The 72,089-nt window shown below is 35.8% G+C and overlaps 1 protein-coding gene across 1 annotated transcript; it reads right to left on the bottom strand.

Annotated features, from left to right (window-relative positions):
• Positions 1–40,434: 40,434 nt before the first annotated feature.
• On the bottom strand, positions 40,435–48,829 carry LOC131040783 (bifunctional dihydrofolate reductase-thymidylate synthase 1). Its single transcript, XM_057973741.2, has 11 exons — positions 48,690–48,829; positions 47,281–47,809; positions 46,767–47,175; positions 46,546–46,590; positions 46,268–46,333; positions 42,459–42,520; positions 41,839–41,913; positions 41,573–41,738; positions 41,355–41,478; positions 41,111–41,217; positions 40,435–40,979 (listed from the first exon to the last, which is right to left on the bottom strand). Exons 1-11 carry the CDS (start codon positions 48,796–48,798, stop codon positions 40,869–40,871), a joined length of 1,803 nt encoding a protein of 600 aa, XP_057829724.2. The 5' UTR covers positions 48,799–48,829; the 3' UTR covers positions 40,435–40,868.
• Positions 48,830–72,089: the final 23,260 nt, after the last annotated feature.

The raw sequence follows: 72,089 nt of genomic DNA, 5'->3' as shown, positions 1-72,089 counted from the left end.
TCTAAAGCCCTTAACCGGGTAGGCTCAGCAAAGCCTTTGTAAATCCTCTAACAAGGTGGTTCACAACTGTGGATCTTAAATCCTCTAACAGGTAGTCTTTAACATGACTTATCTCCTAACAAAGATCTAGATTCCTAACAGGATCTGTTCTGGTGAAGAACATTCTATGACCTTAATCGGTCTGACCTTAATCGGTTTGGTTACTATTCTGCAGATAGTTACTTGTGAGTTTTTGCTCACCATGGTTTTTCCCATTTGGGTTTTCCACATCAAATATCTTGTGTTATGGTGATTGTGCTTTTGTGGGTGAATGCTTTGTTTGCTATTTGGTTTTTATTTATCTTAACCAGTTTATTAGTGAATTTGTTGCACCGGTTATCTACTAAACTATTTAAGAGTTTGCTTATAGTATTTTTTGGCATACTAATTCACCCCCCTCTTAGTATTCATCAATTGGTATTGATGCTCTGCAAAATGGGGCAAATATTAGACAAAAATCATGTGGTTGTATAACACATAAAACACAAGAAATCGTTAGTGTTAATCAACCAAAAACTAATCTAAGCATGCATATCAAAAGAGAGTAAAAACATGATAAAATATTTAACTATGGAAGTAAATACAACAAGACATCTCCAAATGCCTTTTAACATGCTCTTAGCTCCTTCTCCTTTGTTCCTATCCTCTCCAAGTTCCAAATTAGTGTATCTCTCAGCAGCTTTTTGCATTATGGATGCTTATGGAGGTTCAAGATTGAAATGTTTCAACTAAGCTATGCAAGTGTAAAACAAACTAATTAGACATATTATGAAATGAACTAAGATTTATTTTAGTCCAAAATGACAATATATGTGAATTATGCTAAATGCTCTCTCTAAAATTCACTATAGATTAAATGAAAGAAGTTAGGATTGATTTTGCCTCCTTTGTTTTTGTGATAACTCAGAGCTCGATATTGCATAAAAGCTCTACGATTCAATGACTCTGGATCGAATTTGTTTAAATTCTCTTGAAGATAAAGACACATGTGATGTAAGAAGGTTCTATGAGAGACAAAGATTTGTCTATTAAGATAGAATAATTTCCTCCTTTTGATTAAAACCTTTGAGCTCAATGGTCTTCTCTTTAAGTTGATGTGTTGATGAAGATTTTTCTTTCTCAAGATGTGAAGAATGGTCATATAGTTTGATGCTTTTGGTGTTGCTCTTTATTTTTTTTGTTTTTGATCTTTTGTGTTTTTGAAAAAGTTGGTGTTGGATGAATACTTGTTCTGATTTGGATTTATGATGTTTCTTTGACAAGAAAACAAAGCAAGCACACAAACACAAGAATGTTGCCTCAAAAGGCACAAATAGGTGTGGGTCTAGATCAACCCAATCCTTTGAACTTTTTATGACCCTTTCCTTCACATGTATTTTAGGTGCTTTTCCAAAGCTTGAAGCCGGCTCAATTTGCACTTGGTCTTTGACTAAAATGAAAACACTTCAAACATTCTTTATCCCTAAGGTCAAATGGCCAGTTGTGATAATTTCAGCCCACATCTTGATATTTCTTTGACTTTGGTACTACATACCTTATGAATCTCGTCGTGGCAGGTAAGGATGTGATATACTAAGTCTTGCACAAGCATAACAAATAGATGATTCCTATGATGGGAGAGTCATCACTTTCATCAAGCCACAAGTGACTTTTCAAAAATCTATGTTTCTACTCAAGGAAATATGTATGGTGAGTATCTTGGGAGCAAAACCATCTATGCTCTTGCACTGAATTTATCACAAATATCCTCAATCAATAGAACAGGTGGGCTTCTACTTAAAGGTGTTTAGTAATTTTTTATGTCTTTGGATATAAGTTCATTCTATAGTGACTCACTTAAGAGCCTTGTAACTTGTGGTGGGGCCCATTTGTCCTTTCGACAAGTTACAGCTATACCCAAGGCTACAGCTTTCGCTCTCACCTGATTTCTATAGTGGCTCAAAGGATTTATCGTGCAAGTTCATTCCCAAGAGTGATGTGTCTCTTGGCAGACCTCTTTTAAAAAGATAAAACTTGAGTGTTACTAACACTTTTCTCTTGCACCTAGGACCACAAAATTCGAGGGAGAGGATAGTGTGTGTTAGAAGTAGGACCACTCGACCAACTCTTTTGCACAAGTGTGTCAAACACAAAATACACTTGTTCTTTTTAACTTGTCATTGCAATGATGTTCTATCTAATTGGATGTGTTGCTCCAACAACCATGATGTTGGACAATGATCCCTTTGTGATCCCCACTTGGTATGTTATCCCGTAGTTCCAAAAAGTCAATGATCGCCTCATCATTTTGGAAATGGTCAAGACATGGGGGATTAGGTTGGTTCCATTCAATGAGTTCAGGATGGATAATGGGCATTACTTCATCGATTAGGTTAAATTCATTAGATGTATTAGTGAGGGTTAAGACGTTATGGTGAAGGTCATTGATGGTACTCTCCCTGTTAGAATCGGGCGTAGGATGTGATGTAGGGTCTGTGGAATATGTTTCCAGCTCGGGAACCCAAGAGGTCTTTATCTGTGCTTCTCCGTAAACAGGGATGTCTTTGTGGGGTGGAGGTGGTGATGTGTCTTCCTCATCTAAAGTATTAAGCTATATGGAATCAAATTCCCACTCATGTGAGTCAGTTTCTGAGTCACTTTCCAGTAACCGGTTATTGTACCATACTGGGATATCCTTTGAGTTAAATACTACAGGTGTGATCTGTTGATGTACCTTTGTAGATGAAATGATCGGTGTTGCAGGAAGGATTATGGGAATCAACTAATCTGATACAAGGAGTATTGGTAGTGTTGACTCTGTTGCTTTTGCTAGAACTGCTGATGTTGTACATATTGCTATGGGTTCTCATACAGTTGCTGCTGCTAATAGTGTTATTGATGTTATTGTTGTTGTTGTAGGGATTTCCGGTTTGTTTGGTGGGATGATTGGTGTTGCAGATGGTTTTACTAGGATTTTTAGCCTCAATGGGGCAATTGCTATGGTGCATGGTGTTGCTTTTATAATCAAAGGTGACCTCTTTGTAATAGGCAAATATAGTGGTTTGTTGGGTTTCCCTTTGAATCTAAGCTTAGGAAGGATCTCCTTTTGAAAGCCTAGGCCAGTGTTATCTTTGGGTTTTAATTCCGGTTGCAGCGGTTCATGTCGTCCTTGCTTGTAAGGTCCTAGAGCACTCTGACTATCATAACCCATTCTTTGCATAATGAGAAGGCCTTTGCCATACTGATATGTGGGAAGCTTAGCTTGCAGAATATCAGTGGTGATGGGATCTTTATAGATCCATTATGCTAAGTCTTCATCTCTGGTCTCTTCTTCTTGACTCTTTCCAAGGATGAATGGTGTCAAAGTACATGTTGGTTTGACTAGTGGTGTTTGAAGTAACTGTTGAGGTTTGCCATGAGTTCTAGGAGAAGTAGGCATTTTTCCCACACAAAAGAGTTGGCTCAAATTGTATTCCCCAAGGCCTTCCTCTGTTATTTTCATCTTGAGCTTCTCTTGCTTGGGTATAGTGGTGTTTGAACTAGAAAGAGAGGCTGGACTTACGTATGATGTGGATGAGATGGCTTCTCTATTGTTGGGAATGGTAATCTCTGGTTGATGACTGATATTATGACAATATGCAAAGGGTTTGCATCGCCCAGGATTGTGATTTCTACACCATTATGCGGGAACTTGATACACTGATGGTAGGTGGATGGAATGGCTTGCATGGCATGTATCCAAGATATTCCTAATAATAAATTGTATGACAGAGGAAGGTCCAGAACTTGACAGATGATGTGTTTCACCACAGGGCCTACTTGGATTGGTAGCACAACAGCTCCTTTCAATGAACGCTTTGCATCATCATAGGCTTTGATTGTGATCTTCTTTCATGGATCCACTAATTCAATTGCATATCCCAAAGTTGTGACTAATTGTAGAGTAGAGATATTCAGGCCTGCTCCATTATCAATCAAGACTCACTTGATCCTATGTTGGTTGATAAACCCTTCAATGTGGAGTGAGGCATTATGAGGTTGCTGGAAGGAGGAGTTATCACTTTCAGAAAAAGTGAGACAAGGTGATGACCTTAGATTTCCAACCATGGCTTGGAACTGATCTGTATTTAGGTTTGCAGGGACTAACGCCTCTTGGAGAGCTTGATCCAAGATTGTTTTATGGGATGGAGATAGGCGCAATAGCTCTAAGATAGATATTAGTGTAGGCATTTTGTCTAACTGTTCCATAAGGTTATACTGCTTTGGGATAGATGGGGTACCTTGTGGAGCTGCTTTTATGGTAATCTTGCCATGACGTGTAACAACATTGCAAGTGGAGCTGGGATTTTTTATGGTTATAGTTGCAATCTGTTCACTAGCATAGGTGATTCACAGTGTAATTATATGCGGCTTGCGTATAATTGGTGGTATATGTGTTTCTCCCTGAAGTGGAAGGACCTCTTTGATCATGTGATGGAAGTGGATTTTTAAACATGAGATGATCATTGTTTGTTATTTTTGGGTCATGTCCTTCAATTTCGATTTCACCTTGGTCAATAAGATCCTGAATAAGATCTTTCAATCTATGACAATTGCTTGTCTTATGCCCTTTCCCTTGATGGAAATCACAATATTCGGTATCCCTCCACCATGAAGGCTTGACTTGAGGTTCATAATTTGATGTTTTGGGCAAGGTCACCAGATTTTGAGAAACCAACTAACGTAACACTGTTTCGATGGGTTCCCCTAAGGAAGTGTATGTTCATTTTGGTTTAAAATTTTGTTGACGTTGTCTGGGTTCCTCTTGAGATGTGTTGCGGCCTTGATTTGGAAGAGAAACTATGTTATTCTTGGGTGGGGGGTTTTGTCCTGCAAATCGAACCACAGGTTGTGCACTTTTCATAGTTCTTGCATCCACAACCTTGTCGTTGGTGATGTTTTTGTTTTTGTTCCAGAAGTTAGGCTTGTCACTATTGAAGCGTGGACAAGGGCCATCCTTTGGTTCATTGTAGATTTTGATAAGTCCTTTCTTGATGAGAGCCCGCTCACATTTCAAGCCTTTTGTGATCATGCCATTGAAAGAATCTGTGTCTTTTACGTCTAGGTGAAATTCCATTTCCTCATTTAAGTTGGAAATAAATATTTCCACTAGTTCTTGCTTAGGTAACTGAAGAGAACGCCTGCTAGACATTTGATGCCATCCTTGTAGAAAGACTGAAAATAGCTCACCTAGTTTTTGTTTAGTGTTACATAGATCAACCATTGTGATATCACGTTCAATGTTGTGTGAGTAATGTGCCAGGAACTTCTGGACTAGCTCTTCAAAGGTCCTAATGCCACCTGGTAATCGGGAAAACCATGATGTGGTTGTTCCTCCCAAGATTTGGAGAAAAAGTTGCATTAGGTATGTGTCCTCGTACGCCACTTCGAGGCAAGCTGAATGGAATTCTCGAACATGATCATGAGGATCTCCTTTTCCTCTATACTTTTCAAACTTGGGTGTTTCAAACCCTCGCGGAAAAGGTGGCATATGTAGATTCCTATCAAAGGGATAGGGACAAATGTCATTGAGTGAAAATTGATTTGTTTTTACACCACTATGAAGTTGTTGGGCAAGATTTTTGATTTGTTGCCGCAACATGTCTATTTCATTTGGAGGAGGAGGAGGAGGAGGGGGATTTCCTTGATGAAGGTTGTATCTAATGTGTTCTCGACCTCTTTCATCCTCATTATGACTTTGGCATTCTGATGCTTGTCTTAGTTGTGCTACATCAAATTCAGAGGGTAGTTTAGCCCCTTCTTGAGCAAGTCTTAAAAAATGAGCATCAGCATTGCTCCTGAGTATTTCATTAAAAAGTCTATTAAAGAGAGGGTTGTGTTGTGCCCTTTCTATTGTTATTGGAGTAGGAGTGTCTGTATTTTCATCATTTATATTTCCTCCAAGGACTTCTTGGAACTCATTGATATTTTCCTCCTCTTCCTCTTCAATTTTTGGTTGTCTAGATCTTGATCTGGTATGAGCCATTTTGTTTACAAGTTTTTGTTGAAGTTTGATGAAAATGATGATGAGTTGGTGATGAAATGAAAGATTGATGTTTGGTGAAGTGCTTTCCATACGAATCCTTAGCACTAAAGGTAGATGCTACCAAAGTTCTTTCTTGAATTGCTTGTTATTTTTGACAATTTGTGATGTGATAAGGTTTAGAGAAATCTGAGATGTGTTACAGACTTAACTACCTAGTAATGAGAGGATTCACTCATAGACTATTTTAAACCTGCGTATAAATGTCTCTTAGGATGAGTTTATCCTATATGTGGAGACACTCTAAAAAGTGATGTAATATTAAAATAGAACTTAGGACAAAAACCCTTTGATGTTTTGAGAGTTGGAATGGAGTGATGATATGTGAATGTGAGAATGGATGAAATGTTAACTTCAATAGAAACTTTGTGTTACAAAAGGAACAAACTCTTCCTCTTCTTGTTCAGGAGTTGGTGGTTCTTCCCTAGCTACGTTATATGTGATGCAAATGTCGGGAAAGAAGTTAGGATTGATTTTGCCTCCTTTGTTTTTGTGATAACTCAAAGCTCGATATTACATAAAAGCTCTGCGGTTCAATGACTCTGGATCAAATTCGTTTGATTTCCCTTGAAGATAAAGACGCATGTGACGTAAGAAGGCTCTATGATAGATAAATATTTGTCTATTAAGATAGAAGAATTTCCTCCTTTTGATTAAAGCCTTTGATCTCAATGGTCTTCTCTTTAAGTTGATGTGTTGATGAAGATTCTTCTTTCTCAAGATGTGAAGAATGGTCATATAGTTTGATGCTTTTGTTGTTGCTCTTTGTTTTTTTTGTTTTTGATCTTTTGTGTTTTTGAAAAAGTTGGTGTTGGATGAATACTTGTTTTGATTTGGATTTATGATGTTTCTTTGATAAGAAAACAAAGCAAACACACAAACACAAGAATGTCGCCTCAAAAGGCACAAATAGGTGTGGGTCTAGATCAACCCAATCCTTTGAACTTTTTATGACCCTTTCCTTCAAATGTATTTTAGGTGCTTTTCCAAAGCCTGAAGTCGGCTCAATTTGCACTTGGTCTTTGACTAAAATGAAAACACTTCAAACACTCTTTATCCCTAAGGTCAAATGGCCAATTGCGATAATTTCAGCCCACATCTTGATATTTCTTCGACTTTGGTACTACATACCTTATGAATCCTGTCGTGGCAGGTAAGGATGTGATATACTAAGTCTTGCACGAGCATAACAAATAGATAATTCCTATGATGGGGGAGTCATCACTTTCATCAAGCCACAAGTGACTTTTCAAAAAGCTATGTTTCTACTCAAGGAAATATGTATGGTGAGTATCTTGGGAGCAAAACCATCTATGCTCTTGCACTGAATTTATCACAAATATCCTCAATCAATAGAACGGGTGGGATTCTACTTAAAGGTGTTTAGTAATTTTCAATGTCTTTGGACATAAGTTCATTCTGCAGTGACTCACTTAAGAGCCTTGTAACTTGTGGTGGGGCCCAATTTTCCTTTCAGCAAGTTACACTGTAGGAACAACTATACCCAAGGCTACAGCTTTCGCTCTCACCTAATTTCTATAGCGGCTCGAAGGATTTACCACACGAGGTCGTTCCCAAGAGTGATGTGTCTCTTGGCAAACCTCTTTTAAAAAGATAAAACTTGAATGTTATTAACACTTTTCTCTTGCACCTAGGACCATGAAAGCCAAGGGAGAGCATAGTGTGTGTTAGAAGTAGGACCACTTGACCAACTCTTTTGCACAAGTGTGTCAAACATAAAATACACTTGTTCTTTTTAACTTGTCATTGCAATGATGTTCTATCTAATTGGAGATGTTGCTCCAACAACCATGATGTTGGACAATATAGCTATTGTAAGAACAAAAGCACTAGAATACCAAAAACAATAGTGCTAAAGCGCGAACAAAATCGCCAAAGCGCGACCTGTGTGTCAAGCTAAACAGTCAAAAAAGTTAGTTTTTGTAAAATAAATTGTTGTTGGGTGTTGGATTCACGCCAGGTTCACCAAATGATGCTCTGCAAAATGGGGCAAAGATTAGACAAAAATCCTGTGGTCGTATAACACACAAAACACAAGAAATTGTTAGTGTTCATCAACCAAAAACTAATCTAAGCAGACATATCAAAAGAGACACTAAAAACATGATAAAATATTTAACTATGGAAGTAAATACAATAAGACATCTCCAAATGCCTTTTAACATGCTCTCAGCTCCTTCTCCTTTGTTCCTCTCCTCTCCAAGTTCCAAATTAGTGTAGCTCTCAGTAGCTTTTTGCACTATGGATGCTTATGGAGGTTCAAGATTGAAATGTTTTAACTATGCTATGCAAGTGTAAAACAAACTAATTAGACATATTATGAAATGAACTAAGATTTATTTTAGTCCAAAATGACAATATGTGTGATTTATGCTAAATACTTTCTCTAAAATTCACTATAGATTAAATGCATACAAGTTTTCAGGATCTGGATTATGAAGAAATGAGCTCTATTTATAAGAAAAATGGAGCAATGGATGGTTGAGATTGAGTAATCTCAACAAGGGTCAGGATTGAACGATATTCAATCCATGTGAGGAATTTCAACCCAGTCCCAGGATGACAAGTGTCAATGTGAAATAGGTTGAGAGGAGAGGGAATAAGCATTAAATGCTTGACATGACCTGAGAGTTAACTTGGGACTTAAGGTCAAGGTTGGGTTGAGTGAATAAATTCTTTATTCAAAGAATAAAGCTTTTATCCAATGGATAAACTCTTGTGCAAAGGTAAAAGGGATAACCATGGTCAAAGCAATAAATGCTTGAGGAGACACATGAGTCACATGAGGGTTGAGTTAGGGGTTAACCATAAATGGTCATGTAAGAGCCATAAGTGGTTTGGAAGACTTTAGAGGTTAAATTGTTGAACACACAAAGCATTAAATGTTTTTCAAAGACTTTGAAGTCTTTGAGAAGTGACTCCAAGTTGCTTAGGAATGTGACAATAATTAGGGGATGGATTAGGTTAATTAGGAAGGGTTTAGAAGAATTTAGAAGGGGGTTTAGGAGTGCAAGTGGATTTGGTGGGTGAGGGAAAATAGGATTTTAATTAAAATAAAATTTATTTATTTCAACTTGTGGTTGCAACTTGCATTTGTAGGAAAATGCAAGTGGGGGGGATTTATGATTTAAATAAATGTCTTGTTTAATTTATTTAAAAGAGGAAAGAGGATTAAATTGAATAAATTGAATAAATTGAATTTATTCATTTAATTGAGTGTGAATTTGGTTTAATGAATTAATTAAAATAAATTGAATAACTCATTTAATTAATAGGAGAATTATTTGAAGGTGAATTAATCAAATATAAATTTAATTAACTGATGGCTAGTGGATTTTTTATTAAATAAATAGAAAATATTAATTTAATTAAAATGGACAGATTTATGTGACTACGGGTATCAGAGCCAACCTTTCTATAAGTCTAACAACTTGGAAGGAGATATGGGGGAATACAGTGTGAGGGAACTTACTCATCGTCTCACTCAGACTGAGAGAGCCTATGATGAACTCAAAGTCAAGTATAAAGCCTCTTTGGCCAAGAGAAGAGAGCATGCTGAGAAACTCATGGAACTTACTGAAAATAGCTCTTCTGATGAAGCAGACATGAATGCCCTAGTTGAAGAAGTTGAAAATTTGAATGAATCTAATGCCAACCTGAGAAGGGAGTTGGAAGGACTGACTATCAGAATGTGTCAGGAGCTTGAGAACAGAAGGAAAGCTGAAGATCTAGTAAAATACAAAGATCATGAGATCTCCAAGCTGAAGCAAGAAATCAGTACCCTTACCGCTCATCTCCAGGAGAGTAAAGTATAAAAAGAAGAAATGCAAGGTGAACTAAACATGGCTATTTCTGAGAATGCAACCTTGATGGAATCCAATGCTGCTATTTCCAGGGAACTTACTGAGTCAAAGGAGATACTTGCCAAATTCAATCATAGTATTGCTAAGCTAGAGAAAAAGCTAGAATCGGCAAAGCCAGCAAAGGATACCATTGGACTTGGTTTCTCTAGGTATGAGGAAGGTGAAACCTCTGGAACAAAAGCTAAAGCATCAAAGAAGCAACTGACATCCAAGGGTAAAGGTAAGCAAAAATTTAAACTTGTTTGCTTTAATTATCTCAAAAAGGGACATACTGCCAATGTGTCTAGAAGCAAGGCCTACAACAATTTTCCTTATTTTCAAAACAATGTGCCTAGATCCAATAGATTCAATGGAAATGGTTATGCATGCAACAAGTTTGGGCATAGAGCATTTGAATGCAGGTCAATTTTGCACAACATTGGGAGATATCCTCCAAGGACTCAAGAAATTATCCCGAAACTTTCTGTGAACCAGAATCCCAACTAGTACAATACCTATGACCATCGGTCAATCGATTATCAAGCAGCAACTAGTTGGAGAGCAACTTGTTTGATCTGTTGGGGTAGTGGTCACACTGTTGCAACATGCAGAAGGAAGAATGGAAGTATGAATGATGGACCATGGAGAACACCTGGAATGGTATGTTATCAAAGCAACAAACCGAGACACACTGCCAGAACTTGCAGACTGAGAAAGAACCTTGCCAGAACTTGCAGACAAAGAAAGAACCTATTGGGTGATATATCAATCACTCCAGAAGGGGAGATTAATGTTGAAACCATTCAAGTGGAAATGAATAAAACTTGGAAAAAGAAATCAAAAGAAGAGTCACAGGATGAACCTGTTTCTGTACCTAGTGTGGAAGTCTCTTAACCGGAAAACTAAGCTTCAAAAAAGCTTAGGGGGAACATATCGGTGAAATATTTTGAACTCCCAGTTTATATCAGTATATGTTACATATCAATCGATAGAAGATTTGAAGAGGTAAAAGGAAAAATTAGGGTTTGTACCCTAGCGGCGATGCATTTATTATGGTAGGTGAGAGTTTGTTTAAAAGAGATTTTCATCGTCATTTTTACTTATATGTTTTTGGAAGAAGAATTTTCAAGAGCAGAGCAACCAAAGCGATTTGTTTAGCACTTGAAGAAATCTTGTGTGAAATATTGTAATCATTTTCAAGCAATCAATGAAGAACACTAAGTGGTGAACTAGCGACTGAAGTGGTGTATTGTGCATGATATTAGCAAAACCTAAATTTCAAATTGTGTAGGTATTTTTTGAAATTCATTCTTATCATTTGGTTATGGCTTCTGCATCGCACTCTAGTTCTAGTACACCCATAGATACACATGAGTTTCTTCAAAAGAAAATAAGATACAATGCCCTATCTCAAATTCTCATCGGAGTTATTGTCAAGGGAGATATTTTAGGTATATAGACTGTAAGTTGGAAGACCTAAGATCCCTGGTAATTCACTCCTAGCTAAGTTTGTTTTGTGGAGATGACAAGAAGATTAAACCAGAGTATAGCATCCTTGAGAAGATGAAACTGCACAATGCGGTATACTTTCTGGAAGAATTCTCAGAAGAACATATTTGCATTATCCTCAGCAGAGTGCATGGTGACAAGATGTACTCAAGCAGACCCATGACATCACACCAGAAGTGATTCATACCATCACCGGATTCTGCAATGTTGGAGAAGTACCAGACAGAGCTCACTAGTTTTGTGAGTGACCAATGGGTAATGACTGTCAACACCATTAATGATGATCTGGTAAAATATTCTTGCATGGTGATTGGTTACAGGATATTTTATGCCAACAGGATGAATTTTGTCCCTACTGCTATGGTAAATGTTGCTTACAGGATGATTAAGGAAGATACTGAATATGACCTATGTACTTGTTTACAAAAGCAATTGTTGGAGAATCTGAAGTCCATCAAACAGGACAAATCACTGAGGTTCAAGTTTGGCCAACTTCTGGTCGGTCTATTCTTCTATTTTCAAGGTTATTTCCCTGGAGTCGGTGATGGTCAATGGTCTACTAACCTACCGGTTTCCAAACAGATTAAGGAGACTCTACAAGTAGTGGGAACTGCATATCCTGAGGTTCTAAATAAGTATTTTGACAAATTCAAACTAAAGATGAACCAGAGAATGAGGATATCTGGTGATTTAGTGAAGAAGTATGAAGATGAAATCTGCTTCACAATAAGGACAGATCACTGCATAATGGAAGCGGTGGAACCTAGAAAGGAAGTAGTTGACCCTATGGGGTATGAAGTGGTGAATGACATATTGATTGGGTATGCCTCTACCCTACTTGCCTCACCACTGGATGCAAACAAGAAAAGAACCAGTACCTACTTGGAGAGGGTCACACTAATTGAGGAACCAAAGTAGAAAAAGAGCAAAGCAGTGCCATCGGTATCAGCATCGATTACATCTGCCAGTCCAAAAGTGACCAAGCGGTCACCAGCCAAAAAGAAACCTAAGATTATTCTAGCAAAATTGTTCGAGAGGAAGCAGAAATCCAGGACTCACTCATCGAAGTCAGAAGACACTGAACCGGAGATTGAAATAAAGAAGTCAAGGCAATCAAGCAAAAAGCCGAAGTCTACCAGTAATGTACCAGCAACTTCTGCACTGGTAAATATAGATATTACTTCTTATAAACCAATGACACATTGTCAGAGGACAATAAAGAATATTAGGAGGAAAGTGCTTGATTACTTAAAGGAATATTTTGATTACTTTAATGATAGTGAGAAAGAGGATGTAGAACATGAGGTCATTAAATACTTATGTATTAATGATCGGTCACCTTGTGAGATTAAATTTGTTACTCCAAATTCTTTGTATGATTCTTTGGATAATAAATGGTGCATTGCCATTGAAAGAGAACAAGAGATTAGGAAGAAAAAATTTGCACAATACTTTCTTGATGCTTCAAATTCTAAGTTATTTGAAATTATTGATAAGTACAAAGGCATTTTCTTTATGAGAAGAAGGTGACTCAGGTTACTAGAAGGTAAAACCTCTGAAGTAGAAAAAGATACACATATACAGGTTAAAGTTGTTGTCGAAATGCACCAAGTATCTGAAGCCACTGGGCAGGCTGATCAAGAACTTGACCTATCCTCAGTCAAACCAGATGAGGTATTTGACAGTCAAGGTGAAAGAGTGACAGAACAAAATGACCCTATTGATGTTGATGCATTAGATAATGAGGATGTCACTCCAGACAAAGAAAAATTTGAGAAAGAGAAACAAGACAAAGAGAAAGTGGAGAAAGAACAAGAAGAAAAAGCAAGGCAAGAAGAAGCAAAGAGGAAACAAGAAGAGAAGAGGAAAGAAGAAGATAAGAGAAAAGAAGAAGATAAGAGAAAAGAAGAAGATAAGAGAAAAGAAGAAGAAAAGAGCAAGGAAGAAGAAAGGAAGAAGGAAGAAGAGAAGAAAAAGAAGGAAGAGGATAAGAAGAAGAAAGAAGTGGAGAACAAACAAGAAGAGGAGAAAAAGAAAGAGTCGGAGAAGAAGAAAGAAGAAGAAAAGAAAAGAGTGGAAGAGGAGAAAGAAGCAGAGAAGAGAAAACAAGTGGAGATCAAGGCCAAAGAAGGAGGTCAGACTCCTAAGGCAACCAGTGATCAAACCAAGCATGTTGATTCCACCAATCCTATTAATCTAACTCTTGCATGTCTGACTCAATTAGTAGATGAATCTGAGCTACTACAAAGCATTAAACTTGCATAGGAGAGACTGGAAGAATTGTGGAAGAAGAAAGAACGGGATGTCATACAATTTGTTGTTGACACCCTTACTAGTCTAATTCCTGGTACTAACCTCCCCAGTACCGACTACTCTCTATCCAAGCTCAAAATTCTTTGTATCGTAGTGGAGGACTAGGTACAATGCTTGGAGGATGTTGCTCAAGCAACTGCAAGAAAGAACCATGAAAAGGCACTCAATATTGCCTTAGTCAAGCAAATGAATGAACTCAGGACACAACTACCAAAGCAAAAGGATGATATCAGTGTTGCTATGGGTGAGGGTAAATTACTTTTGAGAAAAATCTGCCAACCCCATCTGTTTTGTGAAGATGTGCTCAAACAGAAAGCTCAACTCCAATTAGAGTTACAGGAATACATCTACAACTTCAAGATACCCTATGATTTATTCATTGTTTATGGACAGTGTTCATTATTTTCAGCATCAGACTGCCAAGATGGACTTAGAAATCAGCAACCGGGCTCAAGATCTACAAGAGCTTCAACTGCTCCTATTACCAAAATTGCAGGTTCTTCAGAGATGTTTTCTCAACTTGGAAGCTATCACGGTAACTCAATATATGAGTACCATCAATGCAATGGAAGAACTAGCATTCTAGATGAAGACTAAAAGTGAGATTCCTACCTCGCTACTTGAGTCATGGACATTGGACATGAAGAATTTTGTGCAGAATTTTAAATTTGTTTTTGAGAAATTTCATTCCTTATTGTCATGAACATCTACTCTATTTTATTTTATAAAAGGGATACTTTGCATTACTTTGTCATTGTTGGCAAAGGGGGAGTAGTGTACATTAAAATTTTCACTTAGATGTCAAAATTTTCCGAAGTGTTGCCATCAATGCCAAAGGGGGAGATTGTTGGTATTTTGATGATGTTTTGATTGTCATTGATGGACACACACTTACTTGATGTATGAGTTATGCTCAACTGGTAGTTGTTCCAACCGGTGTTGTATGTCATTGAATGTGCAGTCTTTAGACTATTGGTATTTTGCACAAGATGGTTTACTAGTCACAGATTGACTGAAGACTCTAAGCAGTATGAAGATCCCAATTGATACAAGGATCTAAAGCAAAACGAAGGACTCGAGCGGTAGTCAATTTTTGATCGAAACACTATGATCTTCGAGTCTTCATTTTTTACAACCGGTAATCGATATATTGTATTAATCGATATATATTTGTGATGAGTTACCAACCGGTATTATTGTAATGTGTGATGAGTTATCATCCACCGACACTTTGGCGGTGTTTTTGTGTCGTGTTACCAAATGTGTCTAGATGCACTATACCTAGGAACTTGTAGTCTAATCTTATTGGACCGACATGAAATCAGATTCCTTTATAAGGACATCATGTCTAGGTTTTGTATATGACATAGAAAAGGGAAGGTTATTATGTGTGATCATTAAAGAGAAGGTTAGGTCTGTGTGAAGAGATAGAGTGTGCAGATATAGAAGACTGAAGTAATGCTGAAATGCATTAACAAAGAGTTGTCAAGGATCTAATTAAGCATATTGTGCTATTATCTAGATCATTCACTTGTTGATTACTCACATCTTTGACAAGTCTAAAGCCCTTAACCGGGTAGGCTCAGCAAAGCCTTTGTAAATCCTCTAACAAGGTGGTTCACAACTGTGGATCTTAAATCCTCTTACGGGTAGTCTTTAACAGGACTTATCTCCTAACAGAGATCTAGATTCCTAACAGGATCTGTTCTGGTGAAGAACATTGTATGACCTTAACCGGTCTGGTTACTATTCTGCAGATAGTTACTTGTGAGTTTCTTCTCACCGTAGTTTTTCCCATTTGGGTTTCCACGTCAAATATCTTGTGTTATGGTGATTGTGCTTTTGTGGGTGAATGCTTTGTTTGCTATTTGGTTTGTATTTATCTTAACTGATTTATTAGTGAATCTGTTGCACTGGTTATCTGCTAAACTATTGAAGAGTTTGCTTACAGTATTTTTTAGCATACTAATTCACACCCCCCCCCCCCGCCTCTTAGTATTCATCAAGGTATATTTGTTGAAGGAGGAATATTCTCATCTTTGGTAGTTGGATTTTTAGGTTGAGGTCTTTTATGGTGGACAAGACGCGAGGCGGGTCTCTTTTCTCTATAAGAGGAAGGAGGTGGAACTGCACCATATAAAGGAGGAATATTTGGTTTAGGAAGGAGACTAGGTCCATCATGAGGAGGAGGTATAGGTCTAACCTTAGGAGGAATAGTATTATTCTTCTTGGGAGAAGGCATAGTCTCATCCATAGGAATAGGTTGGGAATATTCCTTAGGAGGAAGATTAGTTCTATCCGTTAGGGGAATAACTTCATCTTCAAGAATGATGGCAATATCAAGTGTTGGAGTTCTAGGTTGGCTTAAGAATAAAATCACATCTTTCTTCTATTCTTGATAAGATTGAAAGAGAGCATCACTTCTTGGTGGAAGAGATTTAAATTGTTGAGGCCAAAAGTAATCAATAGGAACACCTGGGCTTCTTTCGGTTGGTTGAAATAAGCTATGGTTAATAGTTATGATTTCTCCATTGTGGGGAAATTTCGAACACTTATGGATTGGAGAAGCAATAGCTTTCATGGAAGATAGCCAAGTGTAGCCTAACTTCACATGAAATTTTTCAGATGAAGGATTGATAACAAAGTTGACATCTATAGATTTAGTATGAACCTCAATAGGAAATGTGATAGAACCAATAGTAGGACAACAAAATCATAAAATAACTTAACTACCACATTAGTATCATCATAGATTGGTTGATGCAAGTGTAAAGTATAAAGATATTCTTCAGTGATGACATTAACCATGCAAGAGGTATCAATAAGCACACCACGACAAGGTTTGCCTTGGATCTTTGCAACTATGTATAAAGGGTCATTAGATGCCCTAATGGTCTCACTAGGATCAAATGTGATACATGGATCCTTAGGTGTTTCTTGTTTCTCTACCAAATTAACCACATTTTGAGCTATGAAAGTGAAATCAGTGGGAGAGAAAGAAGTGTGTTCAGTCTCAATCATGTTAGAGGTATGAGAGGGTAAAGGATCATTGAAAATCTTAAGATTTTGATTAGGAGGAGCTATTGATTTGTTTGCCTTTTCATTCACACCTGCCACAGATATAGTATTATTATCAATCAAGTCTTGAATCTTACATTTTAATGCAAAATATTTTTCAGTACCATGACCAGGTTGACGATGAAATTGACAAAAGGAATTATTATCAAGGTCAGGTGAAGTTGCTTTAGAAGGATCAATTGGTTTTATTGGAGGAAGTTTGATAAAATTTCTTTGTAACAACTGAGACATGATTCTATACAAAGATTCATTCAAAGGAGTAAATTATTTCTCTCTTTTAAAAAATTTAGAAATAGGAGGCACACCTATTGTAGCATACACATTATTGTTGTTGATGGTGTCATTGAAATTGATGAAGCCTTTGTTCCATTTAAACTTCGCAAACGGTTGTTGAGCACTCTCACCCTTATCACTCGGAGCCATAGGAGTAGATTGCTCTATTTGACTCACAGTCAGTTGATATTTGTGAAGTGTTGCGCACAACTGCAGAAAGGAAGTAACTCAGAAAAGAGAAGTTTTTCCCTAATTTCTTTTTGCAAATTAGAAATGAAAATTCTTTGAATATCATTATCAGGCATTAGAAAAGAGATTTGAGAACACAAATGCTTGTATCTACCAATGAAATCAGTCACTTTTTCTTTAGCACCTTGTTTACAATGCATTAAATCAGTCAAAATGATTTTAAGACCTATATTGTTTTGAAATTGTTGAATAAAAGCATTTGCTAATTGTTGAAAAGAAGTAATAGAATAAGAAGGAAAAGAACAGTACCATTGTAAATAATTATCTCTTAATGTTCTAGTAAACAATTTGGCAAGCAATCTTTGATCATGAGCAAAGTCAGTATACAAAGTTTGGAATGTTTTGACATGTGTTAAAGGATCAACTTTTCAATTATAGAGTTCCAATTGAGGGACTTTAACATGTTTAAGAGGGACATCTCTAACAATATCAAGAGAAAGTGGGCTCGCAACATCAAATGTGGGCACACTAAACTTGGATTGACTCATTGAAGCAATTTGTTGTTGCAATGAAGACACAGTTTGAGCAAGGTTATTAATGGTTGCTTTGGTTGAAGAATTTATGTTAGACGTGTTTGATTGAGAAGGTGATGTGACATTATTGAAAGAAGGCATTGATTGAGAATAAGGTGGTGGGACACTATGGTAATTAGGCATAGGTGATGATTGAGTAGGGGATGGCACACTAAAAGGAGGAGTAAAATGATTGAAAGAATTGTCCCCTTGTGTCACATTGATTAGTTGAGAGACAATAGGAATATTCATTGAAGGCATAGATATAGATGGAGGATTGAATGAAGAAGAGGGATTGTCCCCATGACTAATGGTTGTAGGTATGACATTTTGAGTTGAAGTAGCCATGATGTTTGAAGTGAAACTAGGAATACTAGCCATAGAAGTGGTCAAAGGAATAGAATGATTGATTTGTGTAGGAGGTTTTGAATAACCTAGGTTCTCAGCACAACTCTTCATAGGCATAACTTTAGAATCAATATGAGCAATACCACGCAATATATCAATTCCATTCTTATCACTTTGAATCATGTGTTTTAGACCTTCAATTAATGGAAGAGCTTCACTATTAGGATATTCTTAGGACATCCATTGTTGGAAATTGTCAAATTGATTGTCCAATTTTGAAAGTTGATCTATAGAAACTCTATTCAAAGCTTCTTCTTCATCATGGGAATCATCAATTGGGTAGGTATAGATTATTAGGATAGGAAGAATTAGCAATATCCTCATTGTAGAAGTCACCCAAATTAGGCTCCATCTCTTCGAGAATTAAACCTTGGGAAGCCTTAATTATAATGCTTCGTCTAACGAGGATAGTGTAGGTAGGACTAATAGTTGTAAAACCCATGCACTAGAGGGAAAATTTTGAATTTTGAATTTTGGGAACAAAGTTTGCAAAATTGAATAATGCAAAATTCAAGAAAATGATGATTATAAAATTTGAACTTTGTGGAAAGAAGAAATGAAACAATCTCCAAGAAAGATTTATAATTAATAAAAAGAGATTGAAATTTAAAATTAGGGCCAATGGGATACCACTTAATTTAAAATTTAAAATTGACACAATTAAGATCTTAAAATTAGGGCAGATTATAATTAACCACTTAATTTTAAATGTTTCCTTGAAAGTTGCAATGTTGAAATTGGGAAGTGTTTTCGATTTTAGAGGGATCAAAATTTGACAAAATCAGCCAATTTTACGGATTTAAAAAATTAAATACAGTCATAACAGTCTCCCAAAATTTCAAGAAAAAAGTCAAGGACCGTACGTAAGTTATGCATGGTCCTCCCAAATTTTTTGGAAATTTTCAAGGATGAAAGCTACAATGATTTGAGAGCTAACCCCAAAAAATTGATTGATTTTACGATCTCTAGATGGGTGAAATTAAGGTTTGAATGTCGAAATAGGACCCTACTAGGGTTTTGAAAAAGATAAGAAATTGAATTGCAATTTTGAAAAAGGTCAAACCTAATGGATAGGGCCACCTTAAATGATATTTAGAAAACTGAAATTTTTTTAAATTGATTGAAATTTGCACAAAATCCAATGAAATTTGAAATTAGGGTTTTAGGACCTAACCACTAAGTAATTTTAGGCAAGAAGACAAGTCTGAAAACAATCACAAATCTGAAAATTAAATGTAAATCCAATTTTTTGCACAAGTTTAAGTTGATGTTTGAAAATTACGGTTTTGACAATTAACCACTTACCAATGAGGGGTGTTTAGATTATTTCTCGTCTTAGGTCGACATAGGAAAACATTTCCTGCTCAAGAATTGACAAGCCCAATGCAAGGGGGGACCAAATGGGGCCCAAAATAGGGCCAAGGGTGCCACGACCCTGTCCTGCCCTAATTTAGGACATGCAGCAACAAAAAGACAATGCAAAATGATGAAAAATGCAATCTATTTATGTCTTGAGCATGTTTCGGGTCTCCGATTAGGCTTAGGGATTTGTTCGCTAATGCAAAGACCCAAATGCGGTCAAAAATTGCAAGGGTCGCAATTTTATGATGCTGCAGCCACCATCCATAGAGTTGAGGATTTATATACCACATTTTGTATGATTGATGATGATATACATATTTTTTACTGAGAACTATGCTATATATATGATGTTTTTCGCAAAGTGATTGTTCCTTGAAATGCAAAACAATGTGTTATATTCCTTTGATTAAAAGTAATAACATTTATGTCTTATTTAATGCTCATTTGATTGAATTCTCAATATCATCATGGTTAAATTGATAAATGTGTGACTTAACTAAACCTAAGTGTTTAATTAAATACTATCGAGGATATAATGTATCTATGTTAAAGTACATGGCAATGTGATCTAATTAAATTATGTCTTAACTAAACACTAATGAGACTTTTTGCAAAGGCAAATGAATCTTTTTCCATAGTTTACCTATAGTATCCCATTCAGAGAAAACAATGCATCAAAGATATCCCACCAAAGTGCACCCCGCAAGCACCTAAATGTGCTTCTTCAAGAGCAATGGGGATCTTGGTCTTGTTGAGACAATGAAGAAGAAGGCCATTATAACCCCTTCTATAAAGAACATTGGAAATAAGATGTATCTTGCAGCAAACTTATGAATTCAAGCCCAAGTGTTCTTACTTGTAGAGTCTGGAAAGGTACCATCAGTCAAATATCGAAAGATATGAGAATACCATTCATCAGGATCTAAAGCATAAAAACAAGCCACTTCACTAGGACTATCAATAATAGCAGGTGAGTTAAGATTGTGAATGATAAACTAATAATCCACAAAAGGATCTTCAAGGAATATGAAGGAAGTTGTGCTTTCTATAGCATCCGCATGTTGATTGTTCTTGCTAGGGATAGGTTCTATAGTATAAGAAGCAAACTTCTTTAACAATGATAAGGCTAAGTTACGATATTGCGATAGTTTATTTTGTTTAGCTTCATAAGTTCCCATAACTTGTCTTCTAATCAATTGTGAATCACCATAGATACACAAATGTTGAATTTTAAAGGATAAAACCACTTTTAAACCAACTATAAGGGCTTCATACTCAACAATATTGCTAGTACTCAAGAAATTGAGATGACAGGATAAGGGTATTGGTTTTCTTGAAGGCGGTGTTAGAATAACACCCGCGCTTGAACCAATTCGACTCTTAAATCCATCAAAGTACAATTCCCAAGTATTTTCAATATCTAGGGAGAGAACAAAATCATTAGGAAATAAATCCTGATTAAGTAAAGTGAGAGGAGGAGCATCAACCAAGGGTTGGTTAAAGCTTGTTCTTTAATTGCTTTTTGAGAAACAAACTTAAGGTCAACTTTAGTTAACAATATAACCCATTTTGCCAAGCATCCTATAAGATTATTTTTACAAAAGAGATGTTTTAAAGGATCAAATTCGGTGATGACATGTGTATCAGCATTCAAAAGATAATGTCTAAGCTTTTGAGTTGCAAAAACAAGAGCAAGGCATTGTTTTTAGATCGCAATATATCGGACATCATAATCGAGTAAAGTGCGGCTTATATAATAAACCGGACATTCTTTACTATCACTATTATATTACGCCAATAAAGTTGCGAGGGGATGAGAAGAAGCAGCGATATAAAGAAGGAAAGATTGACTAGGAATAGCAGGTTGCAAAATAGGAGGATTAGCTAAATAAAGTTTCAAATTTTCAAAATCTTTTTGACAATTTGTATTCCACCAAAAAGTAGTATATTCCTTAAGCAATTGAGTAAAGGGGAAAGTTTGATTCTCAAATTGTGAAACAAACCTATGAATAGCCTAATTTTTTCCTTATAAACTTGGCAATTGAGAAATATTTTGAGGAGGTGGCATGCTCACAATGGCATCTATTTTCTTTGAGTCCACTTCAATACCATGATCTGAAAAAATGAATCCTAATAGTATTCCACTATCCACACCAAAAACACATTTTTGGGGATTCAAGCACATGTTGTATTTACAAATTCTTTCAAAAATTTAGCGAAGTATCCTAAAATGATCTTGATCAGAGATAGACTTAGCTAGGATATCATCAACATAATCTTCCAAGATTTTATGCATATAATCATGAATACAAGGGTAATAGCAAGTAGATAAGTGGCACCAACAATTTATAATCCAAAAGGCATCACAACCCTACAAAACATACCCCAAGGAGTTGTAAATGCAATTTTATATTGATCTTGAGGATTAATAAAGATTTGATTGTATCCAAAAAAACAATTCATGAAAGATAACAAAGCATGAGCAATAGTAGAATAAACTATCATATCAATGTTCGGAAGTGAAAAATCATCCTTTAAAGAAGCCTTATTGAGATCTCGAATGTTAGTGCACATTCTAATTTTATTATCAAGTTTGGAAATGGAAACAATATTTGAAATCCAATGAGAGTAATCAATAGAGAAAATGAAGCCAACTTCTTGAAGTTTTTCTATTTCAACTTTAACAAGAAAAGCTATGTTGGGGTTCATTTTCCTAATATTCTGCTTCACGGGTTTAGCATCTGGAATCAACACAATGTTATGAGACACAATCTTAGGATCAATGTGAGGCATGTCTGAATAAATCCAAACAAATATTTCAGGGAATTTATGTAATAATGAAGAATATTCATCTTTCTCAGTGTTGATATTTCCAACTGATGTCTCCAAATGACCTTTATGAGTAGCCAACTTCAATGTTCGATGGTTTGGATCAGTGGCCAACTAACAGGATGATAATTAGGGATAAGGAGCTAGTTATATCCTCTACACTTTAGGCTCTTGTTGACCTAGGTAGATGTACTTGATAATACTTAAAGATTTTAACAAATTAGTCACAAGTATTACTCATATGCAGATGATTCTCAAACTTTAATGACCAAAATACAAAAGATCTCACTCCGAATTGGCTCAATTTCAGTTACCCATCTTTTTTATGCATCTGAGAATGAAAACCTATTCTAATTCTACTCCTAATAATAGAAATGAAAAGGAAATATGATTTAATTTTGAATTGGTTACTAAATCATAACGTAAATGGGACCAGTATTTTAATCCATTAGGACAGAGTCATACATCAAATGAACTTCATGAAATGCACTTGTGAATCTTAAAAACCTATGCCTAACATAAGAATTCTAATTCATCACTCCAAATCATACTTATGAAATCTCTACTATGTTCCTTAATTGATGTAATGCACTTAGAGGATTTAATTCCTTCCTTGAAGAAAACTAGTAAACACATTACACATTTGTGAGATTTTCACAAAGACAAGATTATCTATTTTGAATAAATAAACTCATACAATTGAAAGAACACCAAATACGAGACAACTTGGTGTGATATTTTCATTAAACTTGCATGAAAGTGTTCAATGCAATTCACATGGTATGACTCTAAAATTATATATTCTACGTAGAGATTTCTTACAAAACTAGCTATTCTACCCATCCCATACAAAAGTGAAATCAGAACCCAGCAAAGTAACCTTGACTTCCCTTTTATAACACAAGGGAGCAACAAGCTTCAAGCCTTTTACAATATCAAGAAGCAGTAGGTGACCGCCTGACAGATAAAGTAAAACTACTTTTTGGATCTTCTGACAGAGACAAACATTCTCCCTCTTCTTTTCACAGGTGGTAGTTGTGCAGATAATATGAAGCTCTTCTTTTCTTTGCATAAGCTTGCTTATAAATCTAGAGAATTAGATAACCCTGTAAAACTATTGAATGGACATGGACAGAGAACATCTTACAATATCTCTTTGAAAGATATGCAATAAATAGAGATCATAAATCAAAATTCTTTGAGAATGTCATAAACTAGCCACCTAATAAAAAATAATATCCTTTCATATTAAATGCATATTGAATTACAATCTAATTTGATTCCCTGTATTGACATGCGCATGCTGATTTCGAGATCAAGGAAATCCTAGCATCTGCGGGTCTCACTAGAAAGTGACATATAGACTGAATAAAACAAAATATCCTCAATCTGAGAAATAATCAAGGTATTGAAATCTCCTCTTATTTTATTCTTCACTTTTCCTTTAGCGGAAGCTGATTACAAGAGTCAATGTGAGCTTTGATGGTGCAAATGGTCAGAAGCAAAATTTTAAGTCTCGTCCATTGATCAAAAGGTATCGATGGCCACAAGCAGGATTCAAATCTTTATTGACCAAGAGAAACTTTAACACTTAAGCTCTCTAAAAATCAACTAAAGCTTCACCGAGTACACACAATGACAACCTCCTTATTTCCCTTCTTGGACACTCACTAGAAGCCTTTCAGAAAACTCAACGAGCCCCGAGTTGACACACTAGACCCCTTTCATCTATTGATAGAACACCTTCTACATCATCTCCCTGAAAACTCACTGAAGCAAGAAAAAGCCTTTGGGCAAGCTCCAAGTTCATTAACCCCCCTATTGTTCAATAGCACTTGAGACTTGGCAAGAGCTTAAAAACACCTCACCGGGTATCCAAGTGTCAACCTATCGGTATCACCCGCAAAAAAAAGAAACTCAGAACTCGGTGAAATGTTTTGAAAGGTTTCACCGAGTCCCGACTTGACCCTTTGAAAGGTTATTAAGTTGCTAACTCATATGGAACTCGAGAACTCCGCAAGGGATGAAAGACATTTCAATGAGTTTCAAGGGACACGAAAGCACAAGCCGCCTAATCCTCTCAAGAATCATCTCATCATTAACACTTCCTAATCCTATGTTTTTACCAAAGCATGCCTGATCATTTAAACAATAAGGAAATCCACAATTATGATGATAACAAGGGAGATTATTATAGAATCTTGAAAACTTAGCCAAGGAATCATTAGTAGAAAAGATATCAAGGGAAGGCGATGAGTCAACATCAATCAAATGAGGATGCTTTAGAGAAAGGGAACTAGAGGAAAATATGACATTGGCATTGAGGGATGGTCTCTTAGACACTTTGGTGGACTTAGAGGGATTATAGAAAGTCCAAAGGATTCTTCACAAATATGATTCTCTAAAGGAACTTATATAACTTGTCCATTTGTGCCATGACCATTGCCATTATATCTGCTCTTAGCTAAGATGTGGAAACCAAGACCATAAAGAGAAGTCATTTCCGTAAGGGAAGGTGGGGCCTCATATGTCTCAATGTCTTAAGAAGATCAAGTAGAAGTGTTTCATTTTGAAGCAGCCACAAAATTGTCACTAAATTGTTTAGACAAAGTGTGTTGCTTTTCAGGTTCAACCATATCATCCTCCTTTTTAGTCTTAGGCTCAATTGGAGGAATTTTATATTCTCTTATAAAAGGTGTAAAATCTAAAGACCGCCAATCACCATCTAAGAGTACCTCTTCGGGTGAAGAAGTACCTTCAAGAGGAGATGGTGATGTGTCTTGATGATAGAAGAAGTAGGAGTACTAGAAAAAGAATTGGAATCAGATGAGGTTTAAAAACAAGCTAGTAAATTGGTATAAGCATGAAAAGTATACATCTTGTTGTTATGAATGAATTTAAATTGATGATGGAGATTAGAAGTGACAACTTGCATCCTATGAATCCAAGATCATCCTAACAAAATATTGTAGGTAAGGATATTAGGCATGACTTGAATAGGTGTAGGTAAAATAGATGGGCCTACCTTAATAGGCAATGTTTTAGTACCTAAAGAAGCTCTAGCAACATTGGCAAAACCATGAAGAGAAAGATATTTGTGTTTAATAAGAGAAGTGTCCACATTAATCTTAAGTAATAAATCAATGCTACAAATGTTAAGGCCTAATCCATTGTCCACAAGGGTTCATCTTATAGTATTACCATTAGTAAGGACATCAATCATATGAGGATCATATTGATTTTGAATTTTCTTATAAGGTAACTCAACCTGTGAGAACAGGATTTGAGCTTTAGGTGTTTTCTTAGAGTCAATCAAAGAAGCCATATTCTTAGGTGTCACTATGGGTGGGACATTTACATTCTTTCAAGCATCTTGTAACATTCCATGATGTGTGGCTGAAGTTTGAATCAAATCCCAAAGGGAAATCTTGGTGGGAGTAGCTTTAAGTTGTTTGATAAGATCATACTATTTACCAAGATGTTGTGATAAACGAGGTGTTGGTGGAAGTATTGGTTGAGAAGAAGGAAGAGAATAAGGAATGACCAGAGGAGGATTAGGTTGTCTATTATTTCTTGTATTATAGGTATGGGCAATCAAATTATAACTCGCTCAAGTGATTTGTTTAGCACACTCATAAGGACTCTTGGTGGGATAACCTCCTTGCATAGCAATAACCGGTTTGTTAGGAGTGAAAAAGGTATCATTACTATAGCCACCTTGAACCAAAAAGAGAGGCTTGTTGAGAGGTTGAGAATTTTGAGAAATAGCACCTTGAACCACAAAAAGAGGCTTATTAGGTGTTTGGAAATTAGGTTCATAGCCATTCACATTTATCATCTTAATCAATCTTTTAGACATAGACATGATTAGTTTGTTTGAAGAAGTTTTAGTAGAAATGAAATCATCAACAACATCACATAGCATAGCATATGTTAGGATTCCCAAAGATACTAAGAGGGGGGGGTGAATCAGTATCTAACCAGTTAAGGAATTTACTTGATTTAAAACATGTAAAGCATATCAATACTGTATACCGGTAAACGAAAAATAATGCAGTAAACAAAGATAACAACAACCACATGAAAAGCACACCATAACACAGTAGTTTAACGAGGAAACCCGGTGTGGGAAAAACCTTGATGGGATTAGTGACCCACAATATTCGCTTACTGGCCAATAAGTGAATATTACTCTTACAATAGAGGCCTGCAGATGCAGGAAGGCCAAGTGCCTAGAGCTCACTGCTCAAATACAAAATAAGAAGTCACACTGACTTACAAAATGGATTATACAAATCCAATGTCTTGTACTGCTTCAAAATAGCATCTGTTATGCTAGATTCAAGTACCGGTTTTAGCTCTGTTGCATACATAAACCCTTAACCTAAAATTCGCATATTAAGTCTGCATAATTTCGCCTGTATCCTTATTCTATTTCTTCTACTTCTCTTCTAATGTTCTACAATGATCTCATACATATATGAGTCATATTACAACTCACCATGTCGGCTTACAATTATTTTACAATTAATTACAAAATACATTATAAACAAAATTCTTTTCGGCCAGGGTGCTGGTATCCTTCCTTTGTCAGTCGGTGTCCTGTGTGTCAGTGTAGAGTCTGTCATTGTCGGTGCCAGTATATTGTCTTGTCGGTATCATATGATTGCAAGACTGCCATCAATGACAAAACCTTCAATCACCTACAATTTCTCATTGGAGTGTGCATTTGCCAACAACATAGTCATTAATACTAAATGGTTTATTGTTGGATTTAAAGGGAGGCAAATAGTCATAAGAGTATTGTCATATATCACCATGTAACTAGATTTGGAGGATGGCTTGACAGGGATGTCTTCATGAGGAGATTCATTCGACTAATCTAAATCATCACTGTGAAATGGCATAGTAACTATGTTGATGAGTCTTTAGCAAATTTTTTGTTTAGAAGGCTTAGGATAAAGGAACCCATCGGGAACTTCCCAAGTTCTTACTAAAATTGTAATCATCATAAGCAAAATTATTATCATATGTATGAAAATATTGCAAACAAAGATCCAACGTTGTTGAAAACTAACTTATGAAATGAAAAGTGCATATAAATGTAAACACTCACACTGCATTAAAAAACAATTTCGACTATTTTTTATGTTTTTAACATGAAAGAAACATGCAATGATAAGGTCTAAAACAAAAAATTCAATGCAAGAGAGTCGAATTCAGCAAAATGTTTTGGATGAAAATGGAATCAGGTAGTATTAGGACCTAGATCCACCTTCACACAAACATTGGAATACGAAAGAACCTAGAGGAGTGGTTATCCTCAACTAACTCTTGTGAAAGAGAGTCAAGTAATACTTCTAGAGTTTCTATTCCTTTGTTTCTATGTAAAAGGATATGCAAGCTATAGGAGAATGTAACAAGATAATGGATGAACAAAGAAAAGTGGATGAAAAGGCACTATAACACACTAAAAGATAGTTGAACTAAGATAGTGAATATAGATTTAAGAAGAGGATTTTGTTGTGCACCTGTGATAAAAATATACAACAAAATTGATAGGACCAAGGCGTTGGGCACCTTGGTCTATTGAGTTGTGATCTAGAGATCTAGTTTATGAGACAATTTGAGCAATGACCTGAAAATATGGTGCAGAACAAGGAGGACCAAGGCATGGGGCGTCCTAATCTTGGGACAAAGATGTTAGGCACCCTGATTCCTAAAAACCAAGTCTGACTTCTAATAAAAAAACTACACCTGTTTGCTGAGATCTTTCGGAAACTTCCTACTCCGTCAAATACCTATAATTATACCTACAAGAAAATCCTTGGGAAGAGGTACAAGCCAATCAACAGTTGTTGATTCCCTTATTATTCTCCAGTGCCTCTTGAAACTTCCATGGTTGATGAATAATAATGGATGAATTTGTAGGTTTGAAACTTCACATATAGAAGCACTTTAACTTTAGAAGGATCTCCTCTTGAATTCCTAGAATCAGACCCACAAATGAGGGAAAGATTTTCTTTATATATCAAACCCTAAGTTTAAATTTGATGAAAATCCAACTGATGCAAAGCTAGGCAACCAACTAGGTGATAACATTCTCTCACCCACAACTACTATGTCCAATTCAAGTTCTTTTGTTTGTTCAAGGTTTCAAACAACACACCTACAAATTACTTAACTCACACAACAATTTGTGTGACCGGATCCATACTGGTTTAGTATCTTCCAATACCTGTGGGATGAAAACACTCTACCCTTGTGTGATTGGTAGACAATCTTTCGGTACCGGTGGGATGAAATCCTATTGGATTTTGTCTATTGGTGGTCCAACCAACACAAAAAATTCATAATATCTTACTATCAAATGTGTTAGGGGGTACTTGTCTCACAACTATCCTATTTGTCTAATAGTCGTACCAGTTGAGTTCTCCACACACAACTTAATAAAATTCCAAAGGACAAGACAGACTAAGGGAATATTCAGATACCCTTTATCAAGTTACACAATTCCCCAAAGGCTTAGACCCCAACCCCAAGTTTGAAAGGTCTATATCCTTATTGTCCTTCCAGACCTAATTAAGCCAATTAGGCCTAATTTACAAAGGAAGTACCCCTTGTATTAGTTCCCTGACTAAACCAACACTTTTTAAAGGTGGGGTAAGGTTTCAAACCACCAAATCCAAGGTTTCAAGACTTGATCCCATCTTCTTTGTCTATTGCAAGTGATTTTCACTTCTTCAGTTTAGGCGGTCACATAGAGATGCCCTCCTAAGGTCAATTCAATCTCTTCGGGATTGGAGCCTCCCTAAAAACAAACACCAAAATATTATGGTACAATGGTCCCTCTAACATTTTTCCACAGGTTGTTTGGTCCTCTGGTGAAAATGTCATATTAAGGGCATCTTTACAGTGAAACCCTAGGTACCTGCAGGGTTTGTGACTAGTCCGGTTAGATTTTGATGGATCTCTACAACCCGATTGTTACAAGACCTCAAACTTGATTCAAATGAAAGGTAAGAGACTTCCCTAACTCATCCAATTGGTTTTAGGCATCCATCAATCCGTACCGGTCAGAAATGAACTTCAAACACATAGAATTTCAGGAAACTACAAATATATTATATTGCTCCAAACTCCAAAACATTACCAATTTCAACAACTTCAACAACAACACCAAAAAAAATCCCTAGAATCAATCCAAGTGAGCATAAGATAGCCTCCCTAATGGTTTCCAACCACTTTTCAAACTTTGGAACAGTTGGAGGATGGTTACCCTTTTTACAACATTTTGCAATGACAACAAAAGTTGCCAACTTGCACTTTTCAAATTTGGTAACTCCAAGGTGTATTCAGATTAGTCTGATGTTTCTAAGACCAATATTTATTTTCCTAACTCATGCCTAGACTCCTACTGACCCACATGGTCATTTGTCCATGGTAGCTTAGAAAATGCAACCATGACAATGCCTTACATCAATTGGGTCTTATTGACTCACAAACCTATCAACCTACTACATATGATCATTTTCACCTTGTGGGTGATATTAGTCTCTTTAGGATTCATTTGTGTCTTTGGGTGATCCTGCACCACCAACTTAGAATTAGCATAATTCAATAAGTAGCAAGATTTGAATTAGAAAAGATCGCCAAATTATCCTCCTGAAATTCAAGGAAAAAAGTTCGGGACTAGGTAGTAGAGATTCCCCCTAGTCCTATCAACTTTTTTTCGAATTTATAGGATGTGAGATAACGGGATTTTAATGTAGAATCTAGCTCGGTGGCTCAAATCAAGGTGTGTAGATATGCAGGATGTGCTTTGAAGATTGAAATGAGGGTAAGATTAGGATAAAATCAAGACTAAAGAATAAAAAGGCGACACCTAAGATTAAGGGCCCAATTTTATTCTATTAGAATTGATGAGAGATGACTTAAGTTTAACTAAATTATTATTAATTGCCTAAAGAAGTCCTATAATATGTAATGCAATGGAGCACACTAAGGTGAGTGCTAAGAAAACCTAATTAAAGGTGTACAATTTATGATGCTACATTAATGTTCCTCCAAGGACTAAACCAACATTCCAAAATCGTGGAGTCATACCACCCCACTAGTTCAAAATCACCTAAGTGTATAATTAATGAGGTTATTGCTCCCCAACTACACCTAATCCCATCCAAAATCCTAACCATATACCAAATAGTAATACAAATCAACCCATCGAGACCATCCAACCTCTATGAACACGAATCCACTATCCCTCCTCACCCAACTTGAGGAGTCTAGCCATGATAAATCCCTTCCCCATCACACCATCCACCCAAACCCAACCATTCAAAAAAATTATTCCAAAGCATGTCAAATTATCCCCCCCTCCAAATCAAGACCCTACTATTCCATCTATTTTCCCTTGCGATCCCTTACTACCTCCTATCAAAACCATCACCTATCCTCTTGGTTTCCTTTACCTTTACCCTTGGTGGTTCTATCACCACAAAGGAATAACACATATCCACCACCCATCCTCCTCCACCTCAAAATGAATTCGCATCTTGTTTCCAAAACAACCAATGACCATTTGCAACCCAAATGCTCAAAAACATAAATTATCATGGCAAAGACTTACACCTTCATGAGAAAGGAATCCTAGAGATCATCCATGTCCAAGAAAATCCACAATTTCATGACCTAAGCTATAAATCCTAAGACAAACCATCTAAAAATGTTAGTACAGCCTTGGTTTGTCCTAAGGTTGTTTCTTCCAAGTCCATAATATGGGCCTCCCATCACTCCTCTAAAACATTTACCACCATACCTACTTTTCTATCATACTGGTCCAAAATGAGAGCTATTATACATCCCATATCTTTCAAATCTATTTGGGCCTTTATGTCTCAAAATCAACCTTTACACATCCCTCAGTTTCACCATCCAACTTGGGTCCACATGTCCCAAAACCCTTCATCCCCCATCCTACCAATCTATTCCTTCCAATCTCCCATCAATACCAACAAATGCATACATCTATGAACCATTTCCAATGCATTCCCTTCATTCCTCTTATCACACACTATCCAAACCATCCATCCTCGTGCACCCATTCCATTGCCTTTAAAAGCAATTTGGATGCCAAATTAAACATACAAGAAAAAGAAATTTTAAAAAACCATATGAATCTAAGAATCACCATTTCCCCTCAAAATGACATGCAAAAACAAAGAAAATTTGTTCCAAAATCTATATAAATCTAAGCAGCCACAAAGGTCTACCTTTTGTGAAACAAGGTGAATAAAGCATGCAATATGAACCTAAACTAAAGTAATTGCAAATTTAAATCCAAAGGTTAACCTTTATAGTATGTGATTGCAAATGAAAGAGAGAAAGAAAACCATAACACATATAACACTAGATATACATGGAGAAACTCTTTCAAGAAAAAAAATTATTATAGAAGTTGAGGAAAGTATATTACTAATCCAATGAGTGATTACAACATGAATACACTTCTCTGAATAAGTTTGTAGAAACTAGTAGTAGCCTATTGCTTGCACAGCTAAACAAAACTTGATGGAAAACACTAGCTCAAGGTCCCAATTTATAGAAACTCTAGGAAGTAATTACCATTGTAGTATCATGAAACAACATATAGCCAAACCACCTAGAAAAATCTCATCTCTTAAAGATGCTTCTTACAACTATCATATGGCATCTAGCCAATTTGGGCACCTATGAACCAAGATAGTGGTCTTCTATCATAAATGTTGTCATAGGGACTCATAATGACTGTCATTTAACTATTATACATGCATTTACAACTCCTTACAAATGTCCATGCACCTCAAAACAAGAGATTCCAAAGGGACACCTAGCTAGTTTGTCATTTTCCTAGAAGACAAAATGGTAGCGGTAATTTTTTTCTAACTTGAGTTCTTTCACCATCAATGGTTAAATGGTTTCACCTCTTTGGGTAAGTTACAAATAACATTAGGGGAACAAAAAAATTTAAAGGATTTACAAGGTTGATGTCACCTAAATCCTAATATTCTCCCACTTGATGTCATATAATGTAAATTACCCTATAGAGATACATAAACATAGAATTAAGTACAAAGATCAAGGTCCATGGTTTTCCTGCACCAAGAGAACTTATCTGTGGTTATTGGCTTCATGAGAGAATTTGCAACATTATTCAAAATGTCAACCTTTTCAATCAAGACCTATCCATTCTCAACCATTTCTCACACAAAGCGATACTAAAAATCAACATACTTGGTTCAAGCATGATACATAGGATTTTTGGCCAAACATATGCCAATTTGACTATCACACCCAATCCTCACTATAAATAAAACCAATACCATTATCAAGCCTTTGTAACCAAACTGCCTTCATAGAGGCATGTGTAGCAACCATATACTCTTCTTTAGAGGTGGACAACACAACTATAGTTTTTATTTTAGTCATCCAACTCACTACACTCCAAACAAAGTTAACACATAGCCACTAGTGGACCTTCAACTATCCAAGTCACTTGCCCAATCTACATCAAAATTTATTTAATTGACATGCCCGAGCTTCAAATCTCCTATTACTGGTAACGAGCTAGTCAACCCATCCAAATATTCATAGCATGTGTATTTAGATTTAATTTTTTCTCGAATTTACAAGACTTTCATAAAAATCAACTACAACTACCTTCTGTCACCTTAATCTTGATATCAAATTCTAAATGAAATACAAGCATATTGCTAGTTCTGGATTACTCACCTTTTAGAAATAGTTGTCAAAGCTACTAAATTTATGCACAATGCTTGATCTCCTTTTCAAATTCCTCTTTTGATCACAATTAAGCTTCTGAATGATTTATTTCAAGGCTAAAACGGGTATAAATAACTTTGTAAGTATAATCAATGCATGCCTACTTAAGCTCCTGCAATAAATTCCTTGAATTTGAAATTTGGCATCATCATGTTAATGAGATTTTCAAATGTATTGTTGAGCTTTGTTACGAGTTTTGGAACTCGCTATTATAGGCACTTCACACAAATATTTTTCTTTGGTTTCTCCATGCCCCGGAAAGGAGTAGTTCCTACAATTCTATCGAGGAGTGACCTTAGGGTTTGAACTCACCTTCAAACCTGAAAACATCTCATGAAACAATCTTTAAAAGTGTCACCAGGTTCCGACCTTGCTTTTTGAACTTTGCCTTGAATGCATCAAAACTTTACTTTCCTTTCTGCTTTGGTGCCACTTGTTTGGTTGAGCTCCAATAATCAAGAACCATCATCAAAGTCTAATGTTGTATGTTGAATTGCAAGACTTCAATACTTCGAATGAAAGCTTCACAAATAGAACAAGGTTAAGTTCAAAACTAATGTGTCGGAGTCCAACAAAGGAGATGGAACATGGGGCATCAAAGGGTGATGCGACATTGGAACTAAGACAATAATGATAAAACCAAAAAGCGATCTTATAAAAGGTTGAAGTAGATGTCGAGGAGCAACGTTTGAAGTGGAACTCAACCAAGACCAGTAGGATTCACAAGATACTTAAAGAAAAAGGACTTGGACTAGTTCAAAATGACTTGTCGAACTTCGACAAGGGTTCAAGAATCGACTCAAAAACCCAACAAGCTTAAACAGACAACTTTAATTAATTTCATTCAAAAATTACAAGGTAAGACCCAAATTAGATAGAGTAAATTTAGGCAACAAATACTTAAACATATATACATAGTTTATATATAGGTGCAAGAAAAATATCCCCAAAATTGAGCCAGCAGTTGGGTTTGAGCTCCTCATGTTGAGACATGGACCAGCTAGGACTTGAACCTAGGACCTTCCATACGTTGTTGGAGTGCTCTACCACTGAGTTACTGGCCCCTCTTGGACCAGTCCATCGTCAGTCCGGGTGTGACTTATTTCCAAAACCAACACCCCCCCACCTTAAGCCACACCTCTCGTGTGCTTGGGGCTCCCAGCCTGGACCTTGCTCTGATACCATGTTGAGACATGGACCAGCTAGGACTCGAACCTAGGACCTTCCATACGCTGTTGGAGTACTCTACCACTGAGCTACTGGCCCCTCTTGGACCAATCCATCGTCGGTCTGGGTGTGGCTTATTTCCAACACCAACACCTCACCCATATGAAGAATCTAAACAAACTAAAATGTGAGAAGGGACCTACGGAAAAGTGACCAAAACTATAAACAAGACATGTCAAACCTATTGATTTCTACTGGTGGTGATGATGATTGGTGAAATGTTTTCCTTCCATCCAAGTATACACTTCAGAATCCAAATTGCTCAACAATCAGTAAATTAAATTTTGAAATATAGACATAAATTAGGAAATATATGGTATTGCAAACTCAAAGTGTTAAGGCAGGGGAAAAACCACCAGATTTATCAGCATATCTATACTCAAACTGTTGCAATGAATTTTGAAACCCAAATTGCTACTAATTTAATCAGAAAAGGAAGGAAAGTGCTTGAAGTTTCAAAACAGAAGAATCATAGCCATCACCTCTGCCATCAACTTCATAGATCTTGGACACATCTTGACCTTGCAATGGAGCAATTCCCCTTTTTAAAACCACAACACAGTTATTTGCAGGCTACTCCATGAATTTTTTTCCACTTTGCACACAGGTAACTTGGAGTTTTTTGATAACTAGGTTTTTCTCAAAAGTGGAAGGGTTACCAAAGGCAACAGTAAAAATGTTGATGAAGAACTCATAGATCCCTTTACTGGTGGATCTCCAAGGGTTACTCATCCAATCCTAGAATTTCAATTGATATTTTCAACACCTTTATCTTTGCAAAACATGGTCTCTTTACCATTTTGAGCTCATATTCATTGTGGTGATCATGTCAAAGATTTCACACTTGCAGCTACTCATAGTCTCTCTTCTCCTATGGTCTTCCAACTTTCCTGCAACATCCAAGCAAACCCCTAAATCTACAACCATATAAATTTGGAAGAAATTTGTACATCAGATTTGAATAGTCAATTTTTAGAATTGCATGATGAGATTGTTTTCAAAACCTTTGGTCAGCATCTTTTTGGTGGTGGCCCTTTCAATTTAAACAATTGATAGATGTTCTTGCTCAGGTTCTCCTTGTTGATGTGTTTTAGGCACACATGCGAACACAGAATAAAATACCATAAGTATCGTATCCTCTCTTGAATAAAATCTCTCAGATGTTGAAGATTAGCTTAAGGGTCACTCGAGAAGACTCCAAGGTTCATGAATGTAGGGTCACTACGTGTGGATAAGCTCGTTGGTTTGATGTGATTTTGCTGGAATCACAAGGGGACTTATATTAGAATGCTTGAATGCTTGATTTGTTGGAACTTGATCATCTAATGTTGCTATATGGTGATGATGTTTTTCCTAAACTAGCTCGAGTTTGAAAATATGGCAAAAGGTAAAGGGTTGAGAAAGTCTATTCTGAGGCCTAGAATGTAAGAACATAGATGAATGACTATATGGAACCTTACTGAGTGAGGTCTCACCATCAACTTGAACAATTTGACACAAACTCGGTGCAATCTTCTAAGGAAATTTCAAAGATGTTTGAATCGATACCATCAAACATTGATCACCATTCAAGTTAATGCATATGCAATGGATGAATAAAGATTTGAGGTTAAACTCATATCATTCCAGTTGACCACACAAGGCACACTTACAAGCAATAAGAGGCTAGTGGTATGGACTGGGCGGATTTCACACAAATGCATTCAACAAATTCTTCCATTCAATCTAATTATTTATCATCTAACATGAAGATCCAACAAGAAACCATGCATGTTATAAAGAAACAACACACTTCGTCATAACGTTAATGAAAATAGGGTTCATTTACAACTTAGGCAACAATTTCTCCCTTCTCCTCCTACCCTACTCTAATTACTATTTTTCTTTTCTTTTAAGACTATCTATTGACTATTAGCTATTCTACTCGCTATTAACCAACTATTAACCTTTACAAATGAAGAGTTTGAGCTTTATATAGGGAGCTCGGTTACAATGAATAGCCAAGATTAATTCTCCATCAATGGCCAAGATTCTACAATGAAACCCTAATTAGGGTTTGTTATAACAAACTCTCCTTAGCCAATGAGAAAATTACATTCAATGAGTGTGGACCAATAAATGTCAAGGGTAGGTGTCTCGAAGTTTGTGTCATCATGGAGGAATCAGGTTCGCTGAATCAAGACACGTCAATGTGGATCTTCTCTGATTGGCACATGGTGATTGGTATGATGACTAGGACGCCACTTTTAACTTGCACTTTGTAGGCTTGATAGATCACCATGAAGGAATGTTTCTTGATACTCACATTATCTAGCTTCCACGATGATGATGATCTTCTAACTTTGATTAACTCTTCTGAAACTATACTCCTAGGGTTTTCAATAATGGAAGTGCAAGGTATAGATCTTGGCCTTGAAGTATCAATGTACCTTAGAATGAACTCTTGATGTCACCACTACCTTTCTCCTTTGGAATCCTTCTTAGTGACTCCTTGGTGCTATGAGTGTTGGTGTTGTGGTTCATGTCTTTGTCTAAGTGAGAGCTCCTTGTATAATAACCTTCTTATGTTTGTATTATGAAGTTCCTTCAAGTGTATCTACCTTGTATTTCAGCCTTGATGTTGAAATTTGATCCTAGAGCGGTTTGTTTCAATCTTCCTTCAATATGAACTCCTTGATTTCTTTCTTCATCTCCTCCAAAACAAATAAGCAAGCATCAAATACATATGATGTCCTAAGCACTATGCATGCAATCCAAAATGATATTAAAGCATCCACCATAACACAAGTGTTTATACGTGGAAAACCCAAATGGGAAAAACCACAGTGAGATGGGACTCACAAGTTAACTATCTGCAATAATAGATATCTGACCGGTTAAGGTTTACAAAAATACTCTGCTAGGAGTGAATCCTATTAAAGATCCCAAAGGTCTGTTAGGAGCTATACCCTGTTAAAGGTAGTACCCTGTTAAGAGTAACCTCGATAGAGAATTTCTGAATCCAAACTAATGGATCACTTTGTTAGAGGATTTGTACATTGAAGCTTGTTAGAGCTTACCCAGTTAGGGGATTTTGATTGTTGTAGTGATTAGAAAACAACAGGTGGTATGATCTAGAAGTAGCATAACTTGCTTAATTAGATCCTCTTCTGCTCGCTCAAAACTACATCACCAATTTCATCACGAACATATTCTACAATGCCTTCAACTTCTATCTTGCATCATACCATATCATAAAAATAGTTTATCATAATGTCATTATATAGACATTTAATTTCATGAAATCATATCACAATTTCCTAGGTGGAGTGTATTTGGACAATAAAACATAACTCATCACAAATTACCATCAAATTTGTCAGTTAGGGGTAACTCATCACGACCGGTGATATTTCATCACACAATCAATGAATATCGATTGGAACACTCATAGCGGTTAGGAGTTAACCACTTCCAACATATAAACCGATTGTCCTCCATTTGCTTCTTTGATCGTTTTCATTGAATCTCCAAGTTGGTGTCAAACCATTTCTGCATATACCGGTTGTCTACATATACTAGTTAGACACCTTCTAAAATCATCAATACCAGTTGCAATACAAGTAACTTTAAAAGTAATACCGGTTTGACTTAACTAAGATGACAATGTGAACATGTGTGTATACATGTTCCATCAATGACAACACTTGAAGTCATCCATTACAATCATCATCAAACCAACATCATATAGGTGCCTTAATGAGGAGATGAGCCCTTTTAGATTAAATCAAAACTTACCTTGCCCGACTTACCTCGAGATTGATTTTGAATTTGTTTTGGGTGCTAAAATGTTTGCCATGTGGAATTTTTGCTTTGTGCAAGGTACATGTAATTCGCTTGATATAGTGACCTCTCTATGTCCTTTCTAAGGATAGGCCCAAAATGATAAATTCGCTTTGTGTCCTTGATAAGGACAAAGTCAAAGTGAGGTTCACTCTCTATCCTCTCTAAGAACAAGCCTCCTAAGGCAGTTCGCTCTCTGTCCTCTCTAAGGACAAGACCTATAATTGATCAAGTTCACTTGGTGACCCTTAGCAACACATCAACACTCCCCACTAAGGGAATGTCTCAGAATAAAAATTTGATAAACTACATTGAGAACTAGCAAAACATAATTGGATTTCACATAAAAAGGTTAAAAATCACTCTGGTTACATGTTCAAATTGGTAATAGAACCAAGATCAGTACAAGGCCGAAGTACACAATGCAAAGGATAATACCCACCCTCACCCCACCCACCCAACAAGAGGTGCATGATTATACTTTGATGTCAGTCCTCTGCATTCTAGCCATTGTGCTTATCAAAATCTTCAAGTTCTTGAGTTCACAACTAAACACCTGATATAATCACAAAAAAAAATGACAAATGTCATTAAATGTGCAATCTTCTTATAATTAAGACAAAGAAGCTCATGGCTTTGGGAATTGCTGTATAGTGACTGCATTACCCTTACATGACTCTGGCTCTCTACCATTAATCTCATGGTATAGTTTGGTTGTGTTGTGCACATTTGAACATCAACCTCGTGTATATAATCAGATGAACAAAATGGTTAGCTTTAATGAGAACTGGTCAGATTTATAACATTAATCAGTGTCATACATTTAAGAGCATTCGAGGTAACTCAGGTAAGTAAAGGATGTCTAAAAGTTTATAAAGCTACCATGCAGAAGGGAACTGAATATCCTTGGATATAGGGGCAGGGATCACAGTGGGTATACATCCACATGGACACAATATCTGAAACAAAATATGATAGCAATACAAGTCAACATTGCCAAACTAAAAATAGTTTAGAAAATATAAACTTAAGGATGTCTAAAAGTTTATAAAGCTACCATGCAGAAGGGAACCGAATATCCTTGGATATAGGGGCAGGGATCACAGTGGGTATACATCCACATGGACACAATATCTGAAACAAAATATGATAGCAATACAAGTCAACATTGCCAAACTAAAAATAGTTTAGAAAATATAAACTTAAGGATGTCTAAAAGTTTATAAAGCTACCATGCAGAAGGGAACTGAATATCCTTGGATATAGGGGCAGGGATCACAGTGGGTATACATCCACATGGACACAATATCTGAAACAAAATATGATAGCAATACAAGTCAACATTGCCAAACTAAAAATAGTTTAGAAAATATAAACTTAAGGATGTCTAAAAGTTTATAAAGCTACCATGCAGAAGGGAACTGAATATCCTTGGATATAGGGGCAGGGATCACAGTGGGTATACATCCACATGGACACAATATCTGAAACAAAATATGATAGCAATACAAGTCAATATTGCCAAACTAAAAATAGTTTAGAAAACATAAACTTACTCCAAAAAAGCCACTTTTCAACAATAACAGATATAAGAGTTCTACAGAACATAAAATTGTTTGCATGTTTCTCTCAATAACATATTTAAATAGCCCTTGTGAACTTTTGCATGAATGATAGACATCCAATTAAAACAATATAAATCAAGGGGCAGCGACAACAAAAGAAAACATAACCTATCTACATGCATAATAGTCAACAATTACATCGATCAGGAAAACAAAATGGTAAATCACAGTAGTCAAACTGAATGTGAGCGATAGCACGTAAATCCATCATTTCTGCAAAAAAGTGAAACATAACCAAAGTGCCACATCACTATTTAAAAGAATAGAACATATCTAAACTGGTCTATCCTAAACAAAGAAAGACATCTAACCAGAAATGATCTTGTCTCCAGTAAGTGTATACTGCTATCATTAACAGATTGCTTAAAATTCGCACACAACTGTTATTTCTCTGAAAAAATGGAAACATCAGATGAACTGTGCCAACAAAAATACCAAAACTAGTAAAGCTATGTGAAGATTCAGATTAACATAGATGATCTTACAAAAGCTGGTTTTATAGAAATTTAAAATTTATTTTGAGAAGACTACATGTTCACATATTAGGAGAATATAGCTTCATGCATTCTAAGGTATCAAATATAAGTAATTCTTATTGCTTTGTCTTCTTATTGCAGATCATCTTCTAAAGATGGAACAGGAAAACCCAACAACTCACACATGCCATTCTTCTGATGATCACTTTTAGGCATCGGTGCATCTTAAAAGAACCCTATTTTGTCCTCTCCTTTGTCAAGTGTGCAATTACAAAAAAAAATAGATTATGTGCTCACATTGTCAAGTTTTGGAAATTACAAAATTCTGGATCCAGAATAATACATAAAACTCAACCTCATGATGATTCTAGAGTTAAGAACCACTACTCACAATCTCGCAACTACACAGCCATTTTCATGTCTATTTTCTTGTGGGAATCATATCCAAGAAGCTGGATATCACTTGCAACAAAAGAATCAATATCCTTCTTTTCTGGGTTTATTTTCAAAATCTGCAGTCCAAAATGATAAGAAATTAACAACAGGAATAATTCCATAAAATACAACCCATCCTGCAGAATTTTACAGAAAAAAAACAGTTGCGAACCTCAGTAGCAAAAATGGTTAGACAAAACAGACTTACTGGAAATGGTTTAGGTGAATTCTTAAGTTGTTCCAAGAGAGGACCAACATGATTTTTATATACATGAGCATCTCCAAGCACATGGATAAAATCACCAGGAATGAGGTCTGAAAATACATTCATTATTCATCCCACAATAACATAAAAAGAATAAGAACCAAATTCAAAAAAACAAAACACAAATTTATGACTAAAATAGCCCAGTAATTCTGAGTAAACGAAGTTTTGCGCATATTCAGCATACCACAAACATGAGCAATCATGCATGTTAATAGTGCATAGGATGCAATGTTGAAAGGCACACCAAGACCCATATCACATGATCGCTGGTACATTTGACATGACAATTCCCCTTTGGCCACATAAAACTGCACAAAAAACACCAGAATGACATTAAATAGAAGAATTAAATGTGAATGCAAATGGATCTAGGAGTTTGGCATCATACAATTAAGAGCTGACCTGAGCAAACATGTGGCATGGGGGAAGAGCCATGAGTTTGAGGTCTGCAGGGTTCCATGCAGAAAGTATAATCCGACGATCTTCTGGATTGAATTTAATTTTGTGAATTACATCTGCCAGTTGATCAAAGCCTTGGCCAGTGTAATCTGCATGCATATCAGTATACCTGTCCAAACAGCATATTGAACATTACGACTTAGTGTAAACAGATTTCATTTCAAAAAAAACCCATTATATCACAATTTCTTACAGAATACTTTACCAACCTAGCTCCAAAATGCCTCCACTGAAATCCATATACTGGTCCCAAATCACCTTCTTCTCTTTCTTTCAGCCCAATACTGAAACAAAAAGCACATGAAATTTTTTAGGCAGAAAACTAAAATTTGAAACATGCTCCAAAATTAAAAACCACACTGAAAACAATTTAGTTCCTATTAAACTTTATCTTTTATTATTTGCAGATATCATACTTAAGGGGCTGAAAGTAAACAGTTGGCCCGTTGTTCTTTATTTGGGGCACACAAATCCCAAAATAAAGAACTTACCAGCTATTTAACCTCTTCCTACTTAAGGTGCACATTCCTATGACTTCCAACTTTGACAACCATGGGCATTTACAAAACAGGGCATATTCAATTCCTTTGTTCCATACTTATGCATCACTATTGCAAAAGTTTCACCATTAATAAAGGTCCACCACTCATTTGCAATTCTCCCATTGTTTGAAAAGTGTTTTTTGAGTACAGATCTCATAGGAGGAAAAGAAACTAATAAACTAGAATCTCTTGCATTATCAGATATCACATGACAATGAGTATGAGTAATTAATCACAAGGAAAGAGGATGATTGTTCATACGTAAGGAGAGAGGATGCTGTGAATACCTATCAAGGTAATCTCTTGATGCATTTCCATCCCATATATGTATTCCCTTTTCTTGCAGAACCTGAAATGTGAGAACCCAAAATAAAAAATTAGATACAAAATGACTGCAATTCTAAGAGTTTAGTCAAGGCAAGCATATAGGAAACAAAAGTGAAAAGAAATGACAAGCAGGATCATCTTATCAACATATAAAGATGACTAATTACGTATGTATATTGCTCAAGATATGAAACATGCTATCAAAACTTGTGCAAAAAAATTTAAATTTAAACAGGTGAATTCCCTAGACAAATATGTGATAGGTTTGAGGAGAAAAAAATTATTGCAGAAAATGAAAAGCAAACAAGGAAACTCCTTATTACATTTTACATTAAAGTAGATCTAATGATGATCTTTTTTCCAAACAATATTTACTTCTGTACATGGTTGATTCAAAATACCATATAAGGGTACTATAGAGCAGAGGACATTATAAATAGAATATGGTTGTGATATAAATGGCTCTACATAATGCTATGCCTGATGGCCATCATGTTTTTACTTCCAAAGTTTTTATTTTGATGGTATTTTTACTTTTAGATTAAAACCTTTCCATTTGTCCCTTTCGGCACCCCCTTGTGCCTCTAAGACCTCTTCTTTCAGGTACTTCAGGCTCCCACTTCCTCTGCCCTTTTGGCCAATTCGTATATCGATGGTTATCATGGTTGTCACATTCTCCTTGAAATTTCAAACCTAGTTCCAATGGTGCATACACAAAATATACAATCTACTTGCTTAATAACATATGGAATATTCAAAGGAATTCAGCTGCATATAAAGCTAAGTTATTGGGTTCCTCCCTAACCACTATAACAGTAAGGGTCTAGTCTAGCGCCGAGAGAGCTCTAGGTTCAACATAGGGCCAACATGAGCACCCCAAGTGGACCTTGGGTTAACCCAAGCCAAACTTGTGGGCCACCTGACCAAATATCAAAAAGAAGAAGAAAATAATTGAAGATTTTTTCAAAACAAAAAGTATCCTAAATACCTAATTTTGCCGTAAAGGCACTTAACTTCTTTTGCCTCATTTCACAAACACAAGTGAGTAAAACAACATTTTTGTCTCCAAGCTGCCATTGTTATTTTTTGAAGGTCAAAGCTACAAAAGAGAAAAACCTAGACCAACAAGAGAGAGAGTTGCACAAAGATTTATCCATCAAAGATAAGTGAATCTTGTAATTTTTTTCAAAATTTAAGACTTCAATTTTTTTTAAACTTATTTTATACATAATATAAAGGTATAATGCTAAAAAAAATTAAGTTGTCAGATTGTAAATTTGTAATGTCTTTTTATTTTGTTATGTTCATACAAAATGGCTAATGGTTCTAGTTCATTTGCCCCAAATGTAGAGAGCTCGTTTCAATTTGATGCAATGTCACCTCTTTGGCAACTAACAACCATAATTGAACAACATTTTGGTGATGGGATTTATTGTTACCTTTGTAGCCAATGTGAGTGCTCATATAAAAGCTTGTACGGTCAGATGAAAGTTCATTTCTGCACTATTACCACTTGAGAATAAAAACAAATCAAAAGCCAAATAAAAAAGGGTTCGAAGCAACAAAGAATGGGATATATTAAAGAACAAGTGAACACCAACATAGTAAGTAATTGATCAAAGGATAAGAGTGTATCCTCTTTCCATGAAAGAATTTTATGATAATTCTAGTGGCTTATCACAATCAACTAGCTCACGTGCTAATGCTCTTCGGAGATGCATTCTCTGCCCAAAATGATTTCATCCCCAATAGGAGACATTACCATATTTTGCCCTAAAAACACAATTCCAATTAGAATAAGAAATGTAGACCATTTAAGAATACAAATTTACCAATCGAAATGCCTTCTACAAGAGAAGGCCTGGTCTAGGCCTGCACACATTATTAGTCATTGGAGATTGAAATTAACTCATAAGCCATAATATCATATATCATACTAATCATCAGTAAACATCACAAAGTCATATAACATTCCCATATTAAGATCTAAGACAATAGCCACTCCAACGTGGATTCCCATGATAACCTCATTAGGAATTCGTTGAAACGTTTGCAAACTGCACTCTCAAGGTTTGTCACCCTTGTACTGCGAGAGCATGGAAGGTGGGCTGCCCTTCCATCCCTCAGTTCACCTTGTAGGCACTCCATCCTCCTTGATCAAACTTAGGAGCACTAAACAGCCTCCCAGCCCATGAGGCTTAACCCTTGATGGGTGGCATGCTTGATAAGAGTATGAAAACTACCTTCCTCCACCAAGCCCAAGAGCACACATACACCTCTCAGACCATGAGGCTTAACCCCCTATGAGTGGCATACTTGAGGTACCTTCTACATATGACCTGGCTAGTGGGAGTAACACTGTAGTTGATTCTAATTCAAATGACATCGAACTAAATGTTGAGTTTGATGTCCTCAATGAAGAGCAATATGAAAATTATTGAGTATATATATATATGAACCCATACTCTTACCCAAAGAAAAAAACCATACCAACATACCCAAACCCCAAACCCATTCCTGTCCCGATATGAAGACTATCAACATAGTTATAAATGATAAAATAATCACCAAAGCATGCAGGTTTAGGGATTGGGAGAAAGATGCCCATATCACCTGGTGAATATAATATGAATATAGCCATAGCCTTCTTATAGTCCCATACCCTATTTAAAAAATGATATCTTCATCCCTATGTCCAAGGTCTCTTGCTAACTATGGAAGATGCCACTACCAGATAAAATCCAAACAAGGTTGCATGGAAACAGATACGGATACAAATACAGACACGGTATTGGAATATGAAATATGATCATTTTTAAGACCCCCAATATGGATACAGCTGGATACGTCATTCATAAAAAACACATACACATATTTAACACAATCCTCTAAGTTGTTTGAGGAGATTTTCATTACTTCAAAAGCAATATAGACACACAATTGCTACATAAATACTAATAAGTTAATTTAACATTTTACAATATGCAAAAATGGTAGAGTTGCATTGGAAGATAACTCAAAAAATAGGTCACTGAAATAGAAAAACATCTCATATGCCTTTCTCATTTGGTGTAGATTTTGCTTAAAATTGCACGAATAAAGTTTTTTCAATTAAATTTAAAAAGATTCATGTCAAATTTTACATAAATCAAATCACATAGTATCTAGCAAGGTTGGAAAACAAGGTTTTTTGGGCATGTGTGGGTACAATGTTCAAAGTGTATCCAACGTATCCGTTTCTGATACGGGAATGGATACAAGGATACGAGTGCCTAGGGAGGGACAAAGGAGTTTCCGGCTACTCTGAATCCAAATGAACAAAAATAGAATGATCAAATTGATTCCCAAATAAATGGTAAGTTGCAGATTATAAAACTTCTCTAGAAGGCCCAAATCTCAAATGACAGAAGAAAAACTTCTTAAAAACACCATGAAGAAACCCTTCACAGAAAAGCAAGGAGAAATATGTGCATAAAGAATGAGATAGAAAATGGGCTAAATTGTATTTAAAAAAATGTGTTGTTCAATGTGATAGTTCACTTTATCACAAAATACAAAAAACGTACAATTACAAACATTGTAATTGAGGAAAGAATCAGACTTCTTTCATTTTTGTTCGATCTATTAAGACAACTACCATGCTGGTCAATTGATCAATTAAGTACCTTCAGCTAGCATATGAGATATCCTTGGAATACTATAACCTCATTTGCCACATTTACTTTCAGATATCTTAATCGGTTCAATTTTTTAGCAATTTGAGATTTACCTTTGCATTTGTTGAACCACTTATGAACCATAGTAGTTCCTCGACCACTCCACGCCAAAAAACTCGCTATGGTAATACATGAAACAGTACAGTCAATAATACAGACTTCCAAAACATGAAAATATACAGAACAGACTTGCAATCATACGTGTATGTCTTTTAAGGCAAAACGAACACTTGATTGAAACATATAATCACAATAAGATAACACATAATTTCAGAGTAGATTAAGTTTTAACAAATAATCCCCACAGAGATGGACAAAGACAACTTATCACCTTTGTTGTTAGAAGCGGAAAACAATTGCGTAGATTAAACCGCATCTGGAAACATGAATTTTTATTATAAGCCTCTAGTGGTTTAAAAGCGTGCAAGAAATATACATCACAAACAGGACTAATAATTCCAAGAGTTTATTCATTTGACTCTGTTAAATAAGTAAACAATAAATCAACAATCAGAGCAAATTTAATTAACTAAAACGAAAAAGAAAAAAAACCTGACAACCAAATTTTGACAGTGTGCCAGTTCCTGTCCGATCTCCCTTGTCAATCCCATTTGAAATGATATCCTGTATCAACCTAAGATAAAAATACTCCTCATGTCTTTCAAAGATGAATTTGGGAAGAAACTGATACCGCCGAGATTCAAACCCATCATAAATATTCTTGGTTGTAGATCCATTGTCAACGCTTTGAGAAGACACTAAGGTGTCCGTACTACAAGAGTTTCCAAATCGAACATAGGTTGTGAAAGAAAATCGAATGTCATTTTCCACAGAGGGTGATGATGAATACCAAGGCCGAAATATAGATTTATCGATTGGAGGCATGAATGTGTCACATTCAAATGAAGTCTCTATTTCAGTGATGTGGATTGCATCACAATTAGGTTCAATGAGGGCTTCCCTGGAAAAAAAAATCAGAAATGGAACTGTTTTAGTGCAATCTGGTGACATACTAAAGCTACAAGTGTGAGATAAACCACTGCATTTGAGATAACAATGGGTATACCTATAAACCTGACCACCTCCAATGACAAACACGGTCTCTATAGACAAAGCGTATGGAGGAGCTGCAAGCATCTGAAGAGCTGAATGCAAACTCCCACACATAACTACATTCTCCATGGTCGCAATGTCAAAGCTACCTGACCGACTTAGTACAACATTCAAGCGGCCTGGAAGAGGCTGAAGCTTGTTTGGAATGCTTTCCCATGTTCTGCGTCCCATTATGATGGCATTCTTCTTTGAAGGAGCTGAAGTGTGAGATGTGACTTCCTTGAAGAACTTCAGATCCGAAGGCAGTTTCCATGGAAGCTTCCCATCCTTTCCAATTCCCATTGCTGATGTGGCAGCTACCACCACTTGGAATGTTCTCATAGGCTCTGAGGGCACATCAGAAACTCCTTGTGGGATGCTAGAGCTGAAATCATTCGCCATAGTTGCCATGGTAGAAATGAAGTGAAAGATGAATGAATAAGAAAATTGTTGTGATTGTTTCTGGACAAGTGAAGCCGCAAATATTGGGTTCTTGTAATGCTCTGCAAGCGAAAAAGGCAAAATAATCACAAAATAATCACAGCAGATTCTAGGCTATTTTGCATTAGGCAAAAAAGAAAGCAAGCATTGTACCTTGCAAACCATACAGAATGCTGACACACAAAGAGAATAGTCAAAGATAACCAACACCAAAGAGACTAAGAGGGGAAGTAAACATCCACTTGCTAGAATACTTATGTCAGAGACCGTATAGACAAATTCTAGAAAATTTATAGGTGTTGTAAGAACTACCAAGTACTAAACCGCGAAGAGCAGTTTGCACAGTAAATAAACTTTTAAAAACAACAATGAAAAGCCTTGTAAGTTCTAATGTTCATCAAACCTAGTTACAGTTAACAAGTTGAAAAAATTACTGTATGAATTAGAAATCTGAAGGCTATTCGCATGAGAAACGGCCTGGGGTTTTTTTCTGACAAAATGGCTTTAACTGCATTCAGAATCTAAAGTATATGTAAAAGCGTGTAACTTCAAGGAAGCAGAAGGTGAATACATTTCCTTTTAAACTAATATATGTTTTCCCCGCAATAAAAAAAATCCTTGCAATTCGTAAATCAGAAGCAATAATACAAAATCTTGATATATAAATTAGAAGTAAATTTTCATAAAAACATTTTTATAAAATTATAAGCGTACATTGATAAATTATATTACAGATGAATCTGGCTTAAAACTTAGGATATCATTTTATGATCTGAATTTTTATATGAACGAACTTTAGCATGCATTAATACAACAGATGATTTAATTTATTTTAAAACTGAATCTCTATATAAACAACATTCTGAATGAATAAAAGAGCACGCTAGAATAAATGGTACAGGTGATTTAGTTCTTCTGAAAATAAATCCATCTTATCTGTACCTCTTAAAAAAACATCTTCAAACCCTGAAAAGGGGTAAATCGGCCTTACAAGAGACTTAAACCTCACCACTTTTTTTGCGGGTAACATCAAACCGAACAGTAATAACATGTTTTTGTTGAAAGAAAAACGGGTGGCAAAGGGGCATTGTAGTAAGCAAACCTGGAAAAGAAAATTGACTTTTTATACGGAATTTGGGCGAAAACGATTTTTCCTGGACCAAATCGAACCGTTGGTTTTCTGGGCTTAATTACAGATGAATCTGACTTGGCGAAAAAAGATCCAAGATCCTGATATGGTGAGAAATTCATACATTTTGCAAGAGTTAGCAACACAGAAACGCCATTGGGGTTTGCTCTTATATCTTGAGCTCCTATGGCGGGAGATATGCCTAACAAAACATAGAAATTGTGGTTTTGAAATGCAAAAGTTATTAATAGTTGCTGTTTTCCGCCCCCGCCGAATTTTCTCTTACCGCGAGCTTTTAACCGCGTCGCGTGTCAGGTTGTGTAAACTGTAGACCATTTCAATCTAACTTTAAAGTTTTTAAAATATTTCAGTTTTTTAAAGAAAGTGAGGTTCCATAAATTTGGCCGTATTTGAAAAGTAGGGTAAAACAAAATAAACTAGCAATTGCACTTGTGGTGTGCAATGGGTACGTCGAAGGTTTGGAAGGTTAATTAGGAAAAAAAAAGGATTTATGGTTTGTATACATGTGTAGTACATGAGGTTAATTAGTAGGCCCTTTAGCAAATGATGGTGTGCGTGCAAGAAAGGTTTCAATAGAGAAATGATAGCTTCAAATCAACTATGGATCCACTTACAGGGATCCAAAGATGACTGAAATGATAATCAAGCTCATGTTATTTTTGCAATAGAGATAGAGAGGAAGAAATAGAGTTGAGAAGAGTAACTGAGAGATGGGCTAAGAAGATAAAGATTGAGATGGAGGAGAGAGGAGTAGATAGAAATGTATAGAAATAGAGAGCGGGAGAGTGATAAAAATAGATGGAGACGTAGGGAGAGGTATATGGGGAGATAAAGATAGAGAGAGATAGGGAGATAGAGAGATGTGGAGGGAGCATGAGAGGGAGAGAGAGTGAGTATAGATCGTGAGATAGAGGGAGTGAGATAGATCGAGGAGTGTTGATGACTATTTCCAACACATCCGCCAACAGTCAGGTAGCCAATGTGAACACTCACCACCTCTCCTGAAAATAGATGAATTTGGGAAAACTCACTACTCCAAGGTCTCTATAGTCGGGTCACAACAGTGATGGGGAACCCAATGGTTGATGTGGTTGTACTTGTTAAGGGGTCTGCTGGTTGAAACTAAATCTCGCTGATTGTGAATGGTTGAACTTCTTTTTTTTTTGTATTTTATGATTTAAGACTCTCTGGAAAATAAACTGAGAGTAAAAGGGAACAAGAAAATAACAATAAAACCAATACAATAACAACTTAATGAACTACTCAATTAGTTCCCTGCAATCCAAGAAATATCAAATATTATCCAAGTTAGCATTCAACAACGGACCTCCAGAAAACCTGCAAAATCATCAATTTCACAAACTTATGGAAATAAAATCATCAACAATATGGCCTATCACAATAATTCTCATACATCACTGATGTGTGCAATATGATTCATAAAGTGATAAACAAAAAGATCAAACCACGTTGCTAACTCCAAATAATAGACATTAGCATATTACACAAAACAATTTAGTAGAATATAGACGTAGATCAGGCAATCTACAAGTTGTTTCTCGTATTAATCTCAATGAATGTGTAAAAAAAAATAACTCAACTTCTTAACAATCTGCAAAATATTCTAAAATCTCTAAGTGGGCCACAAATCATCAATTTGGGGACCCTTACAAATGAATCCAACTTCTCAATTTATAGAAGTTTTATGCCCTATTATCTAGGAAATGAATCTAACCTAAATTAAGAACTGAAAATAGGAGTCACAATTAACTTGCAAGTTTCTACCTTGATACTCCAATTAACTACTACGAAATGGGGGCTACATGAGCACTATGAAGACCAGGCCGGATGAGCCACGTTTTCGTAGTCATGCAGAATTTTGCTCAAAATTGGAACCTGAGTTGGAGCTGCAGCTTGAAAATACAAAATTGGGGTCATGCAAAAACCTTGCTATTTTGAGTAACTGTATGTTCATCCTTCACTTTTTAATAAAAGCTCTATAATTATCCACTATGCATGTGACTGCTTGGACAGGAGGATCAGCTACGTGTTTAATTCTAAATTTATATTTCTTCAAAACTTCATCAACATGCTTCTTTCCTTTATCTATCTCCCCTATTGTCTCTGCCACCTCTTGACACTGAGTGATCAAGTATGTGTTAGGACCTAGAGGCAACTGAGAGGGGGGAGTGAATCAGTTGTCTATTAATTTCAACCCAAATATAACTTAATTAAACTTGATACATAATACTGGTAAACCAAAGATAATGTCAGTTAACAGATTAACAGTTGATATTAATACTGGTGAAACTTAATGCATGAAACAGAAAGAGAAACATCATCCACAACACATAACACAGAGATTTGTACGTGGAAACCCTGTAAGGGGAAAAACCACGGTGGGAAACCACGGTGGGAAACCTTACCCACAATCAGATGATACTACTACAAATAGTATGTGTGTACAAATGGGGTCTGCACATGCAGAAAGGCCAACCGCCTAGAGCTCACTGCTCAATCACAAAATAGGAGTCACACTGACTACAATTGGATGATTAAATCCAATGATAATGTACTGCTCAAAGTAGCATCTTCAATGCTGGATTCATTACCGGTTAAGCTCTGATAATGACCTTCTCTATGGTTTGTTCATATGATCTTCTATATTCGCACATACCATGTTACAATACCATAACCATATACCTTCTACCTATTACCTCGCTTACATCATCTCACAAATGAGATCTTACATATATACCAAGACCTAAGATCAAATGTGTAGGTCAGTTAATTAAGAATATTATAATAAAATCAATTACAAATAAGTAAAGATGTGATGCATCATGTCGGCTCAATGCAATTAAAATAATACCAAATGATTAAATCATCTCCATAACATGTCGTGCTAATCTGGAATAGACAATGCATGTCAGTCCATAACCTAGACCAATTTGTTGATAACAGGAAATATGTCAACCCAATTAGACCAATAACCAAAATACCAAAACCAAGTGTCCAAACCATGTCTTCGACATAACCAAGTGATCTCCAAATGATAACAAGTCATCCTCAGTGTCGGTGAATAATATAACCAGTCGGTAAACCAAATATCGATGACTGTGCATGTCACTGAACTTGTTGGTGAACATAATGTGCCAGTTCAACATAATCAAAGATATCCAGAAAGATAAGTGTTGACATCAATGACAAAACCAATGCAACACATCCATAATACCGACAATCTCCCCCTTTGGCATTGATGGCAACACAAAGATGGAAAAAACGTTTAAGTGCCAAAACAGAATGCCAAAAAAAACCAAAAACCAACAATCTCCAAAATAGATCAATACCAAAAATCAAAATACAAATGCCAAAGAGTATATATCTCTCCCCCAATGAATAATCTCTCCCCAAAGGATAATGCATGTTTTTCCATAGATATCTCTCCCCCTTTGACATCAAATGCTAAAGCAATACAAATACCAGATACAACCAACTCATAAATCTAGTTACAATAACCAACTTCTCCAACTACTCCCCCTGAGAAGTAGCTTTCCTCCATCAAAGCCGAAAAAAAGGTTTCTCTGTAAATTATGTCAGTTTGATGTCAAGCATCAACTGTCTAAGTCTCTACCAGTGAGGGTATAACCCCAAGTTGCTCTCTGAGATATTCAAAAGTTTCCTTAGGCAAAGGCTTAGTAAAGATGTCTGCAATCTGCTCTTTAGTATTCACATAAACTAATCTCACTTCTTTTGCTTCAACATTCTCTTTCAGAAAATTATATTTGATAGAAACATGTTTAGTTTTAGAGTGAAATATCAGATTCTTAGATATATCAATTGTTGTTAAATTATCACAGTAAATGATTATAGGTTCTTTGCATTTTATCTTTATGTCCTTCAACATTTGCTTGATCCATAAGACTTGAGTACGATTAGTTGTTGCTGCAACATATTCTAATTTTGTTGTTGATAATGATGTACAACTTTGTTTCTTGCTCAACCATGAAACCAATCTGCTACCAAGAAAGAATGCCCCGCCGGTAGTGCTCTTTCTGTCATCTACATCTCCTGCCCAATTAGCATCGGTGTATGCACATAAATCAAAAATTTCATCTTTAGGATACCATAAACCAAGATTTGTTGTGCCTTGTAGATACCGGAAAATCTTTTTCACTGTTGATTCATGATTTTCTCTAGGATTACTCTGAAATCTTGAAACAATACACGTTGCATTCATTATATCAGGTCTTGTTTGTCTCAAATACAGTAAACCTCCAATCATAGACTTGTATTTTGTCAGATTAACATGAGTTAAATCATCCTTCAATAACAGTTTATTAGTTGTAGTCATAAGAGTACTTACCGGTTTAGAGTTTTTCATACCAAATTTCTTCAATAGTTCCTTCAGGTACTTTGTTTGACATATGAATATTCCTTTATCAGTCTATGAAATCTGCAAACCTAGAAAGAATTTTATCTCCCCAATCATAGACATTTCAAATTCTTCCTGCATCTTATTAGCAAAGTCTTTACACAATCCATCTTCTCCTCAAAAAATGATGTCATCAACAAAAACTTCAATAACCAAGATGTCTTCATTAGTCACTTTGAAATATAAGTTGTTGTAAGCATTACCTTTAGTGTAACCAAGCTTCAAAAGATATTTGTTCAATCTAGCATACCAAGCTCTAGGAGCTTGCTTCAATCCATATAAAGCTTTCCTTAATCTGCAAACTATATCTTTATCATTTGTTAATGAAAATCCATCAGTTTGTTTAATGTAAACTTCCTCTTCAAGCTCACCATTCAGAAATGCACATTTTACATCCATTTGATATACTTTATAGTTCTTGTGGGCTGCAAATGCAAGAAATAATCTGACTACCTCAATTTTGGCTATCGGTGCAAAGGTTTCATTGTAATCAATTCCCTGTTTTTGTGAATATCCTTTACACACTTGCTTTGTTTATGATTACCTTACCATCTTCGTGATTTTTATTTCTGAATACCCATTTAGTTCTAATTACATTTTTATCTTTAGGCCGAGGAACCAATGTCCATATATTGTTATTTTCAATTTGTTCTAATTCATCTTCCATAACTTTAATCCAATGTTTATCTTCACATGCCTCAATAACAGATGCTGGTTCAATTTGAGAAATTAAACATATCTCTTCATTTGCCAGTCTTCCTCTTGTCATAACTCCTTGATACTTATTCCCAATTATCTTTCAGAGTGATTCAATCTTACGTACCTGGGTGTGTTTACTTGTTGTTCTTCAGTCATTGTGGAATTCTCTGTTGATGCCCGTGTGACTGGATCAACATTTTGCACCAGTGCATTCTGTATGAGTTCATTTGTGATCATCTCAACTGTCGGTTCAAAATCCATAGACCTTGAATTTCCTCTAAAGTGTTCATCCATCTTCACATTTGCACTCTCGATGATTTTTTGCAACCTTTTATTAAAACATCTATATGCTTTGCTCTTAGATGAATAACCAACAAATATACCTTCATCACTTCTAGGATCAAATTTGCCAATATACTCATCTCTCCTAATGTAGCATTTGCTTCTAAATATTCTGAAATATTTAAGAGTAGGAATATTACCAAACCATAATTCATAAGGTGTCTTACCGGTTTCTCCTTTGATGTGAACTCTATTGAAAGTGTAAACCGTTGTAATCACTGCTTCTCTCCAATACGCATGAGGTAGATTTGCTTCTAATATCATGCTTCTAGCTGCATCCAGAATAGTTATGTTTTTCCTTTTCACAACTCCATTTTGCTGAGGTGTCTGGGGTGCTGATAGTTGTCTTCTAATTCCATTCACTTCACAAAATGTATTGAACTCCTTAGATGTAAATTCATCTCCTTGATCTGATCTTAAACATTTGATTTTCTTACCGGTTTCATTCTCTACCGTTGCTTTGAATAATTTTAATTTCCCAAAAGCTTATGATTTCTCCTTGAGAAAGGTAACCCAACACATTCTATAATAATCATCAATGATTAACATAAAGTATCTATCTCCCTGTAGACTTCTTATTCTTGTCGGACCACACAAGTCAGTATGAATTAAATCAAGAACATTATTGGATTTCTCATAAATACTGAAAAGAAATACAAGAGCAAGGAAAGAAAAACAAAATCCAAGTAAGTTTATTGATGAAGCAAATGTTACCAAGAGAAATGCATAAACCTTGGAGCAATTACCCAAATGTGAAGAAGGAGGCACAAAAACTTTTGAAAGGGGAAAATCAAAGAAAAACCCCTTGTGATATTATGACTGAGGCAATGCCTAAAATGAGAGAGAGAGGGGGGGGGGGGGGGGAGAGAGAGAGAGAAGCTCTTTACAATAATATAATTAAAAAGAAATGAGAGAGGAGACGTCTCTTAAATAGAGACGAGGAGAGGAGTTACAAAGTAACTCTGTAAGGAAATGAAAGAGCAAGGAAAGAAAAGTGAAATCCAAGTAAGTTTATTGATGAAGTAAATGTTACCAAGAGAAATGCAAAAACCTTGGAGCAATCACCCAAATGTGAAGAAGGAGGCACAAGAACTTTTGAAAGGGAAAAAACAAAGAAAAACCCCTTGTGATATCATGAATGAGGCAATGCCTAAAATGTGAGAGAGAGAGAGAGAGAGCAAGAAGCTCTTTACAATATTGTCATTAAGAAGAAATGAGAGAGGAGACATCTCTTAAATAGAGATGAGGAGAGGAGTTACAAAGTAACTCCCAAATCTATGAATGCCACCATTCATAAAATGTGTGTGCCATGTGTCCACATCCTCTTATGGAGGAAATCTAATATTCCTTAATAAAGGAAAATAAAAGAAATGACTTGTCCTCACACATGTACTAGAGGACAAATTACATGTAGGAATTCCAAAGGAATATCCTAAACTAAATACAAATAAACCTAAGCCAAGTAAAGATTAAATATTCTAACAAACTCCAAATTCTATGAATGCCACCATTCATAAAATGTGTGTGCCATGTGTCCACATCCTCTTATGGAGGAAATCTAATATTCCTTAATAAAGGAAAATAAATAAATGACATGTCCTCGCACATGTACAAGAGGACAAAATACATGTAGGGATTCCAAAGGAATATCCCAAATTAAATACAATCAAGTAAAGATTAACTATTCTAACACCCCCCCTTGAGCTTTACTTGGGGAGTTTACATCAAACCCGTCAATGGGTTGCAATCCAAGATTTTTACAATGAAATTGGAACTTTTCTTTACAAAGTGGCTTGGTCAAAATATCTGCAACTTGGTCTTCCCCCTTGCAATAGAGGAGTGAAACTTGTTTGTCTTCAATTTGTTCTCTAATAAAGTGGTGTTGGAGAGCAATGTGTCTTGTCCTTGCATGGAAAATTAGATTTTTAGCCAAGGCAACGACACTTTGGTTGTCGCAATACAATGGAGTTGGTTTGCGTTGAGGTAGACCCAAACCTTCAAGTAGTCTTCTAAGCCACAAGGCTTCTTTGGAAGCGTTAGTGCATCCTTTGTACTCAACTTCAGTGGATCCAAGAAAGGTAGATTGTTTCTTTTTACTATTCCAAGAAATTGCTCCTGAACCAACAAAAAAACAATAACCACAAGTAGATTTCCCATCATTAGGATCTCCACCTAGATCGAAATCAGTAAAACCGTTTAAAGTAGAATCGAAATTTGCATCATAAAACAAACCTACATTAATAGTTCCTTTAATATATCTTAAAATTCTTTTAGCAACTTTAAAGTGTGTTTGTTGAGGTTTAGACATGAATCTTGAAACCAAACCAACGCTATAAGCAATATCCGGCCTAGTAAGAGTTAAATAATTCAAACTTCCAACTAATTGTCTATACAAAGTAGGATCAACAAGAGGAGTTTACATATCAAGCATTAACTTAGTGCCTAATTCAATAGGAATTGAAACATGGTGAGCATCATTCATTTTAAACTTATCTATGAGATCTTGAGCATTGTTACTTTGAGATAAGAAAATTCCTTTAGAGGTTTGCCAAATTTGCATTCCTAAGAAATAATGTAAAAGGCCTAAATCAGTCATTTAAAATTTTTGATTAAGTTGAAACTTAATATCAGAAATCAAAGTATTGGAGCTTGAAGTAAGAATCAAATCATCTACATACAAGACAATAATGATAATATCATCTTCACTATGTTTAATATACAAGTGAGGATCATTTTTACTTCTAATAAAGCCTTAAGAAAGAAAAAATGTATTAATCTTTGAATACCACTCCCTAGGAGATTGCTTTAATCCATAAATTGATTTCTTTAATTTACAAACTAAGTGTGCATCACCTTCTTTAATAAAACCAAGAGGTTGAGACATATAAATTTTCTCATGTAAATCACCATTAAGAAAAACACTTTTAACATTCATTTGGTGAATAGGCCAATTCATTCTAGAAGCTAAAGCAAGCACAAGTTTAATTGTAGGCATTTTAGCAACAGGAGCAAAAGTTTCACTATAATCTAAGCCTTCAATTTGAGAAAAACCTGTAGCAACTAATCTAGCTTTAAATATATGAACTTGATTATTAGCATTCAATTTAGTTTTATAAAGCCACTTGCAAGAAACAAGACTTTTACCATGAGGCAAGGGAACTAAATCCCAAGTTTGGTTAGAAATTAAAATATCATATTCTTCCTTCGTTGCTTTTTGCCAATGTGGTTGATTTTTAGCTTGATCAAATGTTTTAGGATTCTTAGAATTCGTAATAGTATTCATTAAAGCATAATTACAATAATTAACTCTTCTAGCTTGAATTCTATCCATTCTAGCTAAGTATTCATCACTATCTTGAATTAAAGATTTAAACCATCTAGGTCTTCTTTTAGAAGTAATGGATTCATCACTAGAAGAAGAGTCATGAGGAGTAGAGTTATTATTATCATCATCACTATCACTATAAGGAATAGAAAGAGATGCATTAGGAGTAGGGTTAAGAGGAGGTTGGTCCTCCACAAGCACAACTTTGCTTTGAGCAAGTTCATCATCCTCCACTTTAGAACAATCATGAATGCCTTTTTTCTGCAATACAAACATCTCTTGCAACTTTTACCTTGTTAGTAATAGGATTGTAAATTCTATAACCTTTGGTATTTTCATCATAACCAACAAAAATAAAAGGAGAAGATTTAGCACCTAATTTTTTTCTTTTCTCCTTAGGTTTGTGAACATAAGCTATGGAACCAAAAATTCTTAAATTCTACAAATTGGGCTTTCTACCAGACCAAGCTTCTTCGGGAGTTTTATCCTTTAAGGCTTTGGTAGGTGTTCTATTAATTAAATAAGTTGCACAAGTCATAGCTTCAGCCCAGAACTTGTAATCCATATTTTTTGCATGCAATAAACATCTAGCCATTTCAACAATGGTCCTATGCTTCCATTCCGCCACACCATTTTGTTGTGGTGTATAAGGAATGGTAAGCTCATGTTTAATTCCAAAAGATTTCAAATAAGCATTAAATGTATTATTGACATATTCTCTTCCATTGTCAGTATGAAGAATCTTAATTTTAGAACCAGATTGTCTTTCTACAAACATATGAAATTCAGTAAACACATCAAGCACTTGATCCTTACTACGAAGGAAATATATCCATGTTCTCCTTGAAAAATCATCAACAAAGGTAAGAGCATACCTTGAACCTTGGATGGAGGGATTCTCCATGGGACCCAAGAGATCACTATGAACTAGATGCAATTTAGTATATGCCCTCCAAGATTGACCATAAGGAAAGGGTTCCCTATGCATCTTACCACTGATGCAACCATTGCAAACAATTTGAGAAGGAACAATTGTAGGCAATTCATCAACCATATTTGATTTTTGCATCAATGAAATATAATCGGAATTAAGATGGCCAAGTCTTTCATGCCATATAGTAAAATCAACAGTACTAAGCAAGGAATATTTTGTAGGAGCAAATTCATAGAACTTGAATAAGTTATCACTATCCATTTTAGCAGTAGCAATAACATGATTACTTTTTGGATCAATGATAGAACACATGCCCCTATAAAAGTTAATCTTATAATCTTGACAAAGTTTAGGAACTGAAATCAAGTTTGATTTTAATTCAGGAACATAAAGAACATCACGTAATTTCCCATTAGGAACATTCACATCACCAATAGCTTCAACTTTGCAACTATGATTATTAGCTAATTGAACAAGAATATTGGAAGTATCAGGATGCAAAGATTCAAAACATTCTTTATGAGAAGTAACATGTTGAGATGCACCAAAATCAATAAGCCACTCAAGTGGTTGAGAAACATTATAAGTACATGTAAATGCATGACGAGATGAATTACCATTATTATTACCTTTCTTATAGTGGGGTTTATGTTGTTGATTATTTTGATTATTTTGGTTCATGGGCTTTTTACCATTTTGCTTCTTAAAACAACTATTAGTAATATGTCCATCTTTCTCACAATATGTGCAATGGGGTCTTGTTTGAGAATTATTCCTTTGATTATTGTACGAATTATTATGATTATTATTATGAGAATTGTTAGGATGGAATTTAGAATGAGATTGTTAATTAAAAGACTTGTGATTATTATTATGATTACGCTTATTATTATGATTTTGATTTTTAGACATAAAAGCATGTTCACTACTTTTAAGAGTACCAAATTGAATTAATTTAGCTTCCTCTTGACATAATAGATTACGAAAAATATCATAAGTTAATTGAGTAGCTAAGCTAGGAATAGCAAGTTGAGCATGAATATTCGTAATAAATCGCTGAAATTGATGAGGAAGACATTTTTTAAGAATAAGATGAATTAAACGTAAATCAGCTAGTGTAACTCCTAAACCAGTTAATTGACTATTTATAGAATCAAACTTTAATAAGAATTCATCCATGGTTTTAAAATCTGTATACCTGAGATCTTCGAGTTGATCTTGAAGCTGAATTTTTCAGGATTCATTGGAGCTATTATAAGTCGTTTTTAAAATTTCTCAAGCTTCATACGCTTTTGTACAATTTCCAATTAGAACATACATATCAAGAACCATTGAAATACCAATTAAACCAAGTGCTTCCTCATTTTGAGCCTTCCATCTATCTTGGTCGGCTTGAGGAGCAGTTGAAACGGGCTATGAGGTTTTATCAGTAGCAACATCCAAAAGGTGCTTGAAACGAATAATGAAGGAAATATGCGTTTTCCATGAATGATAATTAGTACTATTTAATTTAATTTCAGGAATTAATGTAGACATGATAGCAAGATAAAGTTGAACAAAAAATTGTGAGTATTAAAAAAAATTACTCTCTTTGATTAAAAGACGAAAAATAACCTATTGATGAATAACGTCTTTTTAAAAAAAACTTATTTATACAACTGTAAAGAAATTAAAAAACTTTAATTTTATTTAAACAAAAAATAATATTTAAATTATTATATTTAAAAATAAAATAAAAAATAAACTTTATTTAAAAAGTTTTATATATATATTAAAACACTTTATAAAAAAACTACAAACTTTTTAAAGTTTTGTTTTAAATATAAACTTTTTAAAGCTTATAAATTTTCGTATATATGAAACTTATAAACTTTTAAAAGTTGAAATATAAACTATAAACTTTTTAAAAACTTTTTAACTTTTTAATGACTTTATAAATTTGAAACTTTTCGATAATCTTTTAAAAAGCTTATAAATTATAAGTTTATGGAAATTTGACTTGCATTATACATGAATGATAAAAGATCAGAAACTTAAACTTTTTACATGAAAATGATAATTGAAACGTATAATAATGAATGTAGGTTACAAACCAATATAGCAGGATGTGTTACAAAGGTAAAATAATACGCATATAAAATGAAATGAATGAAACTTAACAAAATGGAATAAGAAGAACAGGTAGGTTTTAGAGCAACAGGTTGTAGAAATAAAAGAGCAGAGACGTTTCGACATGCAGATGACTCAGACTTGCATTGCAGAGAACAAAATAATGAAAGGCAAGAAACGGTATGAGTAGAAACGTAGATGGAGGCAGGAACATGATGCACATAAAACTTCATAGAGAGTTTATACGAGAATGTTTTAAAATGCTTAAACTTTTAAAACTTGAATATACAAGAAGTTACAAAGACTAACTTTTTATAGATTAAATTTTCAATCTGGAAAAGATGAAAGCAAGGAAAAGCACAGAATTCACTGGAAAAAATAAAATAAAATAAATGTGAATGGAAGAGCTTAATCTTCAAATCGTTTTCTTCTTGACCAGAAGCTAAAATAGACAGTTTCAGATGTAAACTGTAATAAGTTTCATTTAGATTTAGACAAAAATATTTTAAATAGATTTAAACAGAAAGATTGAAATAATATTGAAAACAAAAGGATTAAAGCAGAGAGACACTAAAAATGGTTTGTTTTTTTTAAATCTGCAAACAGAAATAGTTAGAAAAATAAATCAATAATAATCTGCAAGTGAAATAAGATGTTAGAACCTGCAAATAAACAAAGAAGCAACTGAATAATGCAAAAAGTTTTGGCGGCAAGCCCTCCAAACTGATAAATATAAATTATAGAATGCAGGAAAAGAGGTTAGAAATGGAGTTTTGGTGGCAAGCCTTCCAAAACCACAACTTAAAATCTGAAAGAAGAAACTTTGGCGGCAAGCCTTCCAAAGCTTATTTTTAAAAATAAATAAAAAAATCTAAGAAGATTGAACCTGCAGGCAAACTTGTTAACAGGTTTTAAAAAAAAATCTAAAATCTAAAATAAAAAAATCTGCACAGTAGAAAATATTAGAGAAAGAATTTCTTCTCCTCTCAAGAATGCCTCCAAGAAGGTGAACTCCACGGAATGGTAACCTTCATCAATCTCAACTTGAAACAAGGATTAGAACCTGCTCTGATACCATGAAAGAAAATACAAGAGCAAGGAAAGAAAAACAAAATCCAAGTAAGTTTATTGATGAAGTAAATGTTAACAAGAGAAATGCAAAAACCTTGGAGCAATCACCCAAATGTGAGGAAGGAGGCACAAGAACTTTTGAAAGGGGGAAAGCAAAGAAAAACCCCTTGTGATATTATGAATGAGGCGATGCCTAAAATGTGAGAGAGAGAGAGAGAGAGAGAGAGAGAGAGAGAGAGAGAGAGAGAGAGAGAGAGAGAGAGAGGCTCTTTACAATAATTTCATTAAAAATAAATGAGAGAGGAGACATCTCTTAAATAGAGATGAGGAGAGGAGTTACAAAGTAACTCCCAAATCTATGAATGCCACCATTCATAAAATGTGTGTGCCATGTGTCCACATCCTCTTATGGAGAAAATCTAATATTCCTTAATAAAGAAAAATAAATAAATGACATGTCCTCACACATGTACAAGAGGAAAAATTACATGTAGGGATTCCAAAGAAATATCCCAAATTAAATACAATCAAGTAAAAATTAACCATTCTAACAAATACTCTTAAAAGTTGTTCTCGCTTGCTTTCCCATTTGACATTCGCTACATACCGGATTATGAGGTTTTAAAATCTTAGGTAAATCCCTTATTGTCTTAGATGAACTAATCTTTACAATGCAATCAAAATTCACATTACAGAGTCTTTTATGCCACAACCAACTTTCATCAATATGTGCAATCAAGCATGTCTTTTCATTGTTATTCAAATGAAAGATATTACCTCTAGTCTAATTGCCGATTGCAATCTCCAAACTAGTTCTATTCATGATTTTCTATTTATCATTCTTGAATTGTAACTGAAATCCTTTTTCAACTAATTGACCAACACTCAAAAGATTATTCTTCAAACCTTCAACATAATAAACGTTGTCAGTATTGTGCTTACCATCAAAAGATATAGTGCCTTTTCCTCTGATTAAACAAGCTTTGTCATCCCCAAATCTTACTAGACCTCCATTATATTCCTGAAAAGATAAGAATTTACTTTTATCACCAGTCATATATGTGAACATCCAAAATCTATAATCCATTCATCATTTTCTTCATTTTTAGTTGCCAGGGCCTACTCTACCTGTGGAACAGTAGGTGTGGATTGATCTTTTGTTATTGCAACAAAAGCCCATCCATTATTTGTCGGTTCTTCATCAGAATCATCAGTAACTCCTTCATCAACATAGTAACATGATTTGTCTCTATTCTTCTTAAATCTGTATCTCTGATATTCAGGGTTAGGTTTGTAGCTTCTTCTCTCAATCTTGCATGTCTATCAGGACATCTAGATGCCATATGACCAACTTTATTGTAGTTAAAACATTTAAATGGTGCTTTACCTTCACACTTACTTCCAATAGGACCTTTAGGCGTTTTCCTTGCAAATAGTGCTTCAAGTTCTTCATTTTCCCTCTTGATGTCTTCAAGTTCCCTTGCATAAAGTGTTTTCCAATCAGATTTATCAGATGATGATGATGATGATGATGATGCTTTGAAGGCTAAATCTATTTTAATTGTGGCAACAGGACCAAATTCCTCAAGCTCAAATGCTAAAAGTTTTCCAACCAAGGTATCTCTAGATACTGATGTATTAGGCATTGTTCTCAACTCATTAATAGCAATTACTTTCATTTTGTATGCCAGTGGAAATGCTCTCAAAACTTTAGAAATAATTTCATCTTCACTTAAGGAACCTCCACAACATTATATTGCCAAAACAATTTCATTAACCCTTTCCATAAAAGCAAAAAATCTTTCATCTTCTTCCATTTTCAAATTTTCATACCTGACTTGGAAGCATTCCAGTTTTGCAATTTTGACAGTGGTATCTCCTTCATTCAATGTCTCTAATTTATCCCAAATAGCTTTAGCAGTAGATCGGTCTGATAATCCCACAATTTGCTGATCTGACAAGGCACTCAAGAGTGCTTCTCTTGTTTTGCAATCACTCTCTTGATCCTTACCCAATGTTGGTGGATTAGGTTGATTCGGTGTAGGACCAACATAGCCATTCTTTGTAACATATCATATGTATTTTCCAATGCAATTTAGATGTGTCTCCATTCTGATCTTCCATATACCATAGTTAGTTCCATCAAGTTTTCAGACTGTCCTTCCTAAAAAAGTTAGTTGCCATAAAATCTCCTCAAGTTGTTAAACTTCTGCAAAAAGAGGATTGGGCTCTAATACCAATTTTTAGGACCAGGAGGCAACTGAGAGGGGGGGAATGAATCAGTTGTCTATTAATTTCAACCCAAATATAACTTAATCAAACTTGATACATAATACTGGTAAACCAAAAATAATGTTGGTTAATAGATTAACAATTAATATTAATACCGATGAAACTTAATGCATGAAACAGAAAGAGAAACAACATCCACAACACATAACACAAAGATTTGTATGTGGAAACCCTGTAAGGGGAAAAACCATGGTGGGAAACCTTGCCCACAATCAGATGATATTACTGCAGATAGTATGTGTGTACAACAGGGGTCTGCACATGCAGAAAGGCCAACCGCCTAGAGCTCACTGCTCAATCACAAAATAGGAGTCACACTGACTACAATTGGATGATTAAATCCAATGATAATGTACTACTCAAAGTAGCATCTCCAATGATGGATTCAATATCGGTTAAGCTCTGATAATCACCTTCTTGTTACTATTTACCAAGTTGCCATTAGTTTTATGTTCAAAGTCATTCTATACACTCTAGTCGGTTACTACAACCGAAATATTCAGTCGGTAAGCACAGTGCAGTCGGTTAAAGAAGAAAGTAGTCACAGAGCCCAGTATACACCAAGTTGTCTACCAAGCAACAATAATGATATACCGAGTTAACACACACCGAGTGAAACGTGTTACCAAATTCATTGAACCTAGACACATATGGTAAACGTGTTACAAGATCGAGGTAAAGGGAATCATTATCACTTAGGAAATTGCACCTCAAATATTTTGTATGATTTTGAGGATATCTATCCAATTAAATATTTTGCACAGTTATTCATTTGATGAATCATGTTTGTAAGATCGAAGCAATGAACAAGATCACCGACATAAGAGATCTATTTATACAGCATGAAGCAAGGATCAGATATGTGTGTATATGTGTGTAAAGCAAGACATAAGGAAGAACAGAGTGTTATGACTATCAAAGACACAGAGGTCACCGAAAAGATTTCAAAGAACAGTCAAGGAACAGTAAACAGAAGGGTTTACCGAGTTAATCTATGGGTTACCGAGGTATGCTATAAGCAAGGTAATCTCATTTTGAGCACATAGAATCTACTATAACATTCCAAATGTAAAGTTGCAGATATTTGTAATATTGATTGTAATATTTTGAGTTGTAAGAGAAACCTTTAACAGGGTAAAAGACTCTAACAAAGTCTATAAATTGTAAAGCCTTTAACCAGGTGCAACATTTAGAATAAGTGTTGTAAAATCCTTTAGCAAGGTAGATCTAACGATCTTGATACTCCTAACAGGGTAAGCTATCAGAAACAACTGAACATGTAGCTCTAACTGAGCAACCTTTATTATTGCAGTAGTGAAGTTGTGGGTGCCACCCCCGCTGCAGTTTTTCTCTTTAATCAAGAGTTTCTGCATAACCAAAATATATGTGTTATGGAGTGAATCATGTATGATTGTTATTTATTTGTTTTAGCTTTATATTATGTTACAACAATTATTGGTTTATGCATAACAGTAAAGTTATTATTGGTGAAAAGATTTAGAGTACTGATTCACCCCTCCCCTCTCAGTACATCAGCTTTCCATATTGGGCCTAACACTTCTCTATGGTCTGCTCATATGATCTTCTATATTCGCACATACCATGTTACAATACCATAACCATATACCTTCTTCCTATTACCTCACTTACATCATCTCACAAATGAGATCTTACATATATACCAAGACCTAAGACCAAATGTGTAGGTCAACTAATTAAGAATATTATAATAAAATCAATTACAAACAAGTCAAGATGTGATGCATCATGTCAGCTCAATGCAATTACAACAATACCAAATGATTAAATCATCTCCATAACATGTCGTGCTGATTTGTAATAGATAATGCATGTCGGTCCATAACCTAGACCAATTTGTCAGTAACAACAAATATGTCAACCCGATTAGACCAATAACCAAAATACCAAAACCAAGTGTCCAAACCATGTCTTCGACATAACCAAGTGATCTCCAGATGATAACAAGTCATCCTCAGTGCCGATGAACAATATAACCTACCGGTAAACCAAATACCGGTGACTGTGCATAAGTCACTGAACTTGCCGATGAACATAATGTACCAGTTCAACATAATCAAAGATTTCCAAAAGGATAAGTGTTGATAAGTGTTGACATCAATGACAAAACCAATACAACACATCTATAATACCAACAATATGTGTACCTGTCCATGAGGGTGACATCAAACTGGGTCGAAGGTCCTAATTGTTGAGCCTCGTATGCGTCCCACTGATTCAAAACTTGTTGTTGCTCCATTATTCCAATACTAGTTAATCCTAAACCGAAGGCTCCAAGCATATGTTTTACAAAATTCTCATATGACAAAATTTCTCTGAGGAGAGGGTCCCAAATCTCTGTCATATCCTTCATATAATGTTGAAACATTTCAATCTTCAGCTCCAAAATATACACATAGGACTGCAAGTTTTCACAACTGTCCCCTCCTAAAAGGTCTTCCTTCATTATTGTCTCTGCCCCTAACCGTAATACTTTATTCAAAATTTAGAATTTCTTATTAAAAATGCTTAGCTTTCGTTCCAATTGCGTAGCACAAGAAGCTAAAGCTTTGCCTGACTGTACCGCCCTCCGGTATATCTTCATAGTATCCTGCAAACAAATCTAATCTTAGCTGCATTTACTTGGGTCCATGACTTGGCTGCAGCGGCCACTCGTCTCACCTCCACTAGTCCCTTCACTTCTCCCTCTGGTAGTGAGGAGGTCAAAGGTAGGTCATCAACCCTACAAGAGTCTAGAGGTTTGCTCATTTTAATCAGGAGTTGCTTGTATTGCCCTAGTTGCACTTTGAGTTCCATATTTGAAGTATGCTCTTTTTCAACACACCCCCTGACAACACTTGTGGCTAGCTCCAAAGTATCTAGCTCTCCCCACTTGGTTTGTTTACCCAAATTTACCTGGGATATTTGATACTTGGGGGAAGCTTGTCCCTCAGCTTGGAGTGGAATTGCCACATCTACAATCACTTCACCAGAGCCCATTTTTGATAAATGATGAACGGTTTTTAGCTTCTTAGCCTTTGGTGGCTCCTCGGTGATTACTTGTTGTAAAGTGACCTTGGGAAGCTCCGCTTTTCTCTTTTTCTTCTCAAAAGTGAACTCGAGCCATTGTTGTATATCTTCATCCTTGTCACCTTGATGTGACACTATGTCTATAGTTATAACATGGACCCCCGCATGCTCCTCTGCTTCATCTCTTTCCTCCGCCTTTGTTTGCCCGAGATCTCGAGGTGAGGTAACTTGGCGAGCTAGATTGGTTTGGAGAGCCTATTGCTTATGTAAATCTCCCAATTTGCCACTGACCTCTTCATTAAATGTCATCTCTTCCTTGTCTGCCTTTGTTTCACCTTGCCCAACTACTATATCCTTGAGGAGGTCCTCTTGATCTTGAGGGGTTAGAACTAGTCTTTCATTCAATAGGTCCTTTGCCTCATCCCCTTCTTTCTCGCCTTCTAGCAGTCGATGTTGCTCAAGATCCTCTTCTTCCTGATATTTGAATCTGATTCAACGTTCCTAACTTTTATTCCTTCATTGGTAGACCTAAAGCCTTGCACTCTAGGCTACCCTGCGGATATATTAATTGGTGGCGGTGTAGGGGCGTTGTTACCCGGATCCCGTGTGGCATCTGTTGAAGGTGGTTGAGTAGGTATATCCTCAGTAATTTCTATCTCTTCTTCCTGCTCTTGGGTACCCTCTCCTATAGTCTGCCCTATAGCTGTCCTTGGTGGGAGGACTTTAGCCAGTGGTACTGCTCCTAATCCATCAGTCACTCCGAGGTCTGCAACCTTTTTCAACAACTCAGACTCCATCTTTTCTTGGAGTTTCTTCATTAAGTCCTCGGTGATTTCTTGAGGTTTCTTTCCCTCATCAAAATCGACGGATGTATTTTCTCTCAAGCTTGACCTCGTCTTCCAAGCATGCTCCTTGTAACCCCTTGACTGGGGTACCCCTGAAGTGGACTCCTTCTATTTCGCCATTGAGGTACTGGGCCTTACCCTCTGGCTTAACCATTGCTTGGTCCTATTGATGACCACTTGAGAAACCTTTTCAATATTCACATCCTCATTTGTGGACCACCTTATTGGGGAGAGGGACTTCTTATCAATTTCTAATTCCTTATAAGCCACATCGAGCAGGTCTCCATCATCCATGAGGTCTTTAGAGAGATTGGTCTCAATTTCAAAATCTCTTATCTGTGGCATAGATAACCTGTTATAGTTTTTCTCTCTGACCTCAAAACTGTCCTGGAGGTTGGCCCAAAAATCCTCCAGTTTCGGCCTGTGTCCCTTATATGCTTTAGGCATAGCTTGTTTGAGCTTCTCATAGGGATCATAAAATTCCCTAGCATAATCATACTCTTTCAAATTCAAATCTTGAAGCTCTGGCTCTGCTAGCTTTGCAACCTATATCTTTGAACATGAGAAGTATCCAATAGATAGTGAAAAATCAATGCCTATTTATGTTTTAAAGATAAGAGAGAATGGAGGCCCAATAGTTGCTTGACATATTCCAATAAGATTACACTATCATTGCAGTATCTGGGAAAAAACATTGGGTTCCATGTGAATTCACTGACCCTAACGTAAGTAGAGCATTGGTTCAGGATAAACCAACATGCCCACTCTCGGATAATAGCCATGGCCTCCGAGCTAATCCGGTATCCTACGTCTCCTGTCAATTTGATTATTACTGGAAAAATGAAGGCATCATTAATTCTTTTGAAATGAGCCTTTGCATTGGCTAGGGGGAGTTGGGAATAATATTCTCATACCTTATTTTGTCCTTCCTCATCTCTTAACTGACCCTCTACTTGTAGTCCCGGAAACTTTCCAGCTCTAGCAACCACCCAGATGACATAAGATGTGAAAAATAACTTTTGAGTCTGGTGGACTTCCTTCATTTGTTTGCAAATGTTGTCAGAAAGGATTTGCAGCCAATCAAAATATTGTTTACCAATTAGGATAGTGGTCATAAACTGGAACATCCATGGATGGAAATTCCTACAATCAGGCTTGCCAAAGGCCCTGCTCAACATAATAATCAAGTCTCTTTGGGGCTCCTCGAAGTCCACCCTCAGGAACTCTGTTGCCTTGAGACTTGTTTTCCTCTCTTCTTCTAGCCAGTTTTCATTCATGTGCCTTTTATTTGCTACAACTTTGTCATTTCATGCCTTCAAGGCCTCCTCTTTAGTTGAGAGGAATATCTCTTATCTAGTTGGGATACCAAACACGAATCCTAGCATGTCGAGAGAAAAGTCTATAACTGTCCTTCCCTGTGCGTCAGTACACTTTCTAGTGTTTGGGTTGTAGAACTGAGCAATTATCATTATATATTCTAGTGCTTGCACTGATTGTATAAAAATATTTGTCTCCACTAATCCTGATCTTTTGATTCTCCTATGTAGGGCCTCTAGTTTGGGCTTATTTAATTGGGTTATGATATCTTGAATTTCAATATGGCCAATCTCTGTGTCAGTAACCCATTTGATTTGATCATCCAACTTTGAAGAGTAGACTTGTCCTTGATAGTGGTACTTCATGGTAGTAGGAAGTCTGTCAATATCTTTGCTTCTTTTGCTAGAAGATGAGTCCATATAAGTACCTAAACTTGTGAGAAGAAAATAAGGTTAAATTCTTCACAAAAAAAACATAAAAAGTTCTTTTACTTCGAGACTTCGGGCTTTCGGAGTAGGGAGTTTTTTCCTTTTAAAACAGGGTCCGGAACTTCGGGGTTTCGGGGTTCCAGGGTTGGTACTCATTCATGGATGCAGTCTGGAACTCCGGGGTTCTAGGGTTCTGGGTTGGGTAGATAGGCCTTGAATCCGGAACTCCGGGGTTCTGGGATAAGGAGTTTGAGCTTATCTCGGGATCTTATGGTGCTGAGTCGAATAACCAATAGGAGCTTAGCAAAAAGATTTATATAAGGTAGACCTCGGAACTCCGGGGTAAGTGGTAAAGCCTCCTAGCAAGGAAATAATCTGGAACTCCAGGACTCCGGGGTTCCAGGTTAATGATTAGCAAGTTTCAACAAGATCCCAAAACTTTGGGGTTCTGGGAAAAACAATTCTAGGATAAGGAAGATCAAACCACCCAGAACTCCGGGGTTCTAGGGTAAGGAAACTAGGGCACGCAGGACATGCGAAAAACAAAAAAGAAAAAGAAAAAGAAAAAGAAGAGAAAACAAAAAACAAAAAAATGATAAGGAAAGAAAATATAACCCATAAACGACCAAAAGGGAAATAAAATCACCTACATCGTGGATCAAAATGTCCAAGAATGCGAAAGGAAGCTCGGTTGTTCAGAAGCTCGCAGTTAGGAGGCAAGGAAGAAGGAGCTTTGAATGCACAAATGAATTTTAAAATTTTATCATTCCTATTTATACCCCCTCCCAAAACTTGTTCGTACGAGCGACTTAAACAGGACCTCGGGACTCCGGGGTCTCGAGGTTTCGAGCTCAAAAAACAAAACATCCTACCCCAGGACTCTGGGGGTCCGGGGTTGCGGGGTAGGAAGGCAAGCAAACCAGGATCCACCTCGGGACTTCGGGGTTCCGGGTTGGGTCAGACACACATACCTCAAGACTCCGAGGTTCCGAGGCAGGTTAGACACACATACCTCGGGACTCCGGGGGTCCAGGGTTCTTAGGTAAGGAACTAAAGAATAGGCAATCAAAAGACATACCTTGGGACTCCAGAGTCCTGAGGTAAAAAAGCTCACACACAAAATACAGAAAGAAGGAGACCAACCTCGGGACTCTAGGGGTTTGGAGTTTCGAGGTAAAGGACTAAAACAAAAGAACAAAAAGAGACCTCGGGACTTTGTGACTTCGGGACTCCGGAGTTCCGAGGTAAAGAACATAAAGGAAAAGAACAAAGCAGGGGACCCCATATTGTAACACAAGGAAACTAATGGGGAATGGATATGCAAGGCATAACAAGGAGGGGGACAAAATGAGAGACAGATCAATAGATAGAGAGGGAGAGGGTAGGGAGAGAGGGAGATATATAGATAGAGAGTGATATAGAGAGATAGGAAGAGATATAGAGATAGAGATAGAGATATAAATATGGATATAATCTATGCGATAATTTGTCTAATCAAACTAACTTCTGGAATTCGGTCCTTTTTTATACAAGATAATGATAAGCAATCGTAACTTTTTAACAAAATTTTTGCTTCGAGATGTAATCAAGACTTCAAATTTTAAATTATTTAAATTATTTATTACTCTTTTGTGAAAGTACATTATATTCAATGTTTATAGCCTATGATCTAATAGAATTATACTCTCTCTCTCCCTCTCCTGCTTCATTTATATCTCATGCTTCCTCTATATCTCTCTATCTCCTTATCTCTCTCTATCTTTATCTCCCCATATACCTCTCCCTACACCTCCATCTATTTTTATCACTTCCCCATTCTTTGTCTCCATACATTTATCTCTTCCATTTCCATCTACTCCTCTCTCTTCCATCTCAATCTTTATCTTCTTAGCCCATCTCTCTATCACTCTTCCCAACTCTATTTCCCCCTCTATCTCTATTATAAACATAACATGAGCTTGATTATCATTACAACCATCTTTGGATCCTTGTAAGTGGATCCATAGTTGATTTGAAGCTATCATTTCTCCATTGAAACCTCTCTTGCACAAACAACATCACTTGCTAAAGGGCCTACTAATTGACCTCATGTACTACACACATGTATACAAAACATGGATCCTTTTTTTTCCTAATTAACATATATATGCAAGTTAGCATATTAAGAGGCATATTCTGTAGTGTCTATATAGATTATTATATACAAGCAGAAAAGGGAACTTAATTATCTAACAACTATATAATTTGTTTGTCATTTTTATTATACATCCAAATCAAGAAAAATCAATTCTATGATTCAAATATTGTCAAAATTGATATCATTGTTTCACGATTCTCCAAGTCTTGC

The sequence above is a fragment of the Cryptomeria japonica genome, chromosome 4 (genome assembly GCF_030272615.1).
Source record: "Cryptomeria japonica chromosome 4, Sugi_1.0, whole genome shotgun sequence".
NCBI classification, from domain to species: Eukaryota; Viridiplantae; Streptophyta; class Pinopsida; order Cupressales; family Cupressaceae; genus Cryptomeria; species Cryptomeria japonica.
The sequence above is the reverse complement of the archived record's forward strand: the minus strand, read 5'-3'. Positions and strand labels throughout refer to the sequence as shown.

Coding starts and splice junctions, on each gene's coding strand:
- LOC131040783 (XM_057973741.2), bottom strand. CDS start 48,798: ATGTTATTACTGTTCGGTTTGATGTTACCCGCAAAAAAAGTGGTGAGG. Junction 47,176..47,280: donor GGAGGTGGTCAGGTTTATAG/GTATACCCATTG, acceptor TTTTTTTTCCAG/GGAAGCCCTCATTGAACCTA. Junction 40,980..41,110: donor ATTCACCTAAACCATTTCCA/GTAAGTCTGTTT, acceptor TTTGGACTGCAG/ATTTTGAAAATAAACCCAGA.